The 70854-nt window shown below is 39.3% G+C and overlaps 4 protein-coding genes across 32 annotated transcripts in view; 3 read left to right on the forward strand and 1 right to left on the reverse strand.

Annotated features, from left to right (window-relative positions):
• The first annotated feature begins 17585 nt into the window (after window positions 1-17585).
• FRG1 (FSHD region gene 1) lies at window positions 17586-24008 on the forward strand. Its single transcript, XM_009100691.4, has 9 exons — window positions 17586-17715; window positions 18031-18098; window positions 18943-19065; window positions 19994-20051; window positions 20228-20342; window positions 20714-20818; window positions 21562-21653; window positions 22726-22836; window positions 23732-24008. Exons 1-9 carry the CDS (start codon window positions 17654-17656, stop codon window positions 23766-23768), a joined length of 771 nt encoding a protein of 256 aa, XP_009098939.1. The 5' UTR covers window positions 17586-17653; the 3' UTR covers window positions 23769-24008.
• Window positions 24009-27763: 3755 nt separating this feature from the next.
• On the forward strand, window positions 27764-43656 carry ASAH1 (N-acylsphingosine amidohydrolase 1). Of its 2 annotated transcripts, none has more exons than XM_030239099.2 (14): window positions 27764-27898; window positions 32857-32903; window positions 33095-33185; window positions 34395-34481; window positions 35403-35481; window positions 36380-36454; window positions 37276-37321; window positions 38594-38738; window positions 39924-39978; window positions 40160-40241; window positions 40840-40971; window positions 41205-41328; window positions 42007-42063; window positions 42716-43656. In XM_030239099.2, exons 1-14 carry the CDS (start codon window positions 27779-27781, stop codon window positions 42803-42805), a joined length of 1230 nt encoding a protein of 409 aa, XP_030094959.1. In that variant the 5' UTR covers window positions 27764-27778; the 3' UTR covers window positions 42806-43656. The 2 variants fall into 2 exon arrangements, with proteins under 2 accessions (XP_030094959.1, XP_050829857.1); XM_050973900.1 differs by lacking the exon at window positions 27764-27898 and adding an exon at window positions 28013-28312.
• Window positions 43657-50613: 6957 nt separating this feature from the next.
• On the forward strand, window positions 50614-58996 carry LOC103826203 (general transcription factor IIE subunit 1-like). 2 transcript variants are annotated; one of them, XM_018907027.3, is made up of 5 exons: window positions 50614-50778; window positions 54166-54644; window positions 55915-56116; window positions 56647-56873; window positions 57262-58996. In XM_018907027.3, the coding sequence occupies exons 2-5, from the start codon at window positions 54197-54199 to the stop codon at window positions 57654-57656; spliced, it is 1272 nt and encodes a 423-aa protein (XP_018762572.1). In that variant the 5' UTR covers window positions 50614-50778; window positions 54166-54196; the 3' UTR covers window positions 57657-58996. The 2 variants fall into 2 exon arrangements, with proteins under 2 accessions (XP_018762572.1, XP_050829408.1); XM_050973451.1 differs by lacking the exon at window positions 50614-50778 and adding an exon at window positions 52798-52818.
• A 711-nt stretch (window positions 58997-59707) lies between these two features.
• The window catches only part of PCM1 (pericentriolar material 1), a 41680-nt gene continuing 30533 nt past the window's right edge, over window positions 59708-70854 (reverse strand). For 16 of the 27 annotated variants that reach the window (XM_018926508.3, XM_018926507.3, XM_050973435.1 and 13 more), the window contains 9 exons: window positions 70151-70285; window positions 69425-69622; window positions 67059-67118; window positions 65720-65858; window positions 64889-65034; window positions 63936-64002; window positions 62752-63002; window positions 62464-62556; window positions 60922-62340 (listed from right to left, as the gene is read on the reverse strand). In XM_018926508.3, the coding sequence (XP_018782053.2) occupies window positions 62146-62340; window positions 62464-62556; window positions 62752-63002; window positions 63936-64002; window positions 64889-65034; window positions 65720-65858; window positions 67059-67118; window positions 69425-69622; window positions 70151-70285 (1284 nt within the window). In that variant the 3' untranslated portion in view covers window positions 60922-62145. The other 11 variants (XM_018926511.3, XM_018926512.3, XM_018926509.3 and 8 more) reach the window with 4 other exon arrangements.

Raw genomic sequence — 70854 nt, forward strand, 5'->3', positions numbered from 1 at the left:
CAAACAACAGTGTGAAATCCTCACTGTTTGCCTATATTAGTTTTAAGTGCCTTCTAAAACCAACTGTCATCAAAACACATATAAACAAAAGGATGATTTTTTTCTTTTAATTTGCAGTATGTTTGGGAAAACACATACTACATATTGTGTTTGTGGCCATTCTTACAGTGGTCTCAGCTGCCTCCCACCTACAAAACAAGTTACCAGAATGGCAATGGAACTTCATTTGCAAAGTCATACCTTTCAAATTAAGAAAACTCAAGTCCTTCATCTTATTACTATTGCTACATGTTCAAGTGCCACAACTCTAACAGCACTAGCGAGAGAGAGAGAGACAATATCCCAGACTTGAAGAGACTACAAATTGTGAATTTCTGAGAGTGTTACATAAAATAAGTCATCAAAACTACTCCTGCATATGAAAACAAATAAAATCAGCTATTATTTTTGCCAGTCTAGAAACTAACCAAAACTTATTCATGCCAAAAACTGTAAAAAGAACCCGAGAAAGCATTTAATTTCCTTATTTTTCTAATAAAGTTCAGTAGTTCAGTGTATTGCTTTTTCAACAATTTTTTCAGGCTATTATTCCAAGTTGCTTTGGTTTTATTGCAGATGTCAGAGGCTTGAGATGTTCAGTATTGGTTTCACATGGCAAGGGGTGTGAGGTGCCAGCTCCAAACCCACTGCAGGACACAGCTGAGGATATAAGGCAAGTTGGGGGCACCTCTGTGATAACTTATTTAAGAAAGGACAAAAAATACATCACACATTAATTATAACACAGAGAAGTGAGAAAAAAAAAACCCCACAAACAAGGACAGTTACCCACAGACAAACAGGAGAAGGAAGGAAAGACGCTCCAGGGCTGGAGCAGAAATCTCCCAGAAGCCTGCTCAGAAAACCACATTAAAGTAGAAATTCCCTTCAAACCACAAAAAGCACCAGAGTGAAGCAGGTGGCCCCCACAGCACATGAAGAGCAACTCTGCAGTGGGTGGATGTGCCCTGAACAAAACTGCAGCCCAAGGAGAACCCCTTCTGGAGCAAGCTACTGGCAGGAACTGACACCCATGAAGGTCCCAAGTTGGAGCAATCTGTTACTGAAGAACTTTAGCCTATAGGACAGAAAAGTATGAGGAGGTAGGAGCAGCAGAGACTAACTGTGCTGGACTGATTATAACCCAATTTCCCACCCTCCTGCATCTCTGGGGGTTGGGAAGGGGTAAGAGAATGGAGTGAAGTTGAGCCTGACAAAGAGAAGGGACAGGGGAAAGTAGTGTTATGTTTATCTTTTTTTTTCAAGCTAAGTCTATTTTGCCCATGATGGTAATGGATAAGTGGTCCCCCATCTTTATCTCAGCCACAAGCTTTTCCATCTTTTTGAATTCCTATGTACTGATTCACAGAATGATTAGGTTGGAAGAGACCTTCAAGATCATCGAGGCCAACCCATGCCCTAACACCTCAACTAAACCATGGCACCAGTATGGTACTATTGAGAAGGTGTAGTGCATCAGCAGCTGGGAGGGCATCTGGAAGTCTCCCAAGATGACTTTGTCACAAGTCATAAAGTACTTTTACAGGCTAGATTTCTTTGGACACTTCACCATCATGGATCCTTCTTTTCATATTAGCAACAGAGAACAACCCCAAAAATGGCATTTATAGCATATTCCTTAGACACACCATGTTATTTCCTTCACTAAATACTTTCATTTGGAACATATTCAGCATTTACCTTGATTTACATCATATTACAACCTTCTCCCCCACATAGCTTTACCTATAATTATACACAAGCTACATCATCGAACACGTTTTTTGCATTTAGTGCTTACTTTGAGGAGATAAAATAGTGAACATCTGAAATTGCATGCAGATCTTTCATTAATTTTTGTAATTGGAGCCAGGCGATCTATGGATACATAGTGTTTTTCTCATGTGCATCAAAAATTTTAGGTGTTTTATTTGTACCATGTCCCCATTCCAAGTGTTTATATCTGGTTATAACCACAAAACAAAATAAGAAAACCTCATCTTCCCATTGTCTACTCAAAATTTACTACACAGTAAGATAAGCCATTCTAACTACTAACTACTAGAGCTGGGACAACTAAATTCTTGCTATAGCTATTTTGCTTTCTAAAGAAGTCACATTTAAAATCACAGATATAGTAGTTACCAGATCAAAATGATATTGTTCATTAAACTTTGAAAATGATAGAACAAACCTGTAATTCCCAACAGCCTACTTGTTTACAGGTACTGATTTGGAAAACAAAATGAGATATTTCTCTGCCAATGTTCCCATCAGAACACAATGTGAACACAAATGGGTAAAGACTCAGGGTAATTAAGTTCCTTCCCTTGATACCATGGGTGTCCTACCTAGGAATGCCTTCTAGAAACTTGTCAAACTCCATCCTAAAAGATGTTCGTTTTTCTTTTGATTTCCACTTACATTAATTACATTTCATATACGTTTACAGGCAGTGCTGAGAGAATTTCTTAATTCTCTTCAAGGTGCTTCTTCAAGCTAAACACCTACACATTCTCCTAAGTTCTGATTCAAGTTCCTGAGCTCTGGAGTTGTTTAGCCTGAACAAAAGGAGACTCAGCAGAACCTTATTGCTCTCCATAACTACTTGAATAGAGGTTGTAACAAGGTGGGCAACAGCCTCTTTTCCAAAGTATCAGCTGAGAGGACAATGGAAAGTTGTGCTGGGATGTTCAGATTGGATATTATGAAAAATTTCACTGGAACTATTACTAAGAATTGAAATGGACTGTCCAGGAAAATGGCTGTGCCACAATCCCCAGAGGTATTTAAAACAGGTGTAGATGTGGCACTTGGGGTTTTGTAAGGAACTTGACAGAGTGAGGTTTATGGTTTCTCTTGATGAGCTTAAGGGTCTTTTCCAATACCAATGATTCTATGATACTACAGCTGAATGTACTGTAGTACATTCATATTCTCTCCTGTAATTGATAAAATCACTATTATTTTATGATTGAATTTAAACTAAATTTACTCATTATAACATAATCCATAGTTACTTTCTCTGGCCTCCTGTTTATAGTCCAAGAATCATTAAGTTCTGCAAGGATCTCCTGAGATCCAGTCCCTTGAGTCCAAACTGCATGCTCAAGAAGAGCAAGTTGCCAGGACCCCAGCAGACCCTTACTCAATGAAAACAAGTTAAAATAAAACAATCTCTTCTTCTTGCAGCACTATCAGACAGCAAAATGATCCTAGAATGCAAGTACTAATAAAAGCTAATATAAAATTCACTTTTATTAATTTTGTATTAATCATAGCTTAAAAAAATCCCAGATTCTGGAGCCTCTAGCCAAGCAATCACCATCAGCACAGTGAAAAACATCTGTGCTGTGTCTAAAAACCTATCTGTATGTTTGGGACTTTATGAGAGCATAGTCACCGCAAGTCATATCCAAACTAACTTACATTTAACTTACTCTCAATTTTATCAACTTCAGACATTAGGAGAGTAAGACACAAAAGCAGGCAAATACTCAGACAGTCAACCTGTTAGAAGTTGCAGTCATGGCAGTAAGCCTGCTACAGACAAACGCAGAACAAAACCAGACAATGTAAATTCAATACTGTCGTAGTACGTATCTGCCTGCTGGAGAGAGCAGAACAGATTAAATGGATGACTGCTGCTCGATCTAACATCACATTTGAAGCCAAAACTGCTTTTCAGATAATCCTTCAAAACACAAACATCCTTCTTTCCTACTGTAAGGCAAGTCATACAGACAGGGTTAAGACTGTGTCAGAGACTGGGTTTTGATTTTTATATTAGGAGTCAGAAACCACATGAAAAACTACCTTTCTTTTCATCTTGGTATATTAGTTCTCTAAACCTTAGTTAAAAACAAAATTTTGATTTTTCTATTTGAAACAGAAGATGGCTTGTAGAGTTCATCCACATGCATGTCCGTGCATAGAGATGCACACACCTTCCCTATGTGAAAAGCCTAGCATCACACAGAATAAAAGAGAAACTAGAAGGGAAGAAGCCTAAAACTTTCTCCTGCTGCTGTGGTGGCATTGACAGGGTTAAACTGAGTGTCCATTCGTACTGCCGGTTCAGATAAATGGGTTTCATTTCCTTGTTTCCTTGTACTTGATAAGGTTCTTGGATTGATTCCGGTGGCTCACAATGCCTTCCAGGCACAGGATGTTATTCATACTACTCCATCCAAAGCCTTTCACAACACTGTGGTTTCATCTTACAAAGACAGGCATTACAAAACTCAAATATCAGCAAAATCAGTTTCTCCATTTTTGTAAAATGAAGAAAATTCTGTGAAATGAAATCAATTTTGTCACAGAACAAAAACCATGACAACCAGAAATATCAAGAGAGCTGGAAAAAAAAAATTCCCTCTTCCATCAGAATTGGGCAATATTAAAGCAGTGTGGAATCCATAATACACCTTAGTAATCCACAGCTATAAAAGTATCTAAACATGTTTCAAATCATAGAATCTTCTCTTACAGAGCAGGAAAGTATTTTTAACTGAGTCAATTAGCAGCAGCAGCAACTCAGGTTCCTAAAACTGAAAAAGCATGTCTCTCTCCTCCTTCATCTCAAATACAGGTAATAATAATGTCCATTGAACTCCAAAAGGATTTACATTACTTTGCACTGGGAAATACAGTGAATCTGACTCCTTCACAGAAGACTAAATTCAAGACTTTTTGCATCAGTGCCTCACCTCATCACCGACCGACACTGTCTCAAAATATCTGTACATCTCTGCATGCCTTCATTTCATGCACTGTCTGCCATAAGATGTACACTAACATCTACTTTCCTAACAGAAATGCTGCTAATATTCCTCACTAATAATAAACTATTTTAAGAACTTAACTTTTTAATTATTCAAAGAAGCCAAAAAACTGATTTTTCATCACCCCAGTCTCGTTTGTGAGTGCATTGAACTTCCAAGACTGGGCCCATCATTTTGGAGCACACAGGAAATTTTTACTACAATAGCAATGGAGAGTATTTTTGCTTATGATCTGATCAAGAAAATGCAGAGGTTATTTTAATAACTAACCTATTAAGTATTTTCCTGCTTTTCACATGAATTTGGAGAATACTTTCCCCAACATGAGTTCGTCCCTACAGTGCAGAACTAGAGAACCAGCTATGTTTTTTATACTTATACTCTGGTTAAAATCTTCTAAGATGATTTTAAACTTCTCCTGACATTTTCTTGCATCTCATCCAGCTCTTTCCTCCATGTTAGCCTGTTGTAAACTGTAGCTTTGGGACTGGCTGCATATAGGAGCTCCAACATTGCAATAGAACTTGCGTTACAACACCTGTCTCACACATCCTGCCATCCTAGGGAATCCTGCTCCATGGAAATCACCCAAACACTAACTGCAGAAGTGTTCAACACTGACAGCAGTACCTGTGAGTGGCAGCCTCTTCACCTGTTACATGGCTTACCAATTTTGTGGCTTAGGGAACAGAGCATATCACATTATCTCCTCAGCCTTCCTAACTCAGTAGCCTGTACACTCACAGGATGTTAAGGAGACAGCTGTCAAAGCTAATATTCTCATCTCTGAGCCATCACTCACAGCAACTGCTACAGGAGCACCACAGTAATCACAGCAAGTATGACACAGATCACAAATCAGAACCTTTACAAAGAGTAGTGCTTGCTAGGACTAAACACACAGCCCACAGAGCTAGTAACCTGGTGAGCAGGAAATGCCAGAGAAGGTGCTTTCAATTCTGCCTTTCTTCAGGAGGTACAGCCTCCCTCCCCAAAAGGTGCATGAAGACAACTAGAACAGATGAGGATTCACATCTCTGTATCCTCTATATGTATATAGAATGGACAGTAGTAAATGGTGTTCCTCAAATCAAATTGCTATTGGTTTTTACAGGCAATCTGAACAGCATCATATAGAAAAAATTAAAGACCTGCTTAGAGCACTATTCTCACTAGGACTCAAATCCTGGAACCTGAAGGTACATACTCTAAACCAGACAGAGTAGGGTATCAAATCCTGGTCTCTGACATACTGGATGACCCCTTAAATGGTATGATTAAAAGATGAAGGATGTTTGAGTCAAGGGATTTATGTCACATGTGCTAACTTAGAAATATTTAAACAAGAATCTGTTTGCCTTACTGTAGAGCAATATGTTCAGCACCATCTTCTTACATTCAAGGCCAGTTCTCCTACACCCATGAGGAATTTCACACCTGTGCTTGAGCTTTCCATTCAAATTAGCTGCTCATCAACTCTATTACTAAACAAACATGAAGCAGCTGTAGCTCTCAGACTATGATTAAAATTAAACCCTTCAAATCCAGCCTAGCTAAGAGAACCTCTGTACAGTTGTTCTCCATTGATTAACTCCAACTGGCTCACTACTAAAACTAATCTATTAAGTCTGAAAAAAAGTTTTAAATAAAGTCTTTCACATAAATGGGATCCAAATGATATTTCAAGTAAAACACAAAATGTGTTTGGTGCCACTAAAATGTTTTAATAAAAATAAAAAATGTATAGGTTTAAAATGCTTTTTCTTTGCCTTAGAGCAGTTAAACTGTGGATTACTTTATTGATTCAGCATTCATTGTTTTGGCTTGCACAACACTGGAAAAACAGAACAATGCCCATACTGGTCTTCTAAGGGAGGTAATGGAAGATGATAGAGCTACAAACCAACCTGCCAGCTACCAGCTGCATGCACCACCTGTGGTGAAATACTGAGGGCTTGCTGGAGGGCTGTGTTCCAACCAGGCTATAGAACAGGTTTTCGATCTAAACTTCCCAGCATACAAACCCCCTCTGTGCAGTCAATGAAATACAGGAAAAGACAAATAGGGCTGATCCACAGGTCTGCATTATCCTGTTTAGTCATGATGGGATGCATAGAACTAGACAGTAGAAAGTTACCTACACAATAGGCAAGTGAGTCTTCCAAATGAAGTCTCAAAACATTTCAGAAAATAGCTCTTTGCCTTTACAATGTCTCTGTAAGAGAAAACACATCTACAGGATGCTGCTAACTAAAACTCATAAATAAGAGCAATACTAACCCAATCACTTACCATCCTTTCCCTTGTTTCTATTTTAGGTTGAAAGCTTTTGCCTCAAGATCCATGTCATTTTTACAGGCATGATTAAAGGGCTAAATCCTCTCCATGTAATGTTCTAGTTAAATTATTAGTATTTCACTATAACCTAAACAGTCCTATAAACATCCCTTCGTTAGTATTCTCATGACTCTCTTCTCCACCTGCTTACTGACTTCAGCATTTAAAGTCTGCCGGTATCTTCCCTTCAAGATGGAGCTGGCTGCTGATTCACTTTGACAGTGATTCCATCCCCACTTGTCCAGCAAACCCTATGCTATACACAACCTCTCAAAAACTCAAAAGCACACGATTTCACCATTTTGAGACAGTAGCCTGATGTATCGTATGGTCCCAGCACTATGGATCGTTCTTTGAGTCAGATGCACACATCATAGTCTACAGAAACTGGCACCCAGTCAAGGAAATGCCTGATTCCATTCTGAGGTTGTAACAGATTTAAAATCTGTGCCAAATTAATGTTAAAACAATTTTAAAAACAAACAAAAAAGAAAAAAATGTCTACAGCTTTATGGGAGATGGGAAGACAAAGGCGGCAAAATATTTGGGAGCTTCAGCGATTAATAAAGGCACCATAGAGCATGCAGCCTGTGTAGAGAATCTTACTGTACTTCAGGAAGAGGAGGAGAATGGAAACACCAAGGATCTGCCCTTCAGACATGAGCCTAGAGGATGACTACATTGCCTTTCTCATGCCAAGAACAGACCACAATCCCAGCAGTAGCCAAAACCACACCAATCAAACCAGGATTATTCCCCGGCCTTTCTGTAGAGAGATGCTTTGTGAAGGCATAGGAAAGCACTATGCATCCAGATAAAATGAGTGCTCTGTCACCAATATCTAAGGAGACATTTGAAAAAAACAGCATTCTCCAGTTGCACCTCCCTCTTCCATTAGCAAGGGACTCATAGGTGTTCTTTAAGAAACCCCAGCACCTCCAGGTTACTTTCACCTGAATTGCATCCCCACACTGACATGCCCATCCATGAACACATCACTGCTACCATGGTACCATGGTTTAAACATAATTTACTCTCAAGTTCCTCAACTTCAGAGAAGAGCAGGGTAAGGTACAAAAGCAGGTGTCAACCTTTTGGAAGTTGTAGGCACAGCAGTAAGACTGATACAGACAAATTCAGAATTAACACAGATAATATAAATTCAATAGCCAGTCTTACTATAAATCCACCTGTTGGGGAGAGTAGAACTAATAAAATGGTTGACTGCTGCTCAATCCAGCATCACATTTGAAGCCATAAATACTTTTTAGGTGCTATTTTAAAAATACACACCACTGGCACCAAGCCGAGGAAGTTCTGTCATGTGCTTTGACATGCAGGAGAGGAAACAAAAGGTGTCACCTGCAAGTATTCTTAGCAGCTCTTATCGCTACCCACACCCTGAGAAGCAGAAGGAGAAAAAGACCTAGGTTAGAAAGGTGGGACAGTTGCTAGGTAAAGCAAGGAAGGGGGTTTCACACAGCAGAAGAATCTTTTCATTTTTGTGTTTTTAGAGTTGTCACCGTCATTTGGTGGACAAAGGTTCTACTTGCAGGAGGGGATAGCTGGGTCTTACACTGCTACAAACCCTTGTTTCTTAATAGATGCCATGCCTTAGACTCATTTTGATTCCACAGGGTGCTTTTGTTTCTCATGTCCTTTATCATGTGATCAGTGTTTATGTTTGTGGTCTTCCTGTGTGTAAACTGTCTCAGGCCATAACCCAATCATGACTAGGAACACACTAAGTCTGAACTGATGTTGAAGCTTTCCAGAATGTTGCAGTAAACTGCAATGAACAATGTTTCAAACAATATCTGGAAATATTATGTGGTTGTGAATCTTGACTATTACACACTTCTACCAAGAAGGACAGTCCTTTACACACTCTGCCGGTCCCTGAGAAGAAGACTGACCTATACATAAACATCCTCTCTTCGTTTTAATGCCCCAGCACAGCAGAAAACATTGAAGAGTTATTAAGTGGCCTGGCCTGCAGGACTCACTCCTTGTCTCCTACCACAGGACTGCAAATGTTCTTTATACACTACAAACTTGCTCTACTTTAACAACATGACCATGTTCCCTAAATTCCATTACACTGGGAGGGGGTGGGGGAAAGAACCACATCTTTTCTTTTTTCACTCTAATTTCAACCAGGTGCAATGGTTGTCCTCTTGCATCCTGTCCCCTGCACTCGCTGGGTTGGACCATTTGCCTTGCTAAGGATAGAGGGACTCATTCTCCCTGTCTCCAGGGAAAAATGAAGTGCAATGCTATGATGTGGATAACCTACATCTCTGACCATAGATATAAAGATTGACAGTTGCTATTGCAGGGCAGTGTAGTATTTTTATTTTTTAACTAGATTACTTGCCTTTTTTTCCCCCCAAAATACATAGTGGAAAGACATGTCCTATTCATGGGTCTGGCAGAGGTAGACATTTTGTACCTCCTAGAAAAGGCAGTTTTGGGCACCTCAGGCAGTGATGAAACCTGAGCTAGATCTTGGCCATATGCAACAAAGGCAACAGCATCAATGGACAATACCGATGTTGAATTTTTCCCCTGAACCCCAACATAACCAGAACTGAGACCAGTTTTGAACCATCACAGGACTATACACCTGAATAGGTCAGGGAGAATTTTATGTCTAGTGCTCTGCTCCAGTTACAGCAAATTCTTACACACACCCCTAGGGATTCCACCCTCCAAAAAGGCCAAGGAACAGTAAGGATATGGCTCAAATCCTGTTAAGAATTTAATTGTATTCTGTTAAGAATTTAATTACACCCCATCTACTGCATATGTCAGAAATTCTTCTGGATTATTCCCTAGTACTCCAGGATGCACTGAATCTGTGAGACTGAGCCAGTCTCACAGATTTCACTTTTTAAGATCTAAACTAAGTCATGCCTTGTCACAACATTGTTTCATGAAGCTGTGACAGAAAAAAGACTATTTTTATCTTTGCCAAATTAGAGCTGGGATTTCCAGAAGCAGTAGCCACCCCTTCAGAAAAATAAACCTTAATTGGGAAAAAAATACCTTGTGCTGCACCTAGACTGTAAGAAAAGCACTGACATACACCAACTGTATGCTGTGGGGAAAACAGCCTGAAAGTAGGTGATGCATACTGAAATGTTCCCTTTCCTTTTCTCTCAGGATCAGAACATGGAAAGATCAGCACTTTCAACTTCTACTCACTTTACCTACCGTGACAGGACAAAAGCCAACAGATGTTCCCAATGCAAAGCACTCAAAAATCATTAGTCAGGCTCCAAAACTCAAAACAATGGCTTTAGAAGTAGAATTTAAAAGAAATATAGGTGTGCTCTTCTTTTGTTCTACCTTTCAAATTTTTAAACCTTTACTATCAGGTTTTATGTCTGTTCATATCCATGGGGGACAGGCATTCTAGTCTGCACTGTATTTTTTCAGTGGAAGCTAAAATTTTTACATTATTCATTCCTTCAAGTTACTGAAGCTTTAAAAAAAAGTCAGGCACCATTAGGATGGTGAATGCTGCCATCTCTGGCTGCTCTATTTCAAAACAGTTTCCATACTGCCTTATGGGTTAGAAACCTTATTTACTTCATGTCAAAAAGGAGGTGATGATAATAAACCTGTTTTGTCTGCTTGTGCTGCTTTTAAGAAAGTTCAAGACTAAAAGCTGGCCAAACTGGACTTACTACATATGTGTATAAATTTAAAAAAAATATTACAAGTTATTGATGATAGTCCTGATGAGGGCAAGGACTAGAAAGTTCTACATTTTCCTTTCAACTCTAACTGCCTCAATCTAATAAATATTGTCAACATTTGGAGACTCTCTGGATTAATAAACAAGTAGGACAGTCTGAGTCAGATCATCAAAAATGAACAAGAGTGTACTATTTAAGTGTACTTATTTCCCTTTTATATTTGTCCTGGGGGGGACCCACAAGTGGATCCATTATAACTTAGATTTTACACACTTACAAGGAAGTGAGCAGACAAGGATAATGAATAGTTCAGAATTCCCTCCAGAGCAAAAGCTTTTTTTGTCTTTCCCTAGACTATACCTATTCTATATGCAATGGTCTTCAGGTCTCCCTTTCACCTCCAAAATTCCTAAGTCCACACAAAAGCTTTTTTAACAAGATATTCACTGCCACTGCATTAGTAAAAATTTCCTCCTTCTAGAAGAGCATCTGCATTCAGGACAAATTACACAGAATCAGAAGCTATGGAGGATAAGAGAAGAAAATAACTTGTAATAGCTCTTCAAATTCAAAGGGGCAATGCAAACAATCACAGCACATGTATGATCCAGTTCTGTTAGGAAAAAAGCATGCTGAAAGAAACTATATGGCAATCCTGGGAAAGAAGAAACATAATTTACAAAGAGAAAGGGTACAGTTTTATGGCCATGAGGACAGCAGCACTGAAAATTAACACCCTGACACAGGTTCATTCTTCTCTTAAGTCCTGCCAATCCACATCTCCATTGAAATTTTAAAGGACACCAATGTTGTCTCAGAGGAAACAGAGTAGAAAAAATATACAGCCCAAAAGGAAGCCACATATTTTAGGGATGGTGGGGTTATCATTGTAAGTCCCTTCTCAGAAGAAATGCTGTGAAGGTGAATACAACCTGCCCAATTAGCTACAACCACCTGTTTATTTCCTACCAAATCACAGACAAAGAGGAAGAAAACATTTTTTAAACACTGAATTTAATAAATTTTTAAAAATATGCTATTTAGAAACTGTATTTAAATTAAACTTGATTATGGGCTAACAAAGAACAATCACAACAGTGGTATACATGTACATGAAACAGAAAATCTTTCCCCATGGATCCTGTGGCTTTCCTAACGAGATACAAACTCAGCCACATATAACGAGGGAAAGAAGGCTTACTGGAGAAAAAAAAAAGCATATCCCAGACAGGGAAAAGTCTCTAGCCACAAAAATTCTGTTGTGTTTAATTTATAGTCTGTATGTTCCATACAGTATCAGTAAATAAGGAAATGAGTTTTCAGCTACATTTGCATCAAACATGCCAGCTATTTGTCAGGAAATGTCAAAAATCATACGCTCAACTTACAGAATCAAATTTCCATCCCATAAAAAATGAAATTACAGTACAGAGAAATAGGTTGCTTTTTTAAGCACTGAAGTAACACAGTTTGATTTTTCGCTCATTAGTGCCCCAGATTTACTAGGAGATTTTTTCTCATAGACTGATTTCTGAATGAGTGTTCTCTCCCATCACTAGTAAGAGGGGAATTTATGTTGTAACCCCTGCCCTTGTCAGGGAAGTTACAGGTTTTTTCCTACTTATCTAAAAACATTTCAGAGCTCACCAGATTTCAATCATTGTTGTGATTTTGCCTGTTAAAAAGGTATAAATCTGGCCAGTTTATAAAAATACTAATAAAGAAACAGACGAACAGACAGATAAACAAAAGTCTTTATACACATATAAAATTTTTTCATAGCACATCAGGATAAAATGCAGAGCACTTAGTAGAAAAGAATAACAGAATTTTAAGAAGTGCACATGCATCATTTGGGATGACAAGCAAAAACCAAAAGGTCTGAGTTTAAGTAAACACCATAGAGAGCTGGCATCAGCATGAAGCCACTGTACATTTGCAGTTACTTTTTCATTTCTCTTTTGCATTCCCTCAGTGTGCAGCAGAAAGGGATTTTGGTGAGTACTCCCTGACAAACCCTAAAGCAGGATCTCAATGTCTGGAGAAGCAGCTATTGAGGGTCTGGCCAGCTAGAAAAACTTCACTATAAGACTTTACAGCATGACAGCAGAGGAAAGTGATGGAGTGATCAGGCAAAGCAGAAGAAGCTGAGAAGCCAGAACCAACACATGGTTTCTGTACCAGGGATGCTGAGGACTGGGGGATCTGAGCTGAGGCTCCATCCTGCCCTGACAGGATGAGAAACCCTTCCTAGTTCCCAAATACTCCAAGTACTGAGCCATAACCCGAGTAGGAGAAATGCAATTTTGAGAATATCTGTTTACCTGCACTTAAAAACCTAGCACTAATATTTTCAGATTAAAAAAAAAAAGAAAAGATAACCTCTGATCACATTTAAAATTTGGAAGTTATACCAAAACCATTTTCAGAATGCAGTATTAAAAATGCTATGAATCAAATTAGCTTTTTATTTACATCTGTCATGCACCATCATGTCCTGGGGATGCTTCAACACTGGCACAACTGCTACTGAACATTATGACAAACCACAACATCCCAGAGTATGTACTTTGTCCCACTGGGGAAAAAGTAAAATATAGTTGCTCTGGTTCTAACTCACATCAGATTTCACTCCTTCTGTAAATGAGTAAACAAAACTATATTGATCTTGGCTGTTACATCAGTCAAGAAATTTGATATTTCACAAGGGGCCCACACTTACAAACAAACGAGGAAAAAAATCCACATAATCTGTCAACTTGGCTATCAAGAGAGCTACCTCAAGTTTCTCTGGTTTGGGGAGGTATTTTAATATTTCCTAGCGTAAGAGAACACGATGGAAGAAAACTCCAGAACACCTAAGTTTGGGCCCAGGCTCTTATGACACTAGACTATGACATAGACGCTCAATTCCAGCCCTTCACTTCTATCAGTCCTGTGTTTCTATTACATTTTTGTAATGATCCCCTTCAAACTTGAATGATCAAAGTGCACATTTTGCAAATGACACCTCAGCCAATCTGCCCCATCTGCATGAACCACGGCAAATTATTTCACTCTTTAGGCATTCAAAATAAAATGCACATGCGGCAAATTCCAAGCTGGCAGGAAAATCCAGTCATTAAAAAAGTGATTTGTTTTCTAGAATTGCAAACACAAAGGCTCCATTTATTTCCAATGCCATAAAGAAAATGAACTGTTATATTTTTTTTAAACAACCACAGCCCGGACATATTGGAAATGTTTTAATTTCAAAAACACTAACTGGCAAATTAGTGTCTAAATAACTTCTCTAAAGTGGTACTATCTTATACACAGTTTTCAGATTTATTTCATCACTTTGCCCTGCAGGAAAAGGTTTTATCATCTTCTGCATAAACTGTAATGATGCCTATTTGTTGCTGGTGTCACTCAATTTAAGAAAAAACCTAAGATACATGAATTTTAAATAAAATTATACTCATTAACAAAAAAATATGTAATATGTTATGGGAGCTTGAAAAAAACCCTACATTTCTATTAAAATATTTATTGTCTCTGTCATTCTGTCTTTCCTACTTTCTTTTCATAAAACAGAAGAATTGAAACAGAACAGCAAATTGAGAAAATAGCAAACATAATTGATATAGCCCCATCCTAAAAAAGCCTGCAACCACTATCAACTTTACACTAAATGAGCTGCTTAATTGGACTCACCAGGACTATTCCCTATACAAAATGTAAGCACATGCATCATTCTTTCCAGGATCATGATTATGTAAGGGTCATCTGTAATGAAAACTACCTCCTTCCTCCCCCCAAACTTCTCACTCTGCACTTATTTTTGTGACTACAGCAGCATCTGGTGGACAAACAGAAAAATTAACATCTGGCATATGATAAAAATGTATGTATTATAAAATATAAATTGCTTTAATTGCACTTGGGTTTTTTTAAGTTAAAAAGGAAAAAAATAGCACAAAAAACCAGTTTAGATAATCCTTAATAACTTTAAAGTTATTACATCTCTTATAAATGCTTTTTATCCTTACCTTTTTCTCCCTCATTGGACCTCTCAGGTAAGTGCTTGTGTACTATGAAGTGCTGGTCATAGTCTATCAGTGAACACAGGCCCACCTTGACAAAAATGTACAAATACCCCATAAATACAAAGGCTGCACACTTAAGCAGTCAAAAAATTAGAACCTATCATAAATAAAGTTTTAAAGTTATAGCTAAGAGAACAAAACTAACTCCTGCAGGTTTTCTCTCAACAGAATCAAAGACTAAAAAGAATTCAGATCCCTAAAATAACCACTGAAGGGCAAGTTAGCATGCTAGAGTGGCTGACAGACATTTTTTCCTGCTTCACTCATCTCTTCTATTCTTTGTTCTGACTTTTATGCAATTGCTCTGTCCTCTTTCATATTCCTTTTACTAAAATATATGCCCTGTAGGAATATCTGTTTAGAACCTGAAAAAACTATTTAATGATAAGAGTCAAATACAGTTGTAACTGTATTTGATAAAATTGCTCACTGCTGAAGTTGGCTTGAAGTGAATCCCAAAGGGCTGGAAACATATGAATATATTGGTTAAAATGACGACTTCCTCCTCCAAGTGAAAGAGGAGTCCACAAGGAGAGGTGCTATGCCAGACCTTGTTCTCACCAACAAGGAGGGGCTGCTGAGGCACATGAAGCACAAGGGCAGCTATGGGAGCAGTAACCATAATATGGAGTTCAAGATCTTTAGGGCAGCCAGGAGGATGAACAGCAAGCTGGCTTCCCCAGACCTCAGGCAAGAGGATTTGTATCTCATCAGGGATCTGCTTGGGAGAGTACCACGGGATAAAGCCCCGGAAGGAAGAGGCACCCAAGAAAGTTAGTTAATAGTCAAGGATCACCTCCCCTAAGCTTAGGAGCAATGCATCCCAACAAAGAGGAAGTTGGACAAAAATGTCAGGATGTCTGCATGGATCTGCAGCTCCTGGACAAATTGCAACATAAAAGTACCCTGCAGAGGGCAGGTACTTTCCTACTTACTAGCAGAAAAGCTGTCACAGCATATGTCACAGTTGAGACAGCCCCGATACACAGAGCATCACCATACAATATCAGACAGCTTCAACCCATGCAGAGAAACACCATGCCACATCAGAAGGCTTCAGGCATCAGCTCTTCTTACCTTTGATACCCCTCACGTTCATGCACTGCACCTGTGTGCCCTCTGTTCCCTTTGGTGGTTGGTCAGTGCCCTGGGCACTCCATGGCTCGTTGCTGTCAATGCTGCTCACTGGCTGCTCACAGCTGTACCCACTGGGGAGGAGGCTCGGCCGCAGCCCCACTCCCAATCACCACAAACTGTGTGCCTACAGAAAGTAGCATATCCAACACATAACCACACACAAAAAGTATTCTGAATTTACATGGACCATCAGCTTGATTCAGGTATTGCTTCTGCTAACAAACTCAACACCCCCAAGGCTCCAAAATGGGGGACTTGCCAAAACCTCCTGGAAGTTCATCACTGTTGTTTGCACTTTACACAGCAAGTGTAACTACTCCAGCTTCACAAACAATGATATGAGTTAGTGCCATCTTAGGCACGCAGAGAGAAGTTCAAAGAAATTTTGGTGAGAAGAGGCAGGGTTCTGGATCCAACCAAAGTATCTGTGGAAGACACCTGCAGTCATCCACCAACTCCAGGGTCATTAACTAGGACATTGTACATACCAACCTTTTTCAACTGGTCACGTTTTCAGTGACTTTAAAAGCCTTGACATAAACATGTATGAGACTCATGTCTTACTTGTTGTAGAAAATACCTGTGAGGTGCTGAAAAGCATAGATAGGAAGTAAGCATAGATAGGACATTAACTTGGAAACTGAAATGAAAAAAATCCATGGCAAGCATCTCTGTAGCTGTACATTAGACATGTACAACAAGCCTTGGTAGGGGTAGTATTTTTCATTTAACCAGGTAATATAATCAACAGGCAACTTTTTGGGCACAAAGCCTCCCCTCTCATGAGTGTGAAGTAGGAAGAACGCTTTTGAAGACTAAAGACAAATTACTACTGTAACTGGGATTCTAATCACATGTGTGCTAGTAAGGCTGTTCCCGAAGGAAGGAGTCTTGGTACCTGTCTAGAATCTGGTGCTAGGTTAATATGAAAAAAAGGTTTTTATGTGCCAAGGGGGAAGTCTGACGTATATTTTATTTTGTGGAATACCAAGTGGTTAACAGGATGGGAAAAAAAATTTCATACTTCATTTCACCCCTAGCATGGTACACTTGGCTGACTTACGAGCTGCATTTCCCCAACTCGTCTTTACAGGTGTCCCTGGAAGCTTTTACTCCTTCACCCGCACATCCAGGTGTCCAGCTCCCGTGTAACTCTGCCAGAGGCAAGTCCTGCTGCCCTTGGCCTTGCTGCTCTCATGTCCGAGGGCTCTGCTGATGTCCACGACATGTGTTTTACAATAGACACACACGGGCTGTAGAAGCTGGGGATTCTTCATTCCTTAGCGCTCTTTGCCTGCAGTCCGGCAAAGCGCAGGCACTGCGCACATGGAGCTAGACTTAGACGGGAAAGGTGCCCAGGGACAGACTGTTTAAATGTAAATTTAAACTCCTGCTTTATTTTCCCACTCAAACTCCATCTCCAGCGCCCTCCACGTGGGCTGACCAAAGCTCGGTGCCGGCGGTCCCCGCCCAGAGCCGGGCGGAGGCAGGGCCACGGCTTCAGGGCTTCCGCCCGGCCCGGGGCGGAGCCGCCTCCGTCCACCCGCCCTTCCTGGATCCCGACATGGCGGAGTATTCCTGCGTCAAATCCACCAAGCTCGTCCTCAAAGGCTCGAAAGAGAAGAGGTGAGGAGCGGGCTGCTCGCCGCGCCGCCCCTGCCCCGCGCTGCGGCAGCCGCAGGGGCCCGCACCCCCGCGGGGCCGGTGAAGGAGGCCGGACAGGGCTGAGGCCGGCCCTTCCCTTCCCTTCCCCTTCTTCCCTTCCCCTCGCTGCGGCCCGGGGGCTCGCCGGCAGGGCAGGGCAGGGGGCAGGGCTGGGCAGGGGGCCGGGCTGGCCGCCGCAGGAGCCCGGCCTGGGTCAGTGAGCGGCTCCTGCAGGGCCCGGCGGGATAAGTGCCGGGTCGGCGGCTCGTTCTCACTTGTTTGCATCTCCCCTTGCAGCAAGAAAAAGCACAAGGAAAAAAAAAGGAAAAGGGAAGAGGATGCGGCAGAGCAGCTCGATATTGTTGGTGAGCTGCTTTCCAGGAGTTACGTGACAGTGCCGAAACTGTAGGGGATGCGGCAGAGGCTAATGAGATCTTTATAGGACTTGGTAAAGCAAGTGTAACCCCTGTAGAAATACGTAACTATTTCTCACATGTCGTTTGTGTCTTGGGATCTTCCTAGATTCCACACGGAGCTTGTGACACCAATAGGATGGATTCAGTTTTATATACGTAATTTGAAAAAAGCATTACTATCTTAATGAGGTAGGAAACATTTGTAAGACAGTAGACAAGGAGAACATTTTATTGTTCAAAAAATGTAAAAGTCATAATTCTAAGTCGTGCACATGGGAAGGGCTGCCTTTAACTTTGGTAGAATTCTGTAGGAGTCAAATGTTCAAATCCAGATGCATTTGGATAACTGAGGTCCAAGGATTACAACTCACATATATAACAGCAAGATGAAATAGCATCTCTGTTTCTCTTGTGCTGGAGAATCTAATAAATGGATATCACCCCAAAACTTCAGGAGACAGATCCAGAGGGAAAAAATATATTTCTTGTGAGGTGTATCTCTGCTGCATCAGCTGAATGAATCAGCTTGGTCTGTGGACTAACACAAAGAAGGGATGAAGCACAGGAGCTTGTAACTAGGGATGACAGCAGGTCAAAGAGCAGGACTTCCTGAAGCAGCAGCAGCAACACCATTAAATTGGCTCTGGACTATAAAATAATGCACAAAGATGGTGAGATAGCTATCTTTTGAATTTAAAATTTCAGAGAAGACATGGAAATATAACCTCTTTGGCTGTTGTAATCAGAATTTGTGATTACTCTGTTAATAAACTGTCACGGTTTTGTATTACAGGAAACTGGTGGGCTGTCAGTAATTTTGGTGAAATTACAGGAACTATAGCTATAGAAATGGATAAAGGAGCTTACATCCATGCCCTCGACAATGGCTTGTTTACACTTGGAGCACCACATAAAGGTTTGTTCCAGGAAATTTGAAAATAGAATTTTAATAATGAAGTGCCTAAAAGCATAGAAGTAGCATCACTTCAAGGCAAGCAGTGTTACAGCTAAAACCAGTTTACTACAAAAAATGCAGTAATTCTAGCTGAAGCATGCAGATGACTTAAACCTAATGACTGCCAATCAGTTTCACTCATCTAGTTTCATGCTGGCTTATGTGTGCAATAAATTGAACTGCACTGGAGATGATTACCTTTTAAGGGCCATACCACTTGCTGGATAAAAAGCAGTATAATTTTTATTAAAACCTATAAAATGTTTATGGTGTCACCTGAAGAGTGAAATTCAAGGTAGATGAGTTTTAATGCTTATTGCTGCATGCTTGTCTTAATATACTCGTTTTGTCACTGCACAAGAGGACTACTAATGTGCTGGGATAATTAGCTTGTTCTTTGAGTTTGAGGGCAGTGACCCTGACATGGACTGTTCCAGAACCCTGACAGTCTGTGTGTTTCATCTCCAGACAGAGATCAGAGCAACAATGGCCATATTCTCCTGTTTTGGTTTTGAGGGATGGAGAAGCCAGTCGCTTTTAGGATACTGAGCTGATTTACCATACCTGAACCATAATGCATTTTGTTATGAAAGAAATAACTTTACAAGGAGATTCAGGTATACAGAGCCACCAGGAAAATTACAAAACATTCTCAGTTATAATTTTCTTTAAATTATGATCATCTTTATTTTGTGTCTTGTTTTAAGCGCTGTAAACATATGAACATAAATAAAAGTGAATACTCAAAAAGGAATTTTTAATGAAATAAATACTTTCATAGTATATAGAAATAGTCAGTGTTTAATTCTTTTTGATACTGCAATATTAGTAGGCTAATATATCTTATGTTTATACTTCAAACTTAACTAATGGAAAATTGATTCCTCAGGTGATGAAGGCCCTAGTCCTCCTGAGCAGTTTACAGCAGTAAAGTTATCTGATACAAGGTAATTACTGTAATGTTTCAGGTTTTGGTACTTGTTATCTTTGGATTTTGTGAGAAGGCATTTTATACTCTTTTGAAATACATCGTCTACTACTAAAAGTGTCTGTGATATTTTGGGTATTGTGGATTGCATTAATTAAAAACACTCTTTATTGTTTCCTACATTTTCTCTTCAAGGATTGCTCTCAAGTCTGGTTATGGCAAATACCTTGGTATAAATTCAGAGGGGCTTGTTGTTGGACGTTCTGATGCAATAGGATCAAGAGAGCAGTGGGAACCTGTCTTCCAAGATGTAAGCTGTTTGGAATAGTTTATTTGATGTTGCTAGTGTTTGACTGTATTTTGAGTTAATCTATGTAGATAGGTTTTTTTCCTATGAAGTAAAAGCCTTTTTCAATCTCTTTCATATTGTAATTTATGATTTTCTAACTGCAGTGCATTTACTGTAATTGAAAGTTGTTTAAATACTTCAATAGCTGCATTTTAGCAGCCATGAGCATCTTAAAAATGAATGAGTCAGCAAGTCTGGCTAGCTATTGAAGTATCCATACCTAAAAGAATTATTTACAGAGACGTTTGGTGTATGGTAGAGGATATATTGTTACAAATCAAGGATCATATACAACCTCATTATACTTACAATGTGTGATATTGTTTCTGCAGAGGAAAATGGCATTACTAGCAGCAAACAGCCGTTTTATTCGGTGTAATGAAGAGGGGGACATAGAAGCCAAAAGCAAAACTGCAGGGGAAGAAGAAATGATAAAGGTAATCTATAACTTCTACAATTAATACAGGATTGGCAGGAATCAAACTCAAACAAGCAGCTGTCTGTGTGTTACGATTTTCTGTTAATACAATTGTAATTGCTTCCTATAAGCTGTCAAGTGATCTGGCCACAAGAAAGGTAAATGAGTTCCAGGGCTGCATAAATTCTCAGTACCTCTTGTAGAGATAAGAAGATACTTTATCACTCAGGAGGGCAAAAGAGTCTATGTGATTTTCCAGGTAGTTGTAAACAGCTTGAGATAGAAAAGAGGAATTATGACCAAATCAAGGATAGAGAAGGGTTTACCAGAATGGTCCAGATGGGGAGATCTTTAAAGAGAATCTGAAAAGACTACCTTGACTTTTTTTGAAGATGGGAAATATATTTTTTTACTCTCCAAGTAGAGATAGGTGTCTTAACTAGTCAGAGCGACAGTATTTTAAGTCAGTCTCTGAATTGTCCCTGCCAAAATAAAGAACTGTAATAGTGCTTTTTTGAAATAAAGGCAGTTATGTTTAGTATCAAGGATTGCACTTAACATTTCCAGTATTTCAGGCAGCTCTTACTTTTGCAGTGGTTTCTGGTTAACCTATTTCAAAACTGTGAACTTGAAAAGTCACTGTGACTCTCATTCTTTTACAAAGGATATGTAGTCATCTTTCACCTGTAACTTCCTGTTTTTAAAATACAGGTGTTTTCTATTGTGTTTTGGTTGTTTTTTTATTTCTATTTCAATTATTAGATTCGTACATGTGCTGAAAGAGAAGTTAAGAAGAAAGATGATGTTCCACAAGAAGACAAAGGAAACGTTAAACAGTGTGAAATCAATTACGTGTAGGTACTTTAAAGCTGGTAACAGGCTCAAGAACCTTTTTGTGCTTCTAACTGGGGCTGTGTTTGGTGGAAGGGCTCAACTCCCATCCAGCCTTTCACTCACTTTTCATTAACAGGACAAGGAAAGAAAACAGGGTGAGATAGCTCATTGCTTGAGATAAAGCAGAGCTGCTGTACCAGATACTGTCCCAAGGTTAACTATGAACAATTAGTTAAATTTATTTCCTTTTAAATGGGTGTAGATTCTGAGAGACAAAAATTAAAAACACCACCTTTCCTTCTCCCATCTCTCAAGCTCAGCTTCTCTCCAGTCTCTTCTACCTGCTCCTCCAAGCCAGATGGGCTATAAGTCAATACACAGTGGTTTCTTTCAGCCACTCCTTTCCTTTACTGCTTTCTTCCCTTTCCTTTTCCCCTGCTCTGGTATGATCTTACTCATGGGCTGCAAGGTAATATTTGCTCCAGTGCCTAAAGCATCTCATTCCTCTCCTTCTCTGTGCTTTATGTACCCACTGCCATTTTGCACTTTTAGGTTGGTTTTTTTTTTCTTTATCTGCCTGTGTGGCATTTTTCTTTATCTTAAATATGTTTTCATAGGAGTGCCACCAGCTTTGCTGGTGGATTTAGCTGTGTCCTGTAGTGGATGTCTTGGGAGCCAGCTCTGTCCAGCGCAGGTCAGCCCCTGGCCTTTTCTCACAGAGAAAACCCCTGTAGCTTCCCTACAGTCAGCACCTTGCAACTACACCCAGTACACTTTTGCTCCCTGATTTCTTATGCTAGTAGTTGAAGAAGGGGCTCTTTGGAACTTGTAACCATTTCATGCTAGTCACATAGCGGCTCATTCCTACTTAGACTGAAAAAAAAAAAAAAAAAACCCTGAATAATTTCACCTACAGAAGCCTTAGTGCAACGTTAGTACTGGGATGGTTTGCTGGATTTTATTAGGTCAGTTACCTGCTGCTTTAATAGGAGCTAAGATTCTTACCACAGCTGCTGTTGTGTTGGAAAACAAATTTTTTAAAAAGCTTCAGTTCTTTACTCCTTTTCTTCCTCCTTTTCTCCTTTCTTACAGGAAGAAATTCCAAAGTTTTCAAGACAAAAAGCTTAAAATAAGCAAAGAAGATACAAAAGCCCTTAGAAAAGCCAGAAAAGAGGGCACTTTTCATGAAATGCTACTTGACAGGTACTTCAAAGTGCTAGAAATATTGTATTGATTAAAAAACTACTGGGAGATGGAATTACAGTAAAACCTGGGGTACAAAAGAGGGTCAGATTTCAGGGAGACAGGTTCCTGAGCATTTTTCCTCTGGTGAGTGTTGTGCCTGAGTCCTGGGGGTTGCCACCTTTTTTTTTTTTTTAAATCTGGATTTTCACTTCTTTAGCTGAAGTTTGCAGGTTTGAATTTACCTGTAAATTAGTTATTTTGAAAATCTTTAACTAGATAGTTCAATTTTTTTTATTACAAGTTGTTGAGGGATTAATCTTTTTGATTGTGAAAATTGAGCTAATTGTTAACATTTTTCAATACCTATGGTACCGGAATATTTTGGAAAGGCAGAAGTGGCATTTTAAAGAGAAATAGTGTTTATTAAGGACAGTCTTCATGTTATCTAGAGGGAATTTTTTTCCCTCCTAAACTGAGACTAAAGAAACCATGTTGAATTTTTAAAGCCTTTTATGTCAGTAATATAGTATAAATATTTGCATTAATTCAGTGGGTGGAATGCAGAAAACTATTTCTGATAATTGCAAGTAATGTGAGAACACTCCTGGGTTTTTACAGGTGGCCAGCTTCAGATCATGCTGAATGTGAATTCCATTCCTCAGGGGAGACAAAATGCAATTATGATTTGAAGGGAAAGTCAAGGTTAACTTTAGACACTGCAGTTCTACCTCCTTAGGAAAACAAAGTTAATTAACAAACCCAAAGTGTTGTTGGGCCTTTATATGTACTTTGAAGCAAAGTTCAAGAAAAATTGCTTTCAATGCTTCTTAACATTTTGAGGCAGATAAAACACCCAGGTGTAACTGTATTTGGTCTTAATCTAAATCTTTTTTCTTTTACTCTTCCCATACAGGAGGGCTAAAGTGAAAGCAGATAGATACTGCAAGTGACATCCAGCTGGTCCATTTTCTTCTGCAACTTTGATGGCAGCATCAAATTGAAAAAGAGTAAAATATTTTATAGGTGTTTTTTATTTAAGGCATTTTTAAGTATCTTCAGGAACTGTATTAAAATTTTCTCAAATATTAATAACCCAGTTACCTTGTTAACTGTATCATTTTTGAATACTTGGCTTGTATGAAGGGAATGGCTCCAACAAGAATTAAAGGTAAATCAATTAACAATGGTAACCTGTTTGCCATGTAACTTAAGCCCTGGGAGACAGACTGTACACTGATTTAGTCCAGAGAGAAAGCTCCCCAGCTTTTAGTTTCCTTTAGGACAAAATCTAGAAATAAATAGATTATTGTATGCAAATGTTCCTGGCCAGAATCAGGAATTCTCGGATAAAAGTGCAGCATTGCTGTGAGTTGTGCTGTGGAAGGGAGGGAAAAAAAAAATTACTGATTTTTCTCCAGAGATCCTTAGTTTGGCCTAGGACTGGTGATTAGGGCTCATTAACTAGTTGTTGTAGGTACCACACTACACATCCCTCCCTAGAAATGTAAGTGACTGATGTACAACAAGCCATTGGAATATCACAGTGCTGCTGTGGCCTGCTGCCAAAACTACACTCAAACACTAAGAAAAAGCCCTGCAAGGAGCAGGCTGCAGGCCAGAGTAACTGTTTATTGGAAGTTCATTGCTGGTGTCATTGATCCATGGTCACTGTCAATCTTAAAGACATCTGAAGTGAACACTGATGGTGGAAGTAGACTGATATTACAGCACCTGTTTTTCTTTCAAGAATTTATTACTTGAATAAAAACTTGCCTCGTAGAACCCACAAAAATGATTACTCAGATACACCTGGAAGCAGAAATGTATTCTCTGGTGGGGAAGGTTGCTGAAAGGACTGCTCAGCAGCAGAATAAAAGCCTGAGAATTACCCTGAAAGGGAATTTTCCATTTCATATCAGTGTAAATAGGAGATTGCAGTGTGTTGCAAGTAGCTATAAGTGATAGTAAGGGGAAAACGGAACTGAAGGTGTGTTTGTCACAGAAAGGTAAGTGAAGTAAAAAGCAATGGCAGAGCAAATGAAATGAGACTGTCCCTGGTAGGAGACGAAGTACTAGAATTGGCAAGGGACTGGCAGCCCTGCAGAGAATAAGGGTATTTTAGTAATGATGGGGTTGCCCTGTATGTTGGGACTAATGATACACTAGAGTCTTGAGAAAATGTGTTCTAAGATAGCACAGAAACAGAGATCTGGGAAATTCACTGGAAATCTGGTCCCAAGAAAATGAAATCAAAGGTACAACTAAATAGTGAAGATCAGTATGTGTATTTAACTGTTGTTATGGAGGAGTTTTTTTGGATGTTTTCCCAATGTAGGTACTCATGGAGTCATCTTGAAGATGCTACATCCTGACAGTAGTGTTAACACAAGGAGCTTTAATTAAACTTTAACAGAAAAAAGGGGGAAGTAATTTGGGCAGCCTCTACTTAAGGGGGAGGGAACAGATCTGGAGAGTGGTAATACAGTATTGGATAGATGAGTGTGAGAGAGCAGAAGGGTGGACATATAAGTGCTAAGTATCAGTGAGACCAGCTGTCAGTACAGTTAGCAGGCTAACTGTACGTCTTATGAAGCATTTTCCTTCTTAGATTTTTGAAAACTGACAGCAGAAATCTGCACTAAACAGAGGGCCTATGGTGCTGGTGTGGACCCTGAAGGCAAGGCATTGTGACAGGAACACAGCATAGCCATAGTCAGAGAAGGTGACTGGTGCTGGAAGATAGCTGTTTCTTAAACTGACAGTTTCTTTACCAGTGAAAGAACTAAACCAGAATCACAGAGGCCTCAAAAAAGTACACTGTGTAATGTGACAATGACATCATTTCGTCTACAGAGCATTTGGAAAGAGATTTTAATTTTCCAAAGTCATTGTTTATTTTCTCCTGTTAAAAATGTACTAATGATGGTAAAGCATCTAGACAAAGATAATGAAGTCCCTAACAGCTGTTCACCCCAGATATATAAGATGACCAAAAGATGTTCAGAAAATAGCAGGACCAACTTAATCAGACTCTTTCTTACCATAGCCCATAATTGTATATTCAGATATATGGAAGTAAACACAGGTTTATTGTCTTATATGTATTTATCTTCAACTAAAAATATTTTCCAAACCCTATAGAAACTGCCTGATGTCCTGTTTTTAAAGAACACTCCCCTGAAAATCTCAAGGTTTATCCTGTTACACTGTAATTTTCCTCAGTTTCTAAATCCACAGATTGGTTCTGTATCTTCTTTACCTGTGCTTAAATGTTTTTATGCCTTGGTCTCTAAAGCTCCGTGCAATTCCCAGCTCTGCTCTGAGCTGGCTCCTTACTACACTGTTGCATGCTCTTGTCCCAAGGCTTTCCCACACTACAATACATTTTTTATCCTTTCCTGTTTCTTAATTTTTTGCGGTTCCATACAGCTTTCCAATCAACTGTCTGCCAAGGACTTCCCTTTTTTTTCTTGCCACCCCCACTTGGTTTTGTAAGAGTTAATTGCACAGGCAGTTAAGTCACGATGTAGAGACTGCATCACTTCTTTTCTGTGTGCCTAAAAACACGTGGCATGGCTTAGCCATTGCACAGAGCACATGAGACAAGCATCCTGGAAAGTTTTGAGTACTTTCTCATGGTGCTTCCACTAACTGCTGCTAATGTACACACTCACGAAGCATTTGCTTGCTCACACTAAAATGATAAGGCTCATACTAAAATGACAGTACACACCTAATTCAGATGCTGATTTGTACTTGTTACAAGAGCCTGGTCTAGTGGAAGGTGGCCCTACCCATAGCAGGGGGCTTGGAACTAGATGAGCTTTAAGGTCCCTTCCAACTCACACCATTCTCCAATTCTATGAAACAGATACCATTTAAGTAATAATTAGAAGGCAGGGCAGTTATAGACAGATGCATCTCATACCCTGTGTTTCTCATTAGTCTGTCTCCCCAGTTGCCCACTTCCTGCACTTTGAAGCTGCAAGATGGAGAAAATCAAGAACGAGCCTGCCTGGCATCTTTCATTACCACTGGTGCTCAAAAGATAGGCTGGAAATAAATCCCCATGGACCAATATCTGTAGAGCAGATATTTGTTTATTGCAGCGCTAGTAGTGAGGGGCATATCTCCACCTAACTCACCCACCCATGTCAAGTGCTGTGGTATATTTATACAGTAAGTATTGCTTAGTATTGCTATGGCACTACAACATCATCACATACTTGCTGGAACTAATTTACATAGTCTGATCTCATGGTTATTAGATCGTTCTTTTGCACTGTGCTTGCGTCTCCCCAATTCAGGGGTCATCAGGGGTATTTGATGAAAGCTTCCAAGGTCTTCGCATCTGAACTTTTCAACTTTGTCTTCAGAGCATGTGCAGTTACGGTGTTCCTTGGTCTGTCTGGTCCCAGCCAGTCTAAATTCTTTATTTTGTGGCTAATGGGCTTTATTAGTACTATACTTACCTCTGTCTAAAGCCATCCACCTGGTGAGTTTCTTCTTTTTTTTTTGTCTATTCAGTATTAAGCAACTAGTTAACCACATACCATCCATTACAGTGCCTAGAAAGTTATTTATATCAGGTTATACTGATACGTTACAACTCAAGCTATATAAGCACCTTGTAACTTTGACCTAAGTTACACAGGCATCACCACACAGCCTATCTAAAATCTGCGCAGGACACAGAGTAATTAAAAATCGCACTACTGCCAAAGTGAAAACTGGTGCCACGGGTTTTCTCCCAGCGTTGCCAAAGACAGGCGATTCTATTTCATACTCTTCTGTGCGCAAGGTGCCATTTGTGGAAGGGCGACTGAAAATGAACTGCTGAGCTTCATCATAACTGCACGGGCGGGGCGGAGGGGGGAGCGCCGTGCCGAGCCGGGCCGGGCCGGGCTGGGCCGGGCCGGGCCGTGCCGGCGCTGCCGCCCCCGGCGGGCGGGGCTCTGTCATGTGGCCGCCGCTCCGGGAAGCGTCGCTCGGAGCGGAGCCGGGCAGGACCATGGCGGGCTGGGGCCGGGCGCTGCTGGCGCTGTTCGTCCTGGCGCAGCCCGCCTGGGCGCCGGACCCGGTGAGCCTGGCGGGGGACGGGCAGGGGCGAGCGGGGCCGGGGGAGCGGATCGCCGCGGGGCTGACAGGGGGGACGCGGCCGCCGCCCTTCCCGAGGCGGGAGGCCGGGCGAGCCTCTGGATCCGCGCGAATGGATGCGCGGCAGCGCCTCGCTGCCCCCGCGGGCTCCCGAGGCCGGGCAGGGCTCCTGCGGCGAGCGGCGGGAGGGGCTGTGCCGCGGCGGTGCTGTACGAGCCCCTGCTCGCTCCTGCGCTCGGTTCCGTGCGTGTCTGTAATTCATGTCAGTGTCGCCCTGTTCCACCGCAGCGGCGATCTCCAGCGGGAAAGTTCGGTGGGGCTTGCTGGAGAAGCGCACGGCTGTGAATCTGCTGAGTGTGTGTGCTGTGGCTCGCCCGAGGGGAGGAGCGTAGAGCAGGTGGACTTGGTGTGTCGTTTCTTGCTCTTTCGGCCGTTTGGGGTTTTTTTTACCTGAACAAATGAAAGATTTAACTTTTGGTGGAATTGGGAAGCTGGGAAGGCGGGGGTAGTCGTTTGGAGCAGGCTGGCTTCCATCTCGTGGGCATGTAAACAGTTGCTCGTTTCCTGGTGTATTCCTGAAGCAGCGAAGCATTCTTTCATCTCTTGAAATTCCAAATTTTACTCGTCCATTTGTCCTCTATGAAGAGAACAGGTTTTAAATATCTCTGGATTTCAAAATAGCCTTTGCAATCTATTTTTAAATATTTTGGGAATAGTCTACCTCTTTTATTCTTTATTTTGCTCCCAGTTTTGTTTGTTTGTTTGTTTTTTGGTTTTTGGTTTTTTAGCAAATTGCATTGATTTTTGGAAAATTATTATGGGTTTTGTGAAAGGGGAGAGCTGCAGGAAATCACTGTGGACATCTGGATGGCCAGTGTTCCATTAGTGTCTTTTAATACACAGGATTTGGCTTTTCTCTCTCCCCTCTTTTCCCTTCTTCCAGTCCCATCCTACCGGGCAAGAGCAGCTTCCTAATGCTATAAGCTATCTCCAGCTTAAAACACCGTCAGAATTTTAGCTAAAAGTATCCTGGAGTGTGGAGTTGTAGGAGAAAGTGCCAGCTGTCAGCAAAGGAGTAGCATTAGAGCTTGATTTGCATTTGATTTCACTCAGTACATCTTTGCACTTGCACAATATCCGCTGTGTATCCAGGCTGCAGGTTGTGCTGCTGTGCAGCCAGATATTAGGCTTGGATATTTTATTTTTGTTTGAGGGTTGCATCACATGCTGAAGAATTCTTCCTAAGTGCCACTGAGTCCCTCTCATTGACAAAAAGCACAGAAGATAAATGCCTTGAATTACATCTCAGAGGTGCAGACTGTCAGTCCCTTCAACTTTCACTGAGGCCCCCTCAGCCATACTGACCTTTTTGTCCAAACTGCAGTTTAGGTAGCCTTGTCACTGTTTCTTCTACTACTGCAAGAGTACTCTTAACCTCTGTGTTCAGAAAGGTGAACACAACATCCCAAAGCATTGGGACTCCTGCAGCACAATAGTGTTGCATTGGCATTATCCCATCAAGAGGAACCAGAGAGGAAAACGTGTTAGATCACAGAGTTCATAGACCAAAGGATGCTGAATATAACAGATTGACTGAAAAGATGGAATTATATTTAATAGCTCAAAGAGGTAATTTTCTATTTGCTTTTACATAGGAAGGTGAAAAATATAAAATTCATAAATATTAAGGAGGGATACTAGAGATGGTCTACCTCAAAAATAAAGAAATAAAGGAAGTGCTTCTATTCCTTAGACTGGACACTCTATTTCATAATAATGAAATCAGGCTAGATGTCAAAATACTTACTCAGCAGTCATTAAACCATGCATTAATTTTCTGTACTCCAGTCAATAATAACTTACGACTTGATATTTTTTACAGCTCACCCAATTAATCTCAACAGTTTGCTAGTTATTTGGTTTCTGTTCCACTTTTTTTTTTTATACAATCAGTCAAAATATAAATCATCTGTGCTACTTCCACTTTTTATTTCCATCTTTCTCCATACCATGTTCTACTTCTCCTCCCCTGTGTTATCTTCCTGTTAACGTTTCGATCCTGTGTTGTCACACGTCTGGCTTGTCACATTGGAAACTGAAGGTGATTCTGTCATGCTGAAAGGATGTTCCAGGTTTTCTTGGACAGCATTTATTGTTGTTCTTCCAGTGTCAAGTCTCTGCAGAGAGGAGAACCCCACTGACCACAGTGATAACTTCATAGCTGCTTATTTTACTTTGGTTATAAAAAGTGCTTGATGGTTTTTCTGCTGCTGCCAGAAAATTCTTTATGTGTCTTTTTTTTTTAACCTTCTCAGAAAGCTTTGCAGATAATCTCTAGCTGGTTGCAAAAGATAACAATTTTTTTATTCCTTGTTAGAACTTTGTGTAAAAAACCAAAACAAGAAAACGCCCCACTTCTAGTTTTCTGATTGTCATCTTTTTAAGTTGTTGCCTATGTGCCAGGAGCTGTTGCCATCACTTGGTTTTGGAGAAGAGACTGAAGGGAAACCTCACTGCAGTCTACAGCTCCTCACAAGGGGAAGCACAGGGCAGGCACTGATCTCTTCTTGTTGCTGATCAACAGTAGGACCTGAGGGAATGGCCTGAAGCTGTGTCAGGGAAGGTTTAAATTGGGTGTTAGGGAAAGGTTTTTCACCAAGGCTGGTGGGGCACTGCCTGGCAGAGATCAAGATGCATTTGGACTGTGGGTGGGACTCTTGGACTGTTCCCGTGCAGGGCCAGGGGTTGGATTTGATGATCCTTTGTGGGAACCTTCTAACTCAGGATACTCTCTGATTCTATGATATGATAAAATAGTTATTATTAGCTCTAATTTCTTCAGATAACTCAATTAGTTTTGAAAGATATATATGTTGTTTTTTTATTACTGACTTTTTTACTTTGATTTATACATAGGTTAGAAATCTAAAAATACCACATGTAAGGAGGGAACATTTTCTCTGTTCTATATCCCTTTATCTGTTGCATTCCTTACCTTTTTTTTTTTTTTTTTTTTTTTTTTTTTTTTTGTAGCTTAGTCTGTAAAGCACTGAGAAGATAAAAATAGGTGCAGATGCAGGATTAAAATCTCAGGGGAAGGTGCCAGGAGTGACATAGTGTTTAGCACCTTTAGCTTAAAATCCTCTGAAATCAGTTTTGCACAGGTGCCGCTGTTTCCTCTGTGAGCATGGGCTCTACTGACGGAGCAACAGAATTCTGATCCACTTTGGATAACTTTTTTTTAGAAGCTTTATCTGTCAGGAAACATATTTTGATGGAGGTATTTCCTGAAGGTCCAAATGTGTACATCCATTCCAGTAGGATGTAGATGTAATGTCACTTCTTTCTGATGGATTTTAGAATTGCAGGATGGAAAATTGCACAAGACAGTTGCGTCAATACTGTTGAGCATTTGTCTGGCTTTGCACAAAACCTCTGACTTTTGTTGCCTAATTAGTCATCTGATATCCCTCCTACCCTCCTTGTTTTGATGCTTCCTCACTTTGAAAATGAAATGGCCTTTTGTGTTTGACTTTTTGTTCCAGCTGTGCAAAGGCTGCTAACTGCACTGCAGTGAAATCTAGGAAACACAGAGATGCTGGTCCTAAAATTTCACCTCATGTGTTGGAGGTGAAATTCAACCAAAATTCATCTCATGCTTTCTCCCACCAACTGGAAACAGTAGAAAGAGATAACATTATAACACAGAGAAATCAATCCCAATTTAGAATTGTTGTTTCCAGTTGTAACAAATTAAGCTGGTGTTTCAAGCCTGTGGCACTGTGTAAGACATTGTGTTTTCTATATTAATGCATTAAAAACAGTGAGATTAGCCCAAAGAGAACATTGACATGAGTTAACTTCTTTGTCCCAGTTATGTAGGTGCTAGAGATGTTGTCCCAGTTTTCACTGGAACCAGAACGCATTTCAAGGACACACTAGTAATCTAATTAATACAGCCTAATAAATATTGGGAATCCAGGGTGGGGAGGAAGGGAAGTGGTGGTGGAAGGATGGCTCCATATCTTGTTTGTGTTCTGTCTCCCAAACAATTGTGCTTTGGGAGCTGTTCCATGGGCTCCCAGAACAGCACATGTACCTGTCCTTTTTCCTAGTGAGATATATTATACTCTAAGGAGCTTACTGAACTTCTCATATAGTTTTGGGACCAAACCTGGCCTGCTGTCAGCTGGCTTGGAGCACAAGTGTGGGTGGCCAGTAAGCATTTGCTTGTATGTCACTGGGTAGAACATAGAATTACAATTGTGGCATGCATATGCATATGTTTATTATATTTATATGCATGCTTTATGTAATTGATAGAAAAACAACCTCACATTCACTTTGAGTTCATCTAAAATAGTTCTCAAACTTTCATTTGTAACTCAGCCATGCTCCTGGGAATGAAGGTATATTTTTTAGTTGCATTCCTGAATTGCATCCCACTTAATGTTTAGCACCACTGCAGCAGCACTTCTCCACACTGAATCCTCAGCTCATTCCACCAGCTGAGGGACTGCCCAAAGTTCATTATGCTTTCCCTGCTCCAGCTGTACAGCTTAACACTAAACATAATTAGGAATGACACTATAAAATGGGATTATGGACAAACAAAACAGACTGGTCCATATGAGATATGAGATTCTTGAACTTGTATAAAGAATATGCTTTTGAAGGGCTCATCATATGGAGTAAATAAATATACAGTTTGTATATTTATCATACCCTTGTGCTTGCCATGGAGTACATTAGACAAGTTGTCTAGAGTCTGTCAGCATGGGGAAGTTGCTGCTGGTCCCTCCTCCTCTATTTTCCTCTTTCCAAAGTCCCAAGGCTTTGAATTAACTGACTAGTTCTAAAGGTTTAATTCAAAACTAAGTCTACTAGAATAATAGTGTTTTAACAAAGAAGCTAAATAGTAATGTTTCATTGTCTTTGCAGTATGGAGAAGAGTGTAGGAGTAAAATGTACCCTCCTTCAGGACCAACGTAAGTAATCTGATTCAACTTGTCTAGCAAATTACAGACAGTTGTGATTTGCAAGTCTGTACAGGGCTTTTTTCTTGAAACTTCTTCCTGTTGCAGGTCTAAAAAATGCTAGTTACAGGTGGGAAGCACCTATTTTGTCAAATATTTTTTCAGAGCCTTTTTAAATTTGATCTCTGGTGTTTTTCTCTCAGGTTCAAAGGTAATATACCCACATATGTCATAAATCTCGATCTACCTCCCAGCAGAAGGTGGGATGACTTGATGCGTGACAAAAAGACAGAGGTAAGAAATGCAGAGCTGATCTGAGGCTTAGATATAAAACTAGCACATAGCCTTTTTTTTTGAGAAAAGTTTCTAAAGGAATACATGTTCTAGAAGTATCTGAAAGTTATAATATTTCCTGTTGACTTTTCTAATATGATTCCAGTTCAAAGTAATTACTTGGGTAAATTATTTTTTCTGTTTAACACTTAAGCTGGCAGCATCAAGTGTAGAGGCACTGGTGTTTGGGATGTAGAGGTGTAAAAACCAGTGTGCCATAAACAAGTGTGTGCCATTCCATTTATCAAATCTCCTTAGTGGTGGGGTGGTGCAGAATGAAGAGGGAGCAATACACCAAAGGAACAAAGTGAAACTGAGGCAGCATTTCCTCTCTGCACCTCCCTACTTCTCTGAAAATGCTGTGTGAGATGATGAACTGGCAAGGGGGAAATTAAGAGCTCCTTACCCTTTTCAGGATTGCTGGTTGTAGCACTGGTTGTACATAGCACAAATATTTTTTTAATATCTGAGGCTATTGCAAACTGCTTAAAACAGCTGTGGTGAGGATGGATAAAAATTGAGTTCAGTAATTTTCAATTTCCCAAACAAGGCTAGGGCTTTTTTTCTCTATCCCTTGACTTTGGACTTTCCACTCTGAAAGCTAGACAAATTCTACTGACATGCTAATATTTATTTTAAAAGGCGTTGGAAGCTTCAGGTTTCGCCTTAAAATCTGAAGAGTTTTATCTCTTGTGTACTTTGGAGTTAGATCACATGGAGTGGAACTCTTATTTGTGACATTTACATGTTGCAGATCGAAAACATGTGCTTTCATAAGAAGTTTATTGAGTGGTTTTGTCTTCAGTAACATCAGTGCTTAAGCAAAGAGCTTGAAATTAACATTCTGAAAGATAGAAGAGTGCAGAGTATTAAAATGTGTTCAAAGGAGCAGAAGATGAAGATGGCTTTCCTGTAGTTTGTTATTTCTGCTAAAAGGACACATTGGAATTAATCAAGGAAGTTACTTGAACAAAGCTTGAAGAGTGATTCTAGTGGGGACTTGGGGGTATTTGTCTCACTAAGAAGGTGACATTTAGCACTTTATTTAAATACGTATTTTTCTCAACATATTTTTTTTTTTTTCAAAAGTCTGTCAAGGAGTTCTGTTAGTATTCCAGCAATTCTTATGCTTAAGTTCTTCTATTCAACAAACATCCTTGCTCTTTTTAGCTGAAGACTGTGGTCCAGAATATTAAAGATATAGCAAATACCTTCTTCCCCAGTGGAAAAGTTGTTGACATAGTGGATAACAAAATAGTAAGTATTTTCAGCTTAATTATTTTATTACTGTATGCTCTGACTACAGAATTAGAATGCTTCTGAATCTGGCAATTAAGAACTTTCCAAGTTATTAATTTACAAGTTCTTAATTCCACTTCTGTAACAGAACAAAAATGCTCTTTCAGACTCACTCTGAAATTTTGCCTTGTTGTCTACTCCGAATGACTGAAACCATCAAACAAAAAATGCAGGTCTCTTCCTTCTCTAATTTTTTCCTAAGATCTTTTCAAGTTTGGATTAGTAACACTAGACAAATATGCAACAGCCTTAGTTACTGTCGGGAAACACTTGACTGAAATTTGTTACCATGTTCCACTTCTTTTAATAAGTAGAGTAAAATCAGGTTTTGAAAACTGTAATAAATGTCTGATTACAGGGAGCAATTTTGACCCTAAAAATTAATTTGATTCTGATTAGAGTATGCTTTGGCATGGAACAGGGCAAAGCAGTGTAGGGTTAGAGACAAAGGGTCAGATCTCTACCCAATCTTTAGTTACAGGGTATCCCTGTATGCCTGAGTGGACATAAATGCAGCTTTTACAGGTTGCCATGCCAATGGGTGAAAGTCAGGGATGTCCATAAACAGTGACATTGAGCTCCAATGCAGTTGAGCTTTTAATAGGTACGAGTCCTACTTCACTTTTCTGTCTGTTGCTGCCAAGAGAGGCTGTGCTCATGTCCATTGCTCACGTCAGTGTTTTGATAAGTGTTTTACTTCCCTTAAGTGTATACTTATCTTCCAAGTGCTCTGCAAACATCCTCAAGTTCTACAGGCTGCAGAGAAATTAAAAACTCAACAGCTGGGAGAAAAGTGTGCCTGTTGAAGTGGCATTTGTTGTAAGTAACAAAATACTGTTAATTTAAACATGTATCATACAAAAAGGCTTTTCCTTTCAGGCTCATCTGACTGCTACACTTCCTTATCCTTTCAATGAAGAGCTCCAAGGGATTGCCAATTCATCTGGGATTCCTTTGGGTAACAGTTTCCAACACTTGATTAACATAGTGGAAAGCTAGGAATACAGACTCATTTAAAATTATTGTGTTTACCAATATGCAGTAAGTAGTAGCCATCTGTGACTTTAACAAATCATTAATTAAGTTGAAGCAATAAAATACACCTCACCCTAAACAAAAACAGTGTTGTAGAGAAGAATGGAATAAATCACATAAGCTTTTTATGAGGCTGGGACTGCTCTGTAGATCTGTAAGTTCTCACTCCTAGGTTTTGGGAAGTGAAGCAAGTCTCAGCTCCTGTGCACCAGAATTTGAGGGAATCCTTTATTCTTGTTGGTTTTGCACTCTGCTGTGTATCTGCTGTTGACATAGAAAGAAGTCAAGGCTCAGTTTCCTGCTGTGCTTTCTTTCTCTTGTGTTCCTTGCCAAATCCTTCTGCCTTCCCTCTGTACCTCCTGCAAGAGAATGCCATTCCAGGTGAGGAGTAGGCACTGAGTTCTTCCAGAACTGAGACAGAGAAGGGCCACTGCCTGTTTGCACTGCTTCCCTCATCCAGGAGCACTACACCTGCTGCTAGCAGCAGTTCTTACATGGCAGTAGTGGTGCATATAGCAGCTTTCTTCTTTAAAGTGAATTTTATAGCTTGTTTTGGGGTTTTCAGAGGAGGAAGTAGCAATGACTGTCAGCTTTGTGCATGGTGAGGCAGAAAGTCAGGGTGTTCTGATCCCTCTATTTACTTTTCAGGAAGCTCTTGATTTTGCTGAACCAGTCATTTTAAACATCAAAGGAGATTTAAATGTTTAACAGAAATATTACAGAATACTGAATTTGCACTATGCTTATTTTCTAACCATTTTTTTTCTGTTCGTGGCAAGTTTCAAACTATTGAATTTTGCTTCTTTTTTTTTTTTCCCTAGGGGAAATCGTTATTTTTAACATCTTTTATGAAATTTTTACTGTATGTACATCAATAGTGGCAGAAGATAAAACAGGTAATGCAATCCAAAATCATGTTAACAGTTTTCTTTTATGTAGAAGAGGGTCTACCCCAGTTATGCAAATACAGTCCTCCTCAACTGCAGCCAGTAAGGTCTATTAAAGAGACTAAAAGGTAATAAAAATGCCTAAGGACTGATAACTAAAGGTTTTCCTTGAGAAAGGGAATAAAAGTTCGTAAGTGTCTTAGGTTTAAAAAAAAAGGACAAAAATACTTTCAAAGATAGTTTGAGTTTGGTTTTGTTGGATAGTGAGTTTTTTGTGATTGGGGTGTTGGGGTTTTTTTAAGAGGTGGTATTTGTTTTTCTAGGGGAAAGAAACACCAGCACCACATTTGAAACTTTCTCAGTGCCATGCAGGATTTTGCATCTAGTTTCTAGATATTGCCTGTGTATGCTGGTAGAGAAAATGGACAGTCTCTTCTAAGAAAAGATACTCTTTCATTCTCCTACTTAGTTCTGCAGCCCTTGCTGCCCCTGTTCCAACTTAGGAAGTTTCTAAGGGATTCTCAGAGGGCTTACAAACATTTAACTTTTAGAGGAAGCTCAAGGTGTTGCCACTGCGTTGAGTTAATGAAAGATTAGAGGCTGAGATGGACAGCAGTTTGCAAGATTACTTGATTTCAGTTATGGCAAAACACTCCTCTGACCAATAAAAACCCATCCTTATATTGTGGTTATGAAAAGGGCAAGTAGAGAATGGTATTTTCTTTGCACACTTTCCCAGGTATTTGACTGCTTACCCATTTCTTGGGTTTCTAAGCTGAAATTTGTCCATTTGTTTGAAAAATTGTATTTAATTTTTTATTGTTGTACAGGGAAACTTTACCATGCCAGAAACTTGGATTTTGGACTCTTCCTAGGGTAAGTATTTAAACTTGTGACTTTTTTTTTAAATCCAGATGAAAAGCAAGCTGAACTTTAAATAAGAGCTACATACATTCTTTGAGTCTTCTTTGGGTGTCTGTAAGGCTGTGACAAGTAATTCTCCATTGTGTGTTGTGAAAAAAAGGCTAAAATGAAAAGATCAGGATGCTCTATGTCAAACTGCCCCAAGTGCATCAAGAACAGCTGTGTTTTGCTACTTAATTTTTTTTTCCTCAGCTTCAGTTCAAGCTGTGTCAAACCAAAGAATGGCCCATGTAACCTGATCTCTGAGGCACAATATATCTTGTTCTTTACATGAGGGGGTGAAGCATCAATTTTATTATATTCAGTGAAATGGGGGTTGGATTGGGGCATGGAGTTTTAATGATTTCCTCCCCACTCTTCCCCCTAGTTACAGTACTGTGCTCCACTGACACTTCCCATCATTCTTCATTTCCACACAAACTCTGTAGTTTGTTGCCCAGCCTTCATTAGTTCTCCTTTCATGTCCCTGATCAGGTAGTTCAGTATTTGCTTTGATTACCCCAGCATATTTTGTAACATCATTCATCCAGATGATGCTCAATGCACAATTGGAATTTAAATGCTCATCCTTATTAAAATTCTTACCTACCTATTAAAAGCTCACCCATTGTCTACTGTGACTCCACCTGTCCTTTGGTTTGGCTTGTGTTGGACTTCTCTGACTTGCCAGAAATACTGTGAACATGCTTCCTGAAAATTAAGCAGACTTTCAAAGCTGGTCCCAGAGTCTGGATTATTTCCAGAGAATTGAACAGTCTGCTGACTGCTCAGTTTTGCCTCCAAACTAGTCTGACTAATTTTACAAACTAGAATTGATACTTCCCTTCATGTAGAGCAAATCCAGTAGTGCATGGTTTCTTTTCTGCCTTTGAAAAATAAGAATTCGAGGTTTGGTGTCACAGGCAGTACCTCTGGCTCCCTTTGCCAGCAGGTACAGAACAAAGTTATGTGTTCAAACCAAACCAGCTGTGATGGTGGTGCTGTTTAATCCTGAGCAATATATATGCTTTTGGTTCAAACAAAACTTAGTTCTTTTCACTGCCAGTCTGTGCGTTTAGACTTCTTAGTTGTTCCTTGCTGGTGCTGCTCAGGTAACTACAGAGCAGTGATCTTGCCTGATGTAAGATCTGAGGACAGGCATCACACACAGGATGTCTGCATGCTGTGAAGGGAAGCTTTGAAAACTACTGAGGGGAGTTTCAAATGCTGTACTGTCTCCTGCAGGTGGGATGTTAAAAATAATTCCTGGACGTTAACTCGGGAACTGAAGCCTTTAGTGGTACTCTTGGACTTTCAGAGAAACAACAAAACAGTGTTCAAGTCCACAAATTTTGCAGGATACATAGGCATGGTGTCTGGAGTCAAACCAGTAAGTATGGGAATGGGGCCTTGTCAGTTTGTTACAAATGCTTCAGATTTTCCTTTAATATTTAAATTTTTCTGCTTTCATGCTGTGCCTTGGAATGTTTTCCAATAAATGATCTCTTAAGTTGTTCTGATGCACAGCATAGCTACGTGAAGACTGATAAAAGAAAAAAAATGCTGCACCCTTTCTTGTGAAAGGAGATTGCCTAAATGGAATGTTTCTGTTTGGACACTTCTTAAAAACAGCATTGAATTTTGAATATAAACAGGAGTGAATACAAAGTGCTGATGTGGTTAGAGTTTCTTTCTAGGTAATAGCTAATGCTGTGATCCCAGAGGGGAAACAGCACACTTGTGCTATTTAATTCTTTCTCCAATCCTTCTTGGAAAAGGCAGTCCTGCATTTTAAGATTTTTTTGTTGGGTTTTCATTTAATAGGCACCTGAAATCTGGGGTTTATATACATCTTAAAAACCAGCAGTACAGAACTATATCAAGGTGTCCAACTTGCCACAGCTTCTTTTCTACATGCTCTATCTTCTGTTATAGGTAGACTCTTCTTGTAGAGCATTTGGGGCATAAATCCCTGCATTTTATCTATGTATTTTTGTCTTCTGCTCAAATAAATTAGGAAGATGCCATTCTGAAAATGATTCAGTGTGTAGCTGAATTCAGTTTTTTTTCTGAAACATTAGTTGGAGAAGACTGAGATTTGAGTTTGAATTGTGTGTTCCAGTTAGCATGGACTGTAGTGTGTGCAACTGCATGCCCGTGCAAATAGCAGTAACATATCAGGGTGTGCTTAGCACTGGGACTTAAAAATCTGCCTTCAAACTAGCATTCAGAGGTCTGAGAAGAAGGTGACATACAGCAGGGAAAGGAAAACTGCTAATTCAGCAATGCAGCACAGACCAAGAGGAAAAAATGGTGATAGGCTTGACTTGCTTAGCATAAAAGCATGCCTTGCTGATTGTCTGCCAGGTCAGAAAACTAATTTCTACTTATTCAAGCCCTGATAAATTAGGTTCTTCTCTACATGAGCTTGATCTTGCAGTCTGTTACTCAAAGGGGAAGAGTCTAACAAACAAGAAGCTCAATTGACATCTAAATTGCAGTGCTGCCTCTTGTTTATTTATTGGCACTTATGGGCTGGCAATGGCTGAAGGTTGGCTTGTTTAATGCTTTTCAGAACTTGTTCACTCTGACAATGAATGAGCGTTTCAGTCTTGATGGTGGTTATGTGGGTGAGTAATGCTCATTTCTTTCATTATTTCTGCACAAGTTTTCCAGAAAACTTGGGCAAACCAGTTACCTGAAAAGATTGCAGATGAGTTACATAAAATGCAGCTTATTTTAAAGCCAGCTGTGAAAGTTAGAGTAGCAGGAGTGAACTGTCTGAAAAGAAATTATTCTGATATTTTGCAGGAATCTTTGAATGGTTTCTTGGTAGAAGAGATGGTATGTGGATGGGCTTTCTCACAAGAACTGTATTAGAGAATGCTACAAGGTATTCCCTCTCCCTCTAAATATTATGCTCCTTTAATCTGCTTTGCATTCAACTAGCATAAATTCTGGAGATGTATGCTTAATATCCAGTGATATAGATACCCTCCTTGTGGCCTTAATTTTAAATAGTTCTGGTATTGCTGGTACTCTGGAGCAGGAAGCAAAGCATCACATGTGATCCCTCAAATATTTTTTCTCAGATTTCTTTTTCCTGATGAGCCTGTTGCTAATCTAAATGTGTAAGAGCATTCTGCATCAAAGCACATCCAACAGGTACTAGTATATTGTAGGAAGTAAGCAGAAACAAAGCTGTTATGTAATAATTCAGTGGAGTATGACACAGTATGTAATCATTTTACTCATATTTCAAGTGTAGAAGAAGTGCAGAGAGCACCTCTAGACAATCATACTTTAAGTACAAAATGAGATGAGAAGCTTTGCTTAAATGTGTTCCTTTATCATGATCCTGTTTCCTCATTATGTGCATAAAAAGGGAAGAAAGGCTTAAGTGCCCAAACTTTTCCTGGGTCTGTGAAACTTGCTCTGTAGTACTTGAACCATTTATAGCATTTAATACTCCAGCATTATCTTACCCACAGTTACCAGGATGCAAAAGACAGACTGGCAAAAACAAGACTGCTGGCTCCAGCTTACTTTATTCTGGGTGGAAAAAATTCTGGAGAAGGGTGTGTGATAACTCGATCCAGGACAGCTGCTCTGGATATCTGGGAGTGAGTATGCCTGACCTGACACCTGACTCAGCCTTCCAGAAGAGGACGGGTTGTACCAATAACTGTGTGCTCTGTTTCTTGTGACTTCTGTTTTACAAGAACTCATTCTTTACCATCATTGAAAAATACCACTGCAAGCCTAAAAAAATAATGCATCTGTCTATAGTATATGCTGTATATGTGTACTTATAATACTTAGAGAAGCAAAACACAAACTTAGATCTCTTTTTCAGCCTTGATATCAAGAAGGGTACATGGTATGTGTTAGAAACCAACTACGATCGCTGGAAGCCTCCTCTGGTGCTGGATAATCGTAGAGGACCTGCAATGAAATGCCTGAACCAGACAACACAAGAGGTAAATATCCTCCAATGAATATATATCTTGCTGGTCTGAAACTCCCAGCTTGCACTACTGACCTGACACAGCCAGGAGCATTCAGGTTATTTTTAAGCACAGCTGTAATGACACAAGTGGCTGATGATTTTGTGGTAACTTGTCTCTACTTCTGGGTTAGAAGAACCTGCCTCTTAACATGGGGAAGGTTTGTGGATTTCCTGTTTATTTGTTTGGGGGGGTATAGGGTTTTTTTTTGTTTTTGGTTTGGGTTTTGGTGGTGGTTTTAGGGGGGATTGGGTTTTCAGGATTCTTTATAGTTTGGTTGGTTGGTTTGTTTGTTTTGGGCTTTCTTTTCATCTAGGTGGGTTTCCTGAAAGTATTTTCAGCAGCTGCATATGCAGGAGGGTACACCCAGAGATACCTTGAGAAAGACTTCTGGTGTTTTTAGGGTAGTTTTACCAGTGAAATTCAAATGCACAATCTGGGGCAGCAAACACACTAAAGTGTGCCATGCTCTACTAAGATCTGGTCTGGTCAAATTTTTGCAGCCCACATTCTTCTGATATCCAAGTGTTATGGGTATCTTGTACTTTTAGAGCTGTATCTTGTTCTTTAAGTGAGGTGTAAAAAAGTTGGTTCTCAGCATTTACATTAACAGGTAATGCCCCTTAATATCAGTGTATTATTTTCTTTCAGAATCTCTCCCTACCTGCAATTTATGATGTTCTCTCCACAAAGCCTGTGCTCAATAAGGTAATGCTTCTATTTTTGCAGGAAGTCTAGAGTGGGGAGCAGACCACTAACTACTGTACGTATAAGGAGGAGGCTTCAGTGGTACATTCAGGGTTTTTAGGTGAAAGCATGTATGTAAAAGCAAATTTCACATTACTTTGTGAAAGCAAATGTAATTGCTGGAATAGCTATTTCCCAAAGGCCATACAGCTTTAAAATTCTCAGTAGCTTGATCCCTTTCTTCATAGCTGGCCCTGGTTTGAGGCAGCAGCTGCTCTGCCGACATCTTGAGCACCCTTCTAACCAGAATTAATGTGTGATCTATGTCTTTGTAATTCACATAAAACAAGTTAATATACTTCATGATTTAAGCATACTACAGGCACTTTACTCTTGCAACACAAAAAGTTTTAGTCTGGAATTGAAATTTTTGTGTTTAGGAAAAACAATAAAGGAAGGAAGTAGTTTATAAGAGTTCTTGAATGATGAAGTTTAGTTCCTGTGTTAAGTGGAGGCTGCATTCTTGGCTGAGAACACAGACAATTCATACTTGCATGTTGTTAACTGAAGAAGGTAAATGCTCATTTTAGTAGAACTGTTCAGAGAGAGTTTTTCACTAATTCCTGTAATGTGGTTGATTTTCTTTTTTCTTCTGCCTTCCCATGCCCATTAGCTGACCGTGTGCACCACGCTGATGGAGGTGTATGATGGCCATACAGAGACTTACCTGCGGGAGTGCCCAGATCCCTGCAGTCCTTGGTAGCCCTGCACCTCTCCGTGCTGGAAGCTGCTTGGCCCAGTTGGCAGTCCTCCACGAGAAGATGTTTCTGGAAAGAGATTACTCAGTCTGACTCCTTTCTTCAGAAATCTAATGGCTCTATAGAAATGGCAAAGTGCTTCTAACAGTGAAGGGACCCTGCCTCAGAGCAGACTTTCTTGCTTTGCAACCAGCAGTTCTGCTGACAAGAAATGTATCCTCATGAGTGTCTGGTGTGATTTCAGCCGTTTCTGCCAAATGAGTTCAGCAGTTAGTTCTAGATCTCTTCAGTCTTGGCAGTATTCTTGGTGTGTTGTTGGTGGGGGGTTTGTTAATTGTTGGGGTTTTGGTTTGGTTTATTTAGATTAAAATCCTTTTAAAGAACACAAATTATAATGGCACCTACCAAGCATCAAAATTAATTGGGTATAAGAAGACCATCTGGGACAATACAATTCTGTTATTCTTTCATAAGCACTTAAAATTAATTGCTATTCTTCTGGTATAATGTGAGGATATGTCTGATATGCCCTTTTATAATATACCAAGTGTCATGTATAGTCATAGGAACAAGGTCTTGGGGAAATATCTGAAACAAGATCTGAGCCAAGAATGTCTTGCTACTGATTTATAACTCTTTTGCTGAAGCTCTTTCTTGGCCTGTTAACAAATGTGGTTTTTTAATACAGATTCTTCTGTTGTCTCAAAAAAACCCCCAAAAACCTAATTCAATAAAGAAAAGATAATTCCTGTCACCAAAGTACACATGTACTGATTTCATACTTCAGTCTGAGACATCATGCATGTTGGATACCACAATGCTTTCATTTCCAAATAGACTGTGTCTGAAAAACTGATTTCTTCTGATTTTGTAAACTGGTAGTTAAAACTATTACCATAATAAGGCAGTTGGGTTGTTTGGGGAGGATTTTGGTTTGTTGTTTTTTTGAAGGTGAGGAAAGGAAGCCAAATCAGATTACACCATAGTCTGCAATTCAAGTTAAGAAAGAAAGGTTGTTTAGAGAGAAGTAGTAGCACCCTAATATCCTAGGAAGCAGATAATGTAGGAGGCAGTATTTTTATCTGTGCCACTGGCTGCATTGCTGGGAATAGCTTACAGTTCCAACTCCTATGTTTTCTACACAAGAATGCTTTTAGCAAATAATTTCAGCAGCTGATAAAGAAACACAGCTTCTGGTTGAAGAGAATGAACTACTGATATTCTAGGCCTTAGAACAATGCCTGTAGTAGCACAGCAAGAAGCAGTTAAGGGGGATGAAACACTGATTAATTGAGAGCACCCAGAAATCAGTGTCCCACTGATTAAAAAAGGGCCAGTCTAGCTGTACATCTAATTTTTTTTTTAACTGAAGCATGCAAGCAGAAGTGTGGGCATGATTGTACTACCAGGGTCCATTTTTAATCTCAACTATGAATATGGAAATCTGCTGAAACCAATATTGAATCTATTGGAACCAAATATAACAACACAGTTTAAATCAGTGAAAAATGCATGTGTGAAACACAGCTCCTGGGCCATTTGATTCATAAAAGACAATTGAACCAAGTCAGATGTAGCAGTCTGTACTGTGAAGAGCCCGTCACGTGTTTCTGAGTGCACACCTCAGCCTGCCAGGGGATTGTTCGGATTTATGTGGAATGAAGTTGTGTAACATCCATAATCAAATTACTGCCTAATTTAAAAATCAGTTTACTTGCTTAATTAGTCTTGTCCCACTTTAGCATATGTAGAACAAGGCAGTGTAGACTAGTAACAGTTAAGTAACGTCCCTTGTGCAAGACAATCCACATTTCCACACTTGAAATTGCTTTACAATTGCAAAAGGACAGCTAAATTCCACAGATGTCTGTCCAGAGCCTGAATGCCTATGCTGCTATTGACTAAAATAAACAAAGCTATTAAAAGCAAAACACCCCAACAACTGTCTTACTATGTGTACCCTAATATACAAAAAGTGATGAATGTGATTGTTTCCTGATTTAACCTTCACCTATCAAGTCTGAAAGTTTTCTCTAGCCACACAAAAAGTTTAATTTGCTTTTGTTACAGATAGACATTCCTATTTTTAATGTCAGTTTACTGCCTTCCCCCTGCTGCTGCTGCTCTAGGCACAGTGACCATTTTGCTGAAGAAATGTTTGCAGCTACTTGCATTGTTGGAATTTTGTTTAGCTGCCTTTTATTTTACATAGAAGGATACAATAGGTATCATAGATACAATATTTTATAGAAAGATACAATGGGTGTGGTTTTTTAATATGAATTTGCTGCACACATCGTTGAGATCTCTCACAAACACTGAGGCAGTGGTCTGATTACTTTTTCTTAGGTTTGTTTTTTCCTCAGGTCAAGTAACCAGCCATATCTATTTTTCTCTTCAAGTTTACATAAGAGATTTATGCAGCTTTCCTAACTCTGCTGTGAAAAACAATCAATTTGTTGCAAAAAAAGGTGAATTTGTGAGCAGCAAGAAAAACATACTTAAGTTTTGATTAATACTGCATGGCCTAGTTCTAGAAAAACCAGCCTCAGTCTTAGCTTCTAGAACATTTACTGTCTATGTAAATGCAAAGAGTTAATCTAGTTTACTGTAAACTAGATTAAATAAGGTGTTATAGAAGAGACCAAGCTGTTTGGGTGCTGGCATTTAAATGAAAAAAAAAAAAAAATCAGCTTGCCAAGAAAATTTTTCACTTTTACACTTTCAGGAACCCATGCAGTTGAAGCCCCATACCACTTCAGAGGAAAAAAGAATGTCATCTCACATGTTAAAAAGCAAAATTTTGGCAGTTAATGAGAACAGAGGAAGGCAGGAATTTGAACCTTAATCAAAATCAAGCAGTAGTTCTGGGACACACGTGCAAGTGAATTTGCTTTAGATTCAATTACAAGTCAAGGCTTTCTTAAAAGCAAAACTCCAGAGCAGGGCCCACAGATGTCCTGGCAAATATCTGCAAGGAAAGCAGCAAGAGTAAATAAAAGGTTTTCACTGGAGTGAGCAGGCATGATGGAGAGTGGATGGACAATAGCAGGTGAGAGTTTCAGGCAAGCTCCACAACTAACAATTAAATACTCCTTCCTCCCAGCACAAGCATGTGTCCTGCTTTCACATAGCCAGCTCCTTGGGCTACAGGTGCAAGGAGAAAGAAATGCAAAGAAAAAGCTGGATTTCACCTCAGTGGCTGGCAACAGCAGCTTATGGCAAGATCCTGTTCATGGCATGGATCATCAGATGAAGTCTTCTGCTTTTGGAGGACCAGAACTGTTAGTGAGTAGGTCACACCCAAGCTCTCTGAGCAGTAAAACCTCTCATACTTTGGACCAGAAGAACAAGATGAGCCAGGAGTAATGCTCAAAGAACTGGCACAAGCCACAGTTTGCCTTGGGAAGAAAACTGCAGATATTTATGCATTTTTTAAGAAGCTGCTTCTGATAGTAAAGAGAGTCTGAAAACTGAACATACCAGTTAGCCAAAGGCTGTGATCTAGAACCAAGCAGACCATGTGGTTTTTCCCTGGAGCTCTGCCTACCAGTTTTTCAGACCATTGTAACTTGGCAGAATCAAAGATTTTAAAGGCCCTTTGTAACTATGTCTGCTCCCACACAGTTATGTACAGGAGAGGACAATAATTAAAAAGGAGCTAGCCTGTTTACATACCAAGAAACACTATACTTAGGACATTTCTGATCTACAGTGAATCAGCTCTGAATTACTGTATTAATTATATCTGGGACAATCTCAGTCTAATCTGTTTTGCAAAGTTTGTTCTCTTAGCTCAAGGGTTACACATGAGCAATAGAAGGATCCCAGTAGTGAGACTGCCTCTGCTGGAGATTCTCCATTTAAGGTAACTCCAGTCTTTGCTTAATGTTTTGTACTATTAGTCTTGTCTTTCTTTTAAACTTGCAAAGTTTTTTCTATTTGGCAGATACACAGTATAGAAAAAAATCCCCAAAACATCCCTAGGTTTTTTTTCCCTTTATATTTCAGTGAAAATGGGTCATCTCAGTAAGAAAGATATTTTTCTTTTTTTTTTTTTTTGCACTAAAAAAGATTAGATCACAAGCACTGAGTTGTAGCAAAGAGTTGCCATCTTGTTTTTAAAGTGGATCTTTAATTCAAGTACCTGGATTAGACATAGTCTAATGTTTAGATTAGACATAGTCTTTTCTCAGGCTACACCTACCATCTGAATTGCACCAGTGTTTAAACCTTTGAGTAGTTACATGTAATTTGCATCTGCTTAGTTTCCAAAATGCTACATTTACATTTCTGCAAGAGGTGTACATGCACCATCCCCTGAGAGCTGGAAACAGTTCTCTTAAGACAGCCATATCTAGCTCCATGAACCTTCTGTGTGAACCAGGTGGGAAAAAGAAGTAAAGGGGACTGGATGGAAAGGAGAAAACAGGAAAGGGGGGGGAAAGAAAGTGAAAGGAGCAGGAGCTAGTCAGGAAATGTCAGAGGAAAGAGAAGTAAAACAAGAAGACAGACAATAGTGGCAGGCTATGAAGATCTAGCAACTGCAGTATGCTCCTCTACTGACCCTTCCTTTGCTGTCAGCTGAATTCCCAACCAAAATGCGCCTCCTCATCTGTAGCAACTGCTGTTACCATTTATTTTCAAATTATGCTGAGACAGTAGATCTAAACTGATTCCTTAAGAAAAGAATATTGAAATAAAAAATACATATCATCTCAAGCAACTGTTCTTCAGATTTAAAATCAAGATAAAATGAATTAGAAGTATACTCAGGCTGTGAAGTGGCCAGAAACCACTCATTCCCCTTTCTTTGTGAATCAGATACAGTCTCTATGTGTGATCCTAAAATTCCCTTTGCAGAGATCTCTTGTTTCACTCACTGCAAACAATGGGCTGCGTTCCTGTGAAGAATGAGAACAGCATAACAAAGGAGAAACCTGTTGCAGTTTTCAAGACATCTCTCTTGCAAGAGAAGGGATGATGCTACAGACCAGACACATCTCAGTACCCACTGGGTCCACTAAACTATCACCCCAGCTCTGGCAGGTGCTGCACAGGCAGTAGGTTGTGGTGTCTAGCTGGTACCCAGTCTGTGATACCAGGGGTTGTATTTTGGAAGTACTGATCACAATGGCAATTAAGACAGTGGGAGTTATGCTGCAATCATATAAAGTACTGTAAAGTGAATCTTAATTTTTTTACATCTCAGTTGAGTCTCTCAAAACTATCCAGCAGTCTTGATTTCAAACTCTATGTATGTCAGAGCTCCATATGTAACACAGGCACAATATTCCCTTTTCTCATTATCAGGACGCTAAACTAATGCAAACGTCTAAAGCTGTCAAAGAGAGTTGATTTAGCTTGATCCCAGCAAGTCTTCAAGGATCATGGAAGGGAGAGCACCATATGGAAACTGATAAAAAAATGCATCTCTTCAGTGCAAGCTTTGTTTGGTTCACAAAATAAGCAGGGCTCAGAGCATGCTGAACACAGACACTCCCATGTTGGCTGAGGCATTGACTTTGTGAAAGGGCCAGCCCAGGGAAAAAGAGGAGATATGACTGTGTGATTAAGAGCCCTGTAAACACAGGGCAGCAGGTTACATACAAGTACTTACTATGATTCTGGCATTTTTTTATTTTGTTGTGCTTGAGTGTCTGAGCTAGATAGGTTGAGATTGTAGTTGATGAGGAGAATGAAAGATACAGCAGATCCTGGCTTCCATGTGTCTGTGTGAGAGAGACAATAAAAGAACTTGACACAGATCCCATTTACTCAAGGTGTGCACCACAGCCTTCCACCATGCCATCTGCCCCAGCCTCTGCTCTGCCAACGGGTCAAGCATATTACATTTGCTTTGTGAAGATATTCCCTCCACCTCTGCCCTCCAAAGCAGCAACCCACTAATTTTCCCCTCCAACCTCTGATCAGACTCTATATTTATTTCTTCCTCCTGAGACTGCTCAGTTGATTATCTGCCTCCTTCCTATCAAGTAGCCTGCAAGTGCAGTGCATGCCCATATCATTCCAGATAAACATCCCAGCCACCCAAATGGGTTTGAAAGGAAGCCAAGTGACTTTGCCTATCCCCGTCTCAAGCTCCCACTTTCAATAATGTCTGTGTTACACAATATCACAACAACATACCAGCACAAATCCTGCTTCCCACGGCCCTTGGTGCCAGGGCTACCTGCAGTCTGAAATAACTTCTTTATTTTTTTTTAAATAATTTTTTTTTTTTTTGGCTTGGCTCTGAGTGTGCAGAGCTGAGCCAGCACCTCTGTCTGCTACATGGGGGTTAGCTGTCCTTGCCAAAGGAGTTGTCAGCCACAGCATGACAGGTGACAGCCGTTTCCTGTTTCTGAAAGCAGTGTTACCAGCCATACCATCCCTCTCCTTAATTTAGAAAGCTGTTTTGTTGTCATCTGCTTCTACACTTCCACATGCAGGCTGAGGGCTGTAGCAGGAATAACAGCACTGAGGTTACACAACACTTTCCCTCTCCAAACCACTGGGCAAGGAAACCGACAGGAATTGTTTATTGTAAACATTTCCCACAGACTAAACCCAACAGGTAGCAGCAAGCAGTCTTGTTCCCCTGCATTTTCTGCTGTAACATGACAACAAAGGAGCATGCTCAAGAACTACTATATGGAATGAGGTATAGCTCTTCAAGGTTACCCTGTGGACATTCTATGTTTGCAATTGAAGATTCATGCCAAATATACTTCTCAGCTCTGAGTATCTGCCAAGCGGATTCTTATAAATGGGGAAACAAAAAAAAAAAAAGAGCGATAGCAGAATTTTTCTCAGCATACAGGATGAAACCAATTTCTGCTACTATAAATTACAAAGCAAGACCAGAGCTAATAGCAGGGATTTTTTTTATAGTCACCTTTCTTGCAGTTTCCTAGAAGCAGTCGCAAACCTTTAAAGTTTTTGAATCCAAATTCCTGGTTACAACTGTTAAAATATGAAGGTGTTTTTTTTTTTTTTCCTGGTATCCACCAGTTCTCAGAGGCACTACCTTCTGTAGTAACATTTACAGATGCCAGTCCCACAATCTGTCCTATGCAGACAAACACCCACACCCTGAGTCCTCAGTGGACCCATGTGCCTGGCAAGTCAGAGAGTCAGAAATGCAGCAACAAACAGCAGTAACAAAAGCACAATACATGCTGTAACACGTACAGTGGAGCTGCAAGTCACGTCACTCCAAAACACCAGCCTCCACTGTGCAGATGTAAAAAAAAGTTCTGAAAGAGGCACAGATTTGAGATGAAATGTGATGATTGCAATCCTAATAGAATTCAGTATTTTAACCCTGTACTGTACAATGTCTGGCAACCTTATTTCAACATGGTTTTTAAACAGAGCTATCTAATCCACAAAACTGTATCCATACCTTTGTCTTCTAGAAAGGTACAGTGAAAAAGTGCTGTTTCTTTCCTTTTGAAGACATAAAGGACTTAAAAGGATTAATAAGTAAAAATATGGGAACTAGTAACTATTCCAGGTTTTCCCTTAAGATATTAAAATTTCCAGTTTGGTTTGGTTCTGAAAGCTTCTAAACAAATTATGTAAATTACCCATCCTAAGTACTTGGTTCACAACAACAACAAAAGGAGTTAATGATTATGTTACTTTTAGTCTTCTAAAGTTATGCTAATGAAAACACTAATCAAAGATTGCAGTCACATTTTCAGTCCTTGCCTGTTGTAGGTGGATTTCATGGAGCAATAAGATTTATAGCTTCATCATGACACAACATATATAAGGCTGAACTCACTCAGTTGCTAATGAAATGTGATCTGGGGACTCTTGCACCAGCTGGGTGATGATTAGGGCTTATCACAGATAGGTCTAGGAAAAGGCTGGGAAATACTTAAGCTTGTTTTGCAGTTGCTTTGAGCTCTTAGGAAAGGAGCGATTTCTCTACAACATCAGCCTGAAGTTTTCTGCCCATACAAGAGAGGTAATGATAAGGTTTTTAACTGATTTGCAAGTGATAGGGTTATATGAAGTCTGACAAAATCCTATAAAATCTTTCTGGTTTATTGCCTTTTATATTGTGAGATAGGTACTTTGTCTTCTCAGACAGCTCAAAAAAAAAAAAATTAATTAAGCAACTGGCTTCAGAAAAACCTTGCAAAACTTGCTCTATATAATGCCTCTTGACTTGAAATTCTGCTTTTAATAGTTGCCTGCTGGCACAACAAGCAACTCTGCATAGGTTTCTCACAGCAAAAAGAGGATCCTAAATGTAGTTTCTGATTATGGGAATGGCTCCATATAAACTGTAAGCAGCTGGGCCACTCAAACATCTAAGTTATTGAATATTTTTTAAAATAAATGTTTTAAGAAGACAGCTCCTATCCTCATAAAAATAAATCCTTAAAAAACAGAGGACGTTCAAAGTTAAACTCTGACTTCTAGAATATCTTGTCCATACATCAGCTATCAGCTGGGGAAAAAAAAAGGGAGGAAAGAATCTACATGAGTAGTAGAATATCTTTCTCCTTAACACAGACTGTAGCTCAGCTGCAGAGCAGAATTCTGTTTAAAGCCCTTCTGGCTTCAGCGGGCTACACACTTCCTACTCCTTTCCTTGGTAAGGGTGGTCTCCAGCTCCTCTCAAAAGAGAACTGCTGCCTGTCAACTGAAAATTACATAATAACTTTTTTAAATCAGTACGTTTAATGAACTGTGAGATTTCAAACTGGGTGATTAAATGATTAAGAGGTTTTTCAGAGTGGATTGGAAAAATAAAACATCAACTATAGCAGAGCACAGTAGAAAAAGCTTCCCCCTGTTTTTATTTTAGGTAATTTTTATTATAAAATACATCCAAAGTTCATTCTTTTATAGCCTAAAGGAAGATTTCTTGAGGGGGTTGTTTTTTTCCATTATTGTCTCTTATTCAGGTCAAAATCAGTCATTTTTGTGAAAGAAAGCCATTTCCTTTTCTATTGAACCAAAGGCTTGCATATTTAAAATTCCCCTGCAAATGGACAGTGAGTGCTATGGATTTGTTTTTGAAAAGAGCTGCTCACTTGTATCCCAGGACATGTTCATAATATTTACAGTATGTGTTTAGGTATGGCAGAGGGCAAGGTTAGGCTCTGTTCTGTGAGTGTGGTGGGGTTTTCTGTGTGTTTGGTTGCTTGTTTGTTTTTTTTTTTTAATGCCTATTTGACATGGTTGTAAGACTGTACCTGACAAGTTTTCAACCTCAAAGTGCTCAGAAACACTTCAGAGTAGTGCTTGCTTTAGAGATGCAGGTACGCAGTGCCAGTCTGAGCTAAGGAGTCATCCAGAGAATTGCTAGGTCAGCAGACCTCCTGCTTACAGTTCAGGTCCTACTTCTTCCCTAATGTTGTTACCTACTTATCACACTCCCTTTGAAATAATTTCATTCTGTATTTGACTAAGGGTAAGAAAAAAGAATCATGAGAGCTGTACCTAATACAAGTCCTTTAAGTGTGAGCATTCAGCTGACATACCAGCCAAGAACTAGATGAAGAAACAGTTTTGTTCTTTTTGTTTAATACTGCCACAATCAAGCTGGAGGTCATGTGACACAAACCCACACAGAGGGCACCTCAGCCCTTTCTGAGATGGAGCACTTCCCTGAAGAAACTCAAAGCCATGCTACTCTTCTCTGGAACTGGCTGAGGACATTGTCTATCCTTTCCTTACTGCTAACTATAAAGCACTGCACAGGAAAAAAGTTCAAAAATAGGCCAGAAAGAGGAAGAAAGAGAAGCATAAGTTAGCATATTTTTCTGTGGATTAAATTTGTTAAGCCTCTTTTGAGGGTGAGGGCAAAGAAGAAGTGAAAGAGTAACACAGAAAGAACAACTTTTTAAAAGTGCTTGTTCATGAAGGCTTTTGTCAAAAAGAACAGAAATGCTGCACTTAGTCTGAGAACGATTGTCAAGGAACAGACTGATGTCGCCAAAGCTTCACTCCTTACTGTTGTGAACTTTAACTCTCTTGGAACAAAAGAATTTAGGTAAGGAGTAGGATCTGGAGGCCATCTGGTCCCTTTCTTGTGGCGAAACTACTCTCAAAGCCAAGTCAGTCCTCTTTGGCTCATGTCCTCTTGGAGTGCAGAGACTCAACCTCTTTCCTAGAGAGCCCATTCCAGTGTTCCTCACTTTTCCTGTAGGAAATTTAGGTCAGTGTGGTGCTATCACCTTCAGGATTTCCAGACTGAGACCAGCAGGTTTCTATTGTCTTTATTTTCCATAAGGTGCACCCTGTGAAGTGCAAATTTAATTACAGCCCAAGTACTAGGCTAGTGCAAGTGGTTCTGTTTGTTTAACTAGGATTTCTGATAAAGGTTGCCTGGAAGCTCAGATAGCAATATGCAGTTAGCTGGGCTGGAGCTTTACCACCCACTGCAGTGGGTGCCAGGGCTGGATGTAGTGTGCCATCCTTCCCACCGCCTGACCCAGTGGCTGCACCAGCACTCTGCCATGTTACGCTTTTGCATGGCTCCCTGCAAAACCATCTGGCTAGAGGCAGCGGTGTCAAGTATTACTGTAGGATTTCAACATACCTCAGAGAAGGGAATTGGCATTTGGCTTTGTTGAAACACATCTTAATTTTTTTCTTCTTCCTCCTTACAAATAAGAAACTGTTAGGACAGTTGGACTGAGTCAAATTAGTTACATTCTTGTTAATGAGATTAGGAATATGGCCAAAAGTCCTACTTCTAGATGAGAAGAGCACTAAGGGATAAAATGTGCTACCCCAAATACCCTGTGCTGAGGGCCAGATAACTTGGATCATCCTGTGCCCCAGCTTTGCAAAATCTTTGTCTGATCACAGCAGCCAACAGAAATATCACAAAGAGCATGGAACAGGTGTTCAAATGTATCTTGTGGCTTTGCAAGGCAGATACAGTTTCAACTAAGATTTCTTGTCCTAAGCTTTATTTTTGAAGGCTTTACTTTTACGTCTGCTCTTACCTGGCTGGCTGTGAATGCAAACAGGCAGATGTAGACATGCAAGTTAAATGTGCTGTCTTCTGGGAGGATTATGAACTTTCTGTAACACATTTTCCCAAATATCTTCTTTTTACACTTTTTTTACACAAAGAGGATTTTTACACAAGAAGATATCAATATTTCAGGGGTAAGCATTGCATTTCAAGATTAGATAATTTCTGATACCTATTAATACCTTCCCCATCCCCAATGCAAGTTGAGGATTTTACATTCTTCTTTTCAGTGAAGACTCTTGCCCAAGTGCAGCACAGCAAATGACATGTTTTACACGTGCCTGTGTAAGGCAGGTGTAAAACCTCCTTAAGAAGGGTTTGCTGCAGCTCACCTCCTTTCTCTTTGTTGTACAGCACTTCTCCACTGACAGTGGCTCATCTCCTGATGGAGGAGCACAACGTTGCCAGCGAGGTGCCGGCAGCCCTGAAGCGCCTGGCCAAATGCATAGTGCGTGGTTTCTATGGTGTGGAATGCTCCCTGGCCCTGGATGTGCTGATCCGCTACCCCTGTGTGAAAGAGGAGGACTTGTTACAGCTGCTCAAGTACGAGCGAAAGCAGCTGCACACCGCCCTCAACGCGCTCAAGGCGGACAAGCTGGTGAAGCTGCGGATGCGGGTTGAAACGGGCCCTAATGGCAAGAGCACGAGGTACAATTACTACTACATCAACTACAAGGTGCTGGTGGATGTGGTAAAATACAAACTGGATCATGTACGCCGGAAAATAGAAGCAGATGAGCGAGATTCAACGACCAGATCCTCTTTTAAATGTCCATCTTGCTCTAGCACGTACACGGACCTTGAAGTCAATCAGCTCTTTGATGCATTTACAGGTGTGTTACTTATATTGCTTATTTGCTGTTATCTTAAAGAATAACCCTGATAGCACAAAACTGTTTCCTAAGTGAACTTTGCAACAAAAGCATGTTTGTTAGAATGTGCTTCTTGTTTGCTGGTGGACAAGGGCCTGGAACAGGGGATGCTGGGAGGTGAGGGTAAGAGAAGGACTGCTTCTGTAGAACATGCCAAAAAAAAAAGGAAGGTTAATCTTGAATGTACGAGCTGGGGCTGAGAATCAGATTCCAAGGCTCAGCTTTGCTTTGAACCTGGTTGAGTAATCTTAACTCACCCAGGTCTTGTGAGTCTCACTTCCTCATATGGACATATGAACACAGTACTGTCTTTACTCTGCTTTAAATCTCTTAGTTAATCAATCAATTTGTGTGGTCAGTCCTTCCGACTGATGAGTTTGACAAGATGGGCAAAACCATTTGCAGTCACCTACTGTAATAAGCATCTTGCAGCTCAGTGGCACCATAGCTGTTCTCCTGGGCTGGGAAGTTCGGTCTCCTCACAGGTCAACATGACACATCCGCAGCAGAAGTGGTGTCGGAGCTTGTGGATTTTTCTTCTCTAAAAACAAAATAACTAAATAGAGTATTTTTTCAAAATGAGTCAATACGGCATCCCGTGCAATACATTACTCGGAGCACAGCTACTGTGCTGACATCTGGGTTATGGGATCTGCAAAGGATTCCAGAGCCAGGCAGAATGAGCCTTATATATGACTAACCTGAAATGCCAAAGGTGAAATTTGTGTTCTGCAAAATCATCCCTTTCTTCCTAAACGGAGGGGCTCTGTTGAGTTACTGAAATACAAACATTGAAGCTGGTGATGTATTTTCACAGAATAAGCTTGAAGTTTTGTTTGTTTTCCTGAATACGTAAATATGGGGTTCTAGCATATGCCTTGACTGAGTCTGGAACAACTAAAACCAGATGCTACTTATGCTTGAAAATGTCTTCTCTTACATTAAGAACTGAGAAGATGAGACTGAAGAAAAAAAAAAAATAAACTGATGATAGTACATGTCTATCCAGACTAAATTTCTCTCCCAAGACATTTCTCACTTGCATAACAAGTGTATAATACCAGTCTGTCTCAAGTTTGCCTGTAGAGTTGCATTCCCCTAGTTAATGTGAACAAATGGATAAAGCCAGAATGCCTGGACAGATGTCCAGGCTGCAGGCTGCTGAACAACATCCTGCTGATCTTTTTGCATTATATGAACATGAGAATTCCCACTTTGGAAAATGTTTCAGAGACTTTTCACTGCACTTACTGCAACACTGAGGTAGAGGAAGATGGCTCGGCGTTTCCAAAGCGCGACGCTCGAACGTTGCTCGCGAAGTTCAACGAGCAGATCGAGCCTGTCTTTGTGCTGCTGCGTGAGACCGAAGATATTGTGCTGCCCTATGACTTGCTGGAGCCTCAGCCAACAGAAATACCAGAATTATCAGAAAGGTATGAACATCACTCTAGAACTCCTGATCAATACAAATCCCCCCGACAACTTACCAGCTGTAAAATCTGTGAAATACTGAACTTGCAGCCTATGTACAGTGTTCTGCTTTGTTCATTACAGTCAGCTGTTTAATGAAGAAGTCTGTAATATCTAAGGCATCCTAAATTTTTGCTATACCTTTTTAATTTTTGATGCATTTTTAAAAGTAATTTATTCCCCAGATTACTCCTTCAGCTAAAGTTCATAGCCCTTCCTATAGAAAGTAGTATGTCTCTATCAGTGTGCTTCATCCAGAGATGCACTTCTGAAGAGACCTTGCAAAAATCAGTGATTCAGAACCACTTGCCTGTGAGGTAAAAGGGAATGTAAATTATTAGAGCACTTCTTAAAGCTAGTCTGCTGAGAAAACATGTTTTTGGGTTCCTTGTTTGTGATTCTTGTTCAGGTTTTTTTTTAAATGGGAACTGGGTGGGGGGTGGGGTGGTTCTTGCATTAATACTACTACTTCAAAATGTGACACCTCATTCAGCTTTGATCCGAAGTTGGGCTCAAGTGTGCTGGAATCCTGCTGTCGCCCTGAAAAATGGTCACACAGAAGTTCTGCTTTTGGCCTTACATACACCCAAAACTTAACTATTGATGTCCAAGACTCAAAGCAAGAGAAGAAAAGAAGAGAAAAAGCAACTAAAAAGCAACCTATCTGGTTGTCACAGAGCACTGTGGAAGGAGCAGCAACAGCCACCAACACAAGTATTGGTAAGTTTAGTGAATTCACCAATTAATTCTGCAGCCTTACTGTAAATACAGCTTTCCCACTGAAAATGTAGTGAGCTTGGTTTAGACAATACTGTTTCTATTCTGTGTTAGTGGTTATCAGACATTAGTTTCCAAAATCTAGTTTTAAGACTGACTGAGGTTATATTCCTAAAGCCAGAGATCAGGTGTGTCCTAAAACTTCTGGCTTTAGCCATGCAGTAATTTTAATGGTAATTTTTACAGTGGAAAGCTCTCAGAAATGTCTGTATTGTCAAGAGAATTCTAGTATGGGTAAAAAAGATCCAGAATAGAAAAAAATCATCGATGTAGTATGCCCATGTGGTAACTGTAAACGTTTGATCCTTCTAACATTAGTTTTGTGTATTAGGAGTAAATGCTTTTGAAGAAACTGAAGAAAATGTTAAAGAAACTGTCACTGATAATGAAATCATCAAGACTCTTCTGGTCCATGAATCCAAGTCATCATCTAGCACAGACCAGGCTCCTATTGTCAAAAGCAAACGACACAGATCACACAGTGACAGCAGTGAGTTTGAAAAGTATGCCAAGCACTCAAGAGGAGCAGGAATGAAAGTAGCAGGCAGCAACTTTGAACAAGAGGAGGAACAGGAAACTTTGGGTCCTATTTTAATGGTAGCTGGCCAGCCCTGCTCATATGGCCAAGTTAGTGAAAACCCAGAGCTTGTGTCTCTCATGACAAATGAAGAGAGAGACACTTATATAAAAGTAGGACAAGAAATGTTCCAGTCTGTCTTTGAATAACTACTACTGTAGGAATATCCAACCTTGTATAGAAAAGATGAAGGCTTCTAACTTATGTTCTTCAAAGTTTACCACTGAAGGGTTTTGTTTGAACTTGCTCCTAAGCAAGATGATAATCCTGTAGTAGGTAACTACAGTTCAAATATTATCATTGCAGCCACAGCAAGTGTTGTTTGTTGTTGTAATGATTAGACTTTGCGGATGATGTAATTAGTTTTGGAGCATGAATCATTTCAGGATACATTTGGATCTAATTAAAATAACATTTGAAAAGCAGTGATGCAATCTATAAGAAGAAATAAATTATTCCATCTCTCTCTGAGAAGTAACAGTTACCTCCAGTAGTGAAAATGAGTCCAAATCCAATATGAGCTGGTTTCATTCCACACGTATGTTCCAGTGGTGTGTTAGGTCACTAACTGTAAAACAGTAAAGGACAGGTGCCACACAGCAACCTCCTTATAAGGGAAGAGCTGTTACTAAATTGCATTAGCAATAGATGAGAAGCAACTCTGGCCTCTGAACTTTCATCCCAAGAATAATTTTTCCAATTCTTCATACGCACTATATAGAACTGTCTTGAATGGTGAACGTGCAAGGGGCACTGGACAGCAAAATGTAGCATTTCATTTTGGTCTAGATCAGTCAGGGAGCAAGCAATGTATCAAGCACAAGACTGCTTCTCCCATCTCACTCTCCCACTCCCCAGTGTTCTTTTTAAGCAAGAAACAAATTTTGCTTGAAATTAACTACGTAAGTAGAAGGACTGGCATTAGGCATAAGTGAGAGTTCAACTTAATCAGCAGTTCTGCTACTTGAGCAAGTGATAATGAAAGTAGACTAGAAGGGCACGAAGTAAAACACAGGAAGTTCTCTTTGAATGTTAGGAAAATACTTCAGTGTAAGGGTGAAGTGGCACTGGCCCAGGTTGCCCAGAGAGGTGGTAGTCTCCCACCAGGAAGATACTCAAAAGCCACCTGGGCAAACAGCTCTGAGTGGCCCTGCTGGCACAAGATGACCTTCAGAGGTCCCTGCTGACCATTCCATAATGAAATAGTAGAGAGAAGGTATGACCAATGAAACACCATTTCAATGCAATTTTCATGTACACATACTGTTGGTTCTGACAGGTAATTTTCTGTTCAGTAGCTGGTGTGGGGCTGTTTTGAATCTGTGCTGAAAATAAGTGTTGGTACCTCAGAGCTGTTTTCCTTATTGCTGAACAGCATGTGCACAGAGGCCAGACTGCTTAATCACCCCATGCCCCGGCAAGAAGGCTGGGGATGCACAGTTAGGAGGGGATGCCACCAGGACAGCTATCCCACACCACAGAGCATCACGAACATATTGAGCTCAAAGAAGAAACAGGAGACCTTTGAAGTAATGGCATTTGTCTTCACAAGTCCTTGTTATGCGTCATGGAGCCATTTTCCTGGAGGTGGCTTAACACCTGTTTGCCATTTTGCTTTGCTTGCATGTGTAGCTTTTGCTTTACCTATTAATCTTTCTTTCAACTAAGAATTATTTTGTTTTCACTCTTCCATTTCTCTGAGCCCACTGTTTGGGGAGTGAGCAACCAGCTGTCTTGTCTGGTGCTCAGTTGCTGGCTGGGGTTAAACCCCTTATTCCAGCGCAAGAATTCAGGAATAGGGTGTGCTCAGCCTCTTTCTTAAGCTTAGACTTTAATGATTCAACATATAAACTAACATTATTTCAAAGCTGCAGTCATAATCTCACTCTACTTGATAAAAAAAGTCCTCTTTTAGGTTTGAGCAATTCTTGTGCTTTATTAGTAATTAGAAGTCTGATTGTTTCAGTTTCACAGGTTTGCCTTTGTCACAACATAGTTCCTTGGTCCTCAAAATGGAAATTTTTTTGCCTACAGTAGTACCACCAGTGTAAAGCCTGCAGAGTAACTAAACTATCATAAAACTAAAGATTTTGCTAATCTACTTTCATTCTTGCACATGAGAGGCATGTGACCATAATCTGCCAATTCAAAATTTGTTCATAAAACCTAGAGACATTCCAAACAAACTAGAAAAAAAAAATCACAGAAGAATTACAATCTCATTTTATTTAAACTTCAAGCATATTTAGGCTTCACCATCACTATACTGTCTCCCACAGTATATAGCCATATTATCATACTAACCTCAAAAACAACACAATCCTGAATTAAGAATAACCAGTGCTTTTTAACTACTTTCAGAAAAGCCTTGTGTTTAAGGCAAACAGAATCTTTATAATGTAGCAGGTGTGCTGAATAAGCTTCTTCTAGCTCAGTTTTATGACTTAGTGTTATTAGCAACTCTGACCTGAAAAACTGAACAAAGTTTTCTAATTTACTTTTCTGTAATTCTGCCTTGAGACTCCAGGAGGTGCTGACTTCAACTGTTTTTTAAAACATTGACTTTGTAATGAAATTTAGGAAACTAAAATTAAAGCAAACACTTTAGAACAGATTCTCCAGACCTTCAATTGCAGCAATTTTAAATTAGCTATGAAAAGATATTAACATTTTCAGACAGGTTTAATCCTGTGAACATCAAAAGGATTCAGCAAATGCAGAAAAATTACAGCTGGTTTCCGCACTAAACTACAAACCTGGGGTATTCAACTTCATCTCAGATACGTGTGCTGATAGGAAAAGAATTCCACGGGCCATGAATAGGAACTTTTTTGTTACAGACAAGCTATACTGTAGGCTATAAAGACAACACATAGGTATGTACTGTGTCTATACCTTGTATTTTGAGAAGATGCAAGAAAGCTGGAGAATTTCTTGTCCCAAGAAAATTAGCAGTGTTTCTTGTAAGAGAAGAGCAAACTGCTAGAAGCATGCCAACAAGTCAATTAACTTCCGGCAACAAACTCAGCATACCAGTTTGTAAGCCAAAGAAAATTTTTCAAAAGAGAAAACTTACAGACAAGTCCAAACTTTATTTAAAACTACCATTGTGAACAATTTTAAAATTACCAAACAAGTCACAATAAAAAATAAAAAAATAAGACAGAAAAAGAACAGTGCAGCAAAACTGAATAGAAGTGGATTCAGTTCCAGCTGTTTAAACTGCCACAGGCAGAAGATCACATACCTATCCTAAGAGGCAGCGTGTTAAAAATTTTACATTTTTATACACTTCCAGAATTCTGGGAAATTAGTACTGATCTTTATGCATTTGTATACATAGAGTTTATTAATGCAGACATCTTCGGGTAATTCTTATGCATTTTGAGCTCCAAAAGTTTCTGTAAAATAAGAATAAAATCATCGTCTACTATCTACAACGTATCAAACAGCTCATTACCATGTTTCAGCTGCTATTTCATCCTCACAAGCATTTTGAGCCATGGCTTACTTGAACAGCTACAGCCATCCCCCCTACACAGTGCGTAAGAATGACTTGGAGCTAGCTACAACTTTGGTCTGGCATGGCATTCTTGGTCAGACTGTTCCCACAGCAGCCCTGGGCATCAGTATCCACCAAATGGGCACAACAGGCTTGTGTGGCAGAGTCGTGAGAAGCAGAACGCTGAACAGGCAGTGACCAAAATGGAAGGAAAGATGCACCTTTCCTCTCACTTTGTTCTGGAAAAAAAAAACCTGTGCTGCCACTGCAAATGCATTAAATAAAAAGCAGGTTCATCAGCTTATACTATTTCAGGAATTGGAAGGAGGCACACTAGCAGGGAACTGCTACTATCAAAATATCCACTTCATGCCCTTTATACATGCCATTACTGTATACTCCACTGGAAAATTACACATCTAACAATAAAAGAGAAGTCTTAAATACTGTAATTCTGTCACAATATTTTAGAAAAAAAACATTTTACTTCAAAATGTTGAAGTAAAACATCAGTTATTTGTACCCTTGCACACTTAAGTATAAGCAAGTAATCCCATGAGAGTATGTGATTTGATTTCTGATTGAAAAAAGTTTTAAAAAAACCCAGAAAAATCATTTTCTCTGGCCTCCATTATCAGTAAGATTTTGTACCTGCATTAAAAATATTTCATGAAAGTGAAAAATTTTATTGCTATCATACACACTGGAACTTTTTTCTACCACATGGTGTACTTCACATGAAAAATAATTTCTTTCTCCCTGAGGAGATGTTTTACTATTCTGGAAAGTCTCTTGAATGTTTTTATCACAAAAGCACTGAGCAGTCTGTCAGGAAATTATACTAAGTGTTATTAAATCAGATAATAGCAATAATAATTTACAGTATTATCAAATCCAGGCTTGTGAAACAAGAAACAAAAATACCGCTCCATTTGAATAAGTTTCAGAACCATTATGTTGTGACATACACTTTAAATATGTTAATTTTTATGACTTTATCAGCCACAGAATCTAAGAAAGTATATAGAAGAGAGATGGACAGCGAGATAAAATCCCTTCCTATCAATACAACACTTTCAAATGCACCAAAACAAAACCCAGTATTTTTACTGCACTATGATAATTGCTTATTTCAATCAGCAATATTTAAATTCGAGTATTCCACGGTGTTTTCCCAATATGTATGCAGAATATAGAAAAAAATTACCAGGTTCTTTCAATGTTTGGGCATCTCCTACTAATTCCTGATCTTGAGCTCCACCTCTATCCAGTAATTCATCAGACAAACTCTTGGTTTGGGCCTCTGTTTCCATTTTCTTCATTAAATCTGCCTTTGTAACAGAAAAAGCAAATCAGAAAATTCTGGATAACTCTTGCTGCTGTCTGGGTAACACAGACATTGACAGTTACACATGCACTTCTAAACAACAACTACACAAATAATAGCAAAATACCTCTGAATATACAGCAAGTTTGAGGGGCAAGTCTTCGACTTTCACAAAGTCATCTTCATCAGATTTTTGACTTACATTTCCAGAACCAGGTTCCTGTTAATAAAAATGTGGTATTTAAGAAGTGCTATTTTCTTTTCTTTTCACTCCAAAACTATTAAAGTACACTAAAAAATGCACATATCAAACTTGTAGATGGAAACAAAACAAGACTGCAAACCAGAAATAACACTGAAAAAAAAAAAAAGCTTATAATTTCTCTTGGATGGATCTTAACTGAGATATACACACATATTCGTTCACTAGCACAGGTGACTCTGTATCAGGGCTGCCAGCCATGGAGCTTTCAGAACTTGCACCAGATTTGTTTTCTGCACATGTGGTATCTCGTGTTTGAGTTTCATTCACTGTCAAAGATGAGCTTGATCCTTCAGTTTTCACAGTGGCTGTTATAAAGGATTCTGGGGTATTGGCTGTTAAAGCTGGTGTATTCTCCATGACACTGAAGTAATGATGCACAGCTGCAGCCACATCTTGTTCACCTAAAACCACAGAATTACATTTCAACTAGGAAGAGACAGTAAAATATTCTGAAGATACAAAAATTATTATTATTCTTTTAAAAATTATGATCCAAAGCTACCAATGAACAACAAAACTGAATTATAGTCTCTTAGACAACACAAAGCTGATTGAAGAAAAACATCAGTTATTTGTACCCTTACACACTTTAGTATAAGCGATTTATCCCATGAGAGTATGTGACTTCATTTCTGACTGAAAAAAGTTTTCAAAAAACCGCAATAAACAACTTCCAGAACTAAGTGACCTACTACAAAACTTTAATTCTAGGTATGAGGAGATATAATACAGAACAGTAAATACCTTAATATTTTGCCACCCTAATATTAATTTTTAGTCTACAAAAAAAGGCCAAAAACAAAACTAGTGTTTGCAACAGAAAAACACAGGGAAGGTGGTAATAGCAGTTACACTAGAAATAACATTCATACAACCCAGTAATGCTCCCTTCTTTTGATGGAAAAGCATTTCTTTGCTCTTAATCAGTTACAACATTACTCACAGAAAGAAAAATTTAAAATAGAAATTTCAATAATTAATAAAATGGTAGTAGCAGAAAAAACAAGACAAATCTAAACATCAAAACATTGTAACACATATTAATTCTGATACAGTTGTGTGCCAAGAGCTGCAACAAGCAGCTAAAATTCTTGCTCATATAAAGCATCAAAACCACGTCTACCTAAGGAAGACTATTCCATGTTTCCTCTTTAAAAGGTTTACTGTGTCAATATCAACACAGGTACATCCAGGCAACTGATACAGTTCCATGAAAAAGACAGTCCAGTAAATTTGATAATCTTTCTCTTAGTTAGATGTATCACAGGCACTGTCCAAAACAATTCTCACCATATGCAAATTCATATGGAAGTGTTACTGCATACAGGGCTTACCTTTAGCAGGTTGTTCTGATGACGAAATCTCACTGCTTTTTGCCTTAGTCAACTCTTGGTTTGAAGTCTATTGGGGAAGGTAAAAATGAGTTAGAACAAAATTTTACTGATCAGCTTCATAGCTTATTGGCTAATTTACTAACTAGAAACCCACTGTACACTTGCTCCATGAATTTGTCTATTCAGTTTAAAATAAAAACAGCAAGTCCTACTTGCCAGCTGGTCAGTAACAGTTTACAGAACTATTAACACTGATAAGCATGTTTTATCTGAACATTTTCTTTTCACTGCAGTAGTTCCCAGGAAAACTGTGGTTCTACTTAAAAGATCTACAGTTTTAGACTTTTAAGTAAAATTTTCCAGTTACATCCTTGCCTAATGTTAATACCTGTTGAGCAAACCAAAGTTTCAATAGACTGTCAGTCTTATTTAATATGTAAAGAGCTGACAATTCTCCAAAACAAGGTTACATATATTAAAATTTTAAGAAAACTAACAGTAAAATGACAATCATGCCCAATAACATTTCACCATTGTTCCAGAAATAATCACAAAAGGGAGGAAAGACAAACAAAAGACATGCTAGAATACAAGAGTGATTTACTCCAAATCAGAACTTGATCTCAGCAAACACAGAGAAAGAACTACTTCAAGGTTTAAAATTGTGGGGTTTTTTAAAGTTAACTTTTCACTTGCAACTTAAAATGTTTTCCTTTCTCATAGCAGATGTAAACATTAGTTTTGCCTCTGTTCCTCTATCCACTTTGGCATCAGCTGTGAGGAATGCCACATTATGCATGTAGCACCTACAGGCATCATATGATTTCTTGTATTATCCTTTTACTTTCAATAGTACAAAGAAATGCAAGAAGAAAAATGAGGTACACAGACATATGTACTGAAAAGCTGTGCACTGGCACAGGTTTGTTCTGCTTTTACAGTTTTGTCTGTACCTGTTCATTTTCAGTTGTTTCACTGCTGGCTTGTAGTGATGTTTGCACATCAACAGGTCCTTCCTCAAATTCTATTTCTTCATCTTCATTCTCATCTTCTCCACTGCCATAGTTAGTCAGAGCTTGGGTTTCTGCTTTCGATAAACCTAAAGGCAAATCAATGTAAAACCACCTGTGAATTGCCAAATCCTGTTGGGGAATTTAATGCAATGATACCTCTTACTTCAAAACAGCCTTTAAGATTAAGATACAGTAACGACTCAACTTTCAAAAGATCTCTGTGTTTCACATAAGCTATATTATGAAGAAACAGTGAGAAATGTCAAAGTTATTAAACAAGTTGGTGCAAAGAATGTAAATGGTAAAGGAATCCAAGCCAGAAGTAGTTGGTGTAAGACAAAAATCAGGACAATAAATAAATAATAAATAAATAAATAAATAAAATGCAAGCTTTACTTTAAAGTAAAAGCACATTTTAAAAAGCCACATTGTTTAAATTAAAAACTGCATAACAGTTGCACAGCTTTCACACCATTCAGGTTAAAGTCTGAGAAACTTGGAGTTAAGCTGAGACATGATATATAACCTAATGAATCCATTTCTAATTTATTTTTACAGATCTACTGATTATGAAAAAAATTACTTCCTCCAATTGGAATACTTAACCGTTGACGTAACACTAGGAAATACAGTACTGCAAAACCTTCACTGACAAAGGACTGACTATAAACTCAGTGAGAGAAGGTATTGTATGTTGTAAGATTAGCTGTAAGATTAGATTCAAAACTACAGTGGAAGCACTGAGTAATTAACTATATAAAAGTTCCTTACTTATTGCCACTGGACCACTTTCACTTTCCTCATCTTCCTCTTGCTCAGATGCATCAGATCTAATATTTTCAGGCACTCTGTTACCAGCACACACTTCTGAGTCCGGTACTTGTTTAGCAGTTTCAGTCTCATCCTTGTCCTAGGAAAACATGGAATACTGTGCAATTTCATGTTTATCTAAAGACTACACTAAGGTTTCTGCATAAAGGTGTTGTTTCTCAGAAGTTTAAAAGTATCTACTAAAAATCTAAGTAGTTTAAGTAGTCCTTACAGCCTTGAAATGAATACATCAGAACAATACTCCTGAACAGAGCATCAGAACATGGCCCTGGTTCAGACACAGCTTTCAAGGACCTCATAACTATTAAATATGTCATTATCTGCAAAGGCTGACACTGATCAGCATGCTAGCTTAAAAAACCCTTTCAATTAGATTTGTCGTAATCAAGAAGACAGACACAACTGCATTATTACCTTGCAGCAATTTCCCTGCTCCTCCTAAATAAGGAGTAAAAATATTCCTCACTGCAGCTTCTCATTTCTTTAGCAATATCTCCTCAGCAGTCTCCCTTGTTGAATGATTTGCTAAATACGCTGAATGAGAAAATTTTGCATTCCTATATGAACCTCAAGTAAAGACCTGAGTTTGGCTCCAAATGTTGAAAGGACTTTTCTACAGTACAGCAACCATAACATGTACAGCTTTCTACTTTTACTTCCAATGCAGTGTGACAGAAGCTCTAAGCCCTAGAAGAAAGCACTGACTCCACTCCCACACATGCCTACTCCTATATCCATATCCATTTAGGATAACAACTGACATTCTGCTTGGTATATATACCTGTATCATTCCCTTGACTGGGGAAAGCTGAACATTCCAGCAGACCATTTAAAACTTCATGCACAACACATTTCCCCAATTATATCAGTGGTTTTCAAAGGAAACTTGAAAAGAAAAGGGACAAATTCTGAGCACTAACTTTTCATATTCAGAGCACAGTCAGGCTTGGACTCTAAGACCTTCAATACCACATATCCCAATTCAGAACATCAACCTTCTCCTGAAGATGGAAAGTAAATTAACTTATTGCGTACCATTAAAAAAGAAAATGCTAACTGCTATAAATAGTTAAGCAGTCCTTAGAAATGCAAATTATAATTTACTTTGTAACTTTGATAAAACAAATGACTGAAAATAACAGAAAGGAGATTAATAAATTTCTAAAGGCTGGAAAACAGTCTGCTTACAGATACTTGATTTCTATGACAGACAACAGTAAGATTAAGTAACCTATGAAATTATCTGAGGAACAGAGACAGGTGAAAGGCATACACATACTTTGTCCTCATCGACATCTTCAACAGAAGAACAAACATCCACCTGGAGACCTTTTTTTGCCTAGAAGAAACACAAACTGTCTTCAATTCTAAACTGAAATGACTTGGAAATACTGAATCAAACTATGGCTTCATGAAAGCCAGGCTGAAATGCTAATCTTACTAAGAATTGCTATCTTAAAACAGCAGGAAGCCACAGGGACTTTTGTACACACAGATGTTTTCAAAATTTGAGAGTTGCAAGGCATTAATAAAAATCTGTGCTTCTTATTTAAACAATTATGTTTATATTGGGCTAATCCTACAGTCTGTGGTTGAATCATATCTAGCACATAGAATTAGATACATCATGGCAGGAGGGCTTGAAACCAGATGATCTTTAAGGTCCTTTCCTACACAAACCACTTCATAATTCTAACTCTGACCAAGACAAAGAACAGGGTGTTCAGCAGTTACTTTACTGGCCTCAAGAGAGTCAGAAAATTGACCAAGATCAAATATGTCTACATCAGGAATCCAGAGTTGAGGGCTGCAAAAGACCATACAAAGATAATTGTGCAGGTCTGTACAAAGTAACTACAACCTACCACTTCTGGCTCAACTCTGGCTTTGTTGAATCTGAACCTTTGTCACATCAATGACAGAAACATTAACCTTAATGAGAGACAAACATTAACCTTAACCCTAATTCTGTCTTCAAGGAGAGAAGAAATGCTGAATCTAAGCTGGCTCCATGCTTTCTCATAGCAGGTATAAGCCAACTCTTCAGGTAACAAAAATACATAGAGTTGGTTTATACCTGCTCTGAGTTGCCAATGGGCAATCTCAGATAAAACAGGAAGTCATGTCTAAATCTTTCTGGATTCAGAGTGTTCCTTTGGCCTCTTTACAAGGCACTCCACAGTTTCCCTCATACCATACATACTACTGATATATCTAAATTTATTATCTTGAAGTATAGCTGGTGGAACACCTAAAAATACTTGTAGAACTTTATAGTTTATATCAGGTTCAAAATATATCTTCTGCTGGCATTTAGAAATGAATTAAGGGTATGTTTTGGTATTTGTGTTCCTAGAAGAAAGCCGAAAGGACACTGAAATCATAAATACATCAACATGATCTGGTTTATTGTTTGTTTTGTAAACTTAAAAAATACCCGCAGCTATGCTCCCAATAAAAGCAATAGTAAAATGTAAATGGTGTGAAACCTAGCCAAAGCTTGCTTTTTAGAGCAAGAAAATGTCCTACATATCTCTCAAATATTTCTGAAAACTTATATATATTTTACACACCAAGTCCAGAAACTGATTCTTTCTGCATATGCCAACAAACCAACTACATGACAACTTCAGAGATTTACTCTTATTTTGTTAAAGATGATGCAAGGAAACCAGCAGGCAAACTAAAGAGATAATGAACTGGGACCTCCAATATGTCAAAATACTTAGCTGGGTGTAGTGGGCCCATGCAAAACCAACACACTGGGATAGAAGTAAACTTCTTCACAGTAGGTAGTACAGGCTGTGTTTTTGATTTGTGTTGAACACGGGGTGGACAGCACAGGGATGTTTTCATTACTGCCAAACAGCATTCCACAGAGTCAAGACCTCTACTCCTTACCCCACCCTAAAAGCAAGAGGTGAGAGTGCAGAGCACTTGGAAGGGGACACAGCCAGGGAAGATGATCCTCACTAACCCAAGGATGTCCCACACCACACAGCATCATGCTCAGCATATAAAGCTGAAGGGTGAAGAGTGAGGGGGGGGAAAATCCAAAGTGATGGTGCTTGACTTCCCATGTCACCATTACATGTGATGGAGACCTGCTCTCCTAGAGGTGGCTGAACACCTGCCTGCCTATGGGAAGTGGTGAATGAATTCCTTGTTTTGCTCTGCTTTGACTATACCAATTCAATTGTCTTTATCTCAACCCAGGAGTGTTTTCTGTTTTACCCTTCTGCTTTTTTCCCTTTCCACAGAGGGGACTGAGTGGCTGTGAGAGGCTCAGCTGCCTACTGGGGTTAAACTACTCAATGACCCCATGTGTTAAAACGATTTCAACACTTGTTAATTCCTTCCTATGTTCACATAAAACCGTTAAGACATTTCCTCTGAATTACAAATGAAGTCGATAAAATTACACATCTATAACAGATCCGCATCTGTGACACAGGACTTGCCCTTACTGACAAAAACCTGCTCATGCTCCTACACAAGCGATACTGTGATTACACAGCAACTTGTAAAATAAATAAAAAAACATATATATAAGGTATAAAATAAGGCAACCAAACCAGTTTAGAAAATACACATATTTAGCAATCTACCAAAAGCTACATTTTTCAAAAATAAAATAAAACAAACCTCTTTAGCATAAGACTGCATTCCTTCAGTGGTTTCTATTTTTCGTTTACATCTCTGCTTTACAGAAATACTGTTGCTATCCAAGTCTTGCATGAGTTTAAAAAAGGCTAATTCATTGAATAATACTTCAGAGATCTCCACAAGAAGATCCTCCCCACAATCTTTTAATTTTCTACCAGCAAATTTTGCCAGTGAATCCTGTGAAGAGAAATAATTCTTCAGTTTCTGAAATAAGCTTTCAAGCTTTAAAGATAAGTATTTTTCATATTTCTAATAACTTGAAATGAGTTATGTATGTATAAGCTCATATTATTTTAAAAAGTTTTAGTGTCCTAAACAGATTTTACATGGAATCTCTAGTCACATAACACAGAACTTAAGAAGCACATTATTTAAACTCCATGCTTGTAGAAAAAAAAGAAGAATGAGAAGTGCAAACTACAGATTTTCAGGAATTGACACAAGATGTCCATGAAAAGCATCACTAGAGCTCTTCCTTGAAGACAATCACAGGCCAGAGATACACTTCTCACTACCTGGCTCTGACAGAAAATATGTTCTTTGTGCAGTAAATAATTTGTTTAGGAACAAAGGTAATACCTCGTCACTGTACCTAAGGTGAGGAAGAACTGCAGCTAGGCTATTCAAGGTGTAAAATCCAACTTCAGAGAAGTTGGCTCATTAGCCAACTTAAGTGCTGCAAAACAGAACTGAAAAACTACTAACCTGAAGTATACTGCCAAGCTGCTTATGAAAGAACTTCACAAATTCTTTACTTTCATCATTTTGTTGTGTAAGAGTCAAGACCATACGTCTTACTGATGTCAGTAATTGAGAAGAGCAGACTTCATCCATGTGTTCCTACAAAAGTATCACAGAATGAGCTTTGTTACCACTTCAAAAGAAAAACTAGCCATCAACCCAAATACAGAAATTAATTTATAAAAAACCCCACCTGTCCACTGAAGAAACAGCACATGACAAAAAAGTCCTAACCAATCTCACGAACACCATACTTCATGAATGACTGCTTGCTCACAACACAAGAAGATTTATCTCAGTTTTCTAGTACATGAGTACTTGGCATCTTACAATGTTTGGCCAAACCAAGAAGCTTCATATATTGCGGCTGTGTACACAAGTGTATTTAAGTGTATATTAAGACATCTACTGTTATATGCAGCCTTAAAATTGCAGATAAAGAACAAGTCTTCAGGCACTCTGACTGTGGCATGTCAACAATATAGAGGTTTTAAACTGAGTATTACCAAATACCTTATTAGACAAACCTAAGCTTATACACTGTGCATACTATAAAAAGGAACAAGGAGATGCCTTAAGCAACTCAATCTTCTCTGCTCTCCAACCTTGCAAAGAAGAACTGTGACTATTTCTCCTTCTTTAAAGAAGAACATTTCTTCTTTGTCGTC

Source organism: Serinus canaria, chromosome 4 (genome assembly GCF_022539315.1).
Source record: "Serinus canaria isolate serCan28SL12 chromosome 4, serCan2020, whole genome shotgun sequence".
NCBI lineage: Eukaryota > Metazoa > Chordata > Aves > Passeriformes > Fringillidae > Serinus > Serinus canaria.

Coding starts and splice junctions, on each gene's coding strand:
- FRG1 (XM_009100691.4), top strand. CDS start 17,654: ATGGCGGAGTATTCCTGCGTCAAATCCACCAAGCTCGTCCTCAAAGGC. Junction 18,099..18,942: donor AGAGCAGCTCGATATTGTTG/GTGAGCTGCTTT, acceptor TTTGTATTACAG/GAAACTGGTGGGCTGTCAGT. Junction 22,837..23,731: donor CATGAAATGCTACTTGACAG/GTACTTCAAAGT, acceptor CTTCCCATACAG/GAGGGCTAAAGTGAAAGCAG.
- ASAH1 (XM_050973900.1), top strand. CDS start 28,028: ATGGATGCGCGGCAGCGCCTCGCTGCCCCCGCGGGCTCCCGAGGCCGG. Junction 28,313..32,856: donor AGGGGAGGAGCGTAGAGCAG/GTGGACTTGGTG, acceptor TTGTCTTTGCAG/TATGGAGAAGAGTGTAGGAG. Junction 40,242..40,839: donor GTATTAGAGAATGCTACAAG/GTATTCCCTCTC, acceptor TCTTACCCACAG/TTACCAGGATGCAAAAGACA.
- LOC103826203 (XM_018907027.3), top strand. CDS start 54,197: ATGGAGGAGCACAACGTTGCCAGCGAGGTGCCGGCAGCCCTGAAGCGC. Junction 56,117..56,646: donor ATACCAGAATTATCAGAAAG/GTATGAACATCA, acceptor CACCTCATTCAG/CTTTGATCCGAAGTTGGGCT. Junction 56,874..57,261: donor AGCCACCAACACAAGTATTG/GTAAGTTTAGTG, acceptor TTTGTGTATTAG/GAGTAAATGCTTTTGAAGAA.